Genomic DNA, 72,089 nt, shown 5'->3' on the forward strand with positions numbered 1-72,089 from the left:
CTAGTAAACCCAAGTAATAGTTAATAAAGGCATCTATAACTTCTTTGGGTTATTCTACTCTTTCCCCATCAGCATTGGTGATTGAAAGTACCTGGTTATGACGCCTTCTTTCTTGAATACTGGTATGGAATAAATCAGAATTCTCATCTCCATCTTTTTCCCAAGATAGCTTCGCCTTCTGTTGTAAAAAAGCTAGGAAACTTTTATGTTTTGAGACATAATTGTTTCTAGCTGCTTGTCTGAAGTTTGCAGGTCAGGATCGAAAGGTTGCTGGTGAAGTTTTGTCTGACAATCTTCAAGAGCAATCCTTGCTTGAACTTCTTGAGCTTGGATATCCGAAAAGTGTTGAGTATTCAAATCCTTAAAAACCATCTTCATAGCCTTCAATTTTGAAACAACACAGTACATCCGAGTCCCTTTGTAAACTCCCTGCCATGTTTGTTTAACCAGTTCAGTATAATTAGGATGGTTTTCCCACATCTTGAAATATTTTAACGGTTTTCGACCTGTCACCACCTTATGATGAAGAGTTAACACAGCAGGTGAATGGTCAAATATTACCTCATTCATGAAAACTGCCTCAGCAGTAGGAAAATTGACCAACCACTCTTGGTTAGCAAGTACACGGTCAATTTTGGAGAAGATTCTATCATCACCAAATTGCTTATTACTCCAGGTGTAGTAATTTCCACTAAACTTAACATCATCCAGCCGAAAATTAGCCACACAATCAATAAATTCAGTGGAAGATACATACCTAACTCGCTTCCCAATTCTTTCATCTTTTGCCAAGATGTCATTAAAGTCCCCCATAACAATCCAAGCTTCTCTCGCAGCCAAATTTTGAAGTTCATTCTATAGTTTCTTCCTTCCTTCTTCATCATTAAAAGCATAGATAAAAGTAACATAAAAGAAATCTTTGTTATCCACCGTTGAAACTTCAAGGTGAATAAGTTGGCTAGAGCACTTTAATATGTTAACTGTAAAACTTGTTGGTTTCCACCCTACAATTATTCGCCCCTCCTGAATGCCAAGCATTGTTTGAGGTAAAACACCACCCTTGAAAGACATTAGAGTATAAGGCACCAAGTTTGGAAACCTTAACGCTAGTTTCAAGAAGCCCAACCAAACCAACACTTTGAGCCGATAAAAATTGTTTCACCAATTGTTGTTTGTGCTGGTTGTTGACTCCTCGAACATTCCAACTAACTATTCTATCCATTGGGAAGAGGAGGTACGCCCTCTCCTCCTGTATCCCCAACGTTAATAGTGTCTTTTTTCCCACTTTCCCGCTGCTGTATTGAAGTATTGGCTGATTGCACCTGTTTCTTGTGCATTCAGATGTTCTGAAACAGCCTCAATAGACTCCTGCAAAGGCGAAAAAGAATTAATAACTGGAACATCAGTAGGTAGAGTCTTGTTCTTTTCTTTCCACACTTTCTTTGCTGGTATAAAACCATTTTCATCTTCCCCTTCCTCTGGCATTTGAACTCGGGCATTAGCAGTAGGCTTTTTGACTACCCATTCAGCCTTCTTCCCCTCCTTGTTCCTGCAGTCCTTGGTCTCATGACCTATTCCTTTGTAGTGTGCATAAGTCGTAGGTTTCCATTCATCAGAAACAAAAACTACAGTCTCCTCATCATTCTCGTCCTCAAACAAGATTTGCTCTGGAAATTCTTGCTACATTGAGACTTCTATGAGTATTCGAGGTTATGTCAACTTCTCCCTGGCCTTAGTGAAAGCATCCACCACAACTGGTTCTCCCACTTGACTGATAATCTTGAAGAGAACATGTTCTCCCCAATATTTCAGGTCTAAATTCTTCAATTGAACCCAAATTGGCACAGAGTGAATGTTCTCCTTTTTGAAGTTAACATTGGGATCCCAAGCTCGCATAATCACTGGACGTTTGTTGAAGAAAATATATCCTCCTGATAAGATCTGATCTCGGTCTGCAATACTTCTGAAACGCACCAGGAAAACACCATGAGAAATCATCCCCACTTTGTCTATTTTATCTTTCCATACCCGCCTCACAAAATCGTCCAGAATCGACATTGGGGGGTTAGCCCCAAGAACATAACAGACTATTGAAAAGGTCCAAAAGTCTACCTCTTCTTGGATATCCTCCTTTGTGATTTTAACATTTTATTTAGACGGGGAGCCAGCAAATTGAGAATCCAAATTTCGAACTATGTTTCCAGATCTAAGAATGGGAGGTATTACATCCTTACCTCGAGCGACTGCAATAGCAGAAAGGTTTTGAGCTTCTCTGTATTGCTTAGCTTCCACGAAGTGTGAGAAATTCAAACGTATCTCCTACCTCCTAATGCTGTTCGAATCCAAAGCAGGCGAAAATACAGCTTCCTCAGCATTCACCAGGACTTCCGTATCATCTTCCTCCTCGGAGAAGAGAATGGGTTCAATTCCGAGGACCTCATCCATAGACTTGGTCTATGCACATCAATAGTTGAATTAGGGCCACGTTTCTTCTTTTTCTTTGCCAGAGATTTGGGTTTTCTCTGTTTCGCCCTCGTCTTTATCATGGCACCAGCTCAAGGAGCTGAGAGAAAAGCTAGAGAGAGAAAACCCCATTTCTTGATTGATTTAATGTATAGATGATTTACATTGCATAGGAATTAATTTACCGTTACACCCTTCAATGTATTTTATCCTTAAAACACTTAGCCACCTATAAATGATATTTCAGTGAACTAACATAATCACTGAAATGAATACTCAACCTTTTATCTCTATTTAGCCAAGCTCGAAGGAAATCATCATTTCACTTCTATGTCCAGATAGAAGCTATAGATTCCATATCTATGACTAGCGCTCCCACTCAATTGCACTACCATGTTCCCAAAATATACGTATCACCCTGACCAAAAAGTAGGCTTAACTAACAAATCAAAGAACATGAATAATACTCTTGAGATTGAACCTAACCATATCAGGATTAAGATCATTTGATCTAGGATCAACTGGGTGATACTGAATTGAATAGATATTAAGGTAAATTTATCATTTCTAATCCAAGTTCAATTTTGGTCCCTTCCAATGCATACTCCATGCATCCAACCCAAGCTTTACTTTAACCAATGCCCTGGAAAGGACATAGCACTTATCCAAGGTGCAAGTAAACTATGTTGTAGATTATCATATCAGTTAAACCCTGTGTACTGATAAATCTAGGAATATATATTCAATCACACAATCTTGATTACTTTCCACTGTGCTGACGACACAATAAACAAGAATATCAATGTGATAAGGGTTTGGATGAATTTATAAATCAAATAAACATATAAATGATAACATGAACCAAATGACACACTAAATAAGTGATGAAAATACTTCTGTCTCTTTATTGATAATTAAGTGATAAAGATTACATTGAAATAGAGTTTTATTTAGGGCACAATGCCCAACACCTTGTGCCAAGCACAATTTGATGTAAAACACCACCCTAAGAACATTTGTACATATAAGGATCCTAGTTTTTCAGCCTTAACTCTTGTCTCGAGGAGACCAACCAACCCTATATTTTGTTGCTCAATCAATTGCTTGACTGACATTTGTTTTTGTTGGTTGTTTATTCCCCGGACATTCCATGCCATTATTTTATCCATTTCCAAGAAAGGGTGCTCCCCCTTCCAGTGTAAACTGCCTCATTCTCTTGTTCATGCATCTCATCCGTATGTGCATTGTCCATTTCTCTGTCTAGTTTCTGCAGTACTTGGAAAGGATTGCTGGCGCCTGCTGCTAATTCCCCTCCCTTTTCCTTAGGTTTCCAGCCTTTAACTACTGGCTGAAAACCTTCAGCATCTATCTTCACATCTTCTTTTCCTTGTTTCTGAGTATTCTTAGCAATCCATTCATGCTTTTGTTCTATTTTCTTTTGAAAATCCATAGCAAGGTGCCCCATTCCAAAGCAATGGCTGCACACTAACGACTTCCATTCATAGGTGACTGCCACAGAAGTTTTGCAACCTTTCTCATCTTCAAATTCAATAATCTTTGGATATTCTTGCTGCAATGAGACTTCTATAAGCACTCTAGGAAAACTCAGCTTATCTCTCCTTTTAGTAGCTTCATCCAACATAATAGGTTTCCCTATTTGTCCATTCTATTGAACAAGGATTTTCCCCCAGTACTCCAGTTCTAGATCATCCAAATATACCCAAATTGGCACCATTCGATAGTCTTCCCTCTCAAAATTCACCTCTGGATCGATCCCACGACTTCATGACAACTGGCCTCTTGTTAAAGAAATTGTATTCCCCCTTAAGAATCTCATCCCTATCTTCCATTGTGTTAAATCGGATCAAGAAAATCCCATACGAGACCATTCCTACTCTTTCCACTTTCTCCTTCCACATCCTCCTAACAAACCCTTCTAAGACTTGCAAAGGAAGATTAGCCCCAAGAACATAACAAACAATTGATGGCTTCCAAAATTCTACTTCCTCATGTATTTTTTAAACACTACCAGATCGCAAAGCAATAGGAGTAGCATTATTACTTTGCAATTGAACAGAGGCTCCTCGATTTGTTCCATGAGTAGTTTCCAGTAGAATGTCAAAATCTTTCTTGATTTCTTCTTGTTGCCTGATCGATCGAAGAGATGACCTAGGCGACAATGGCTCCTGGAAGAGATCCTGGCATTATGGAATTTGAATTCCGTGCTCTGCTTTGATTAGCCCTGATTCCCCATCTTCATCTTCATCCGAGATAATCACTGGTTCTATTCCAAGAATAGCATCCAGAGATTTGGTTTTCCTCACATCAGAACATGAATTCGGTCCCTTTTTCTTCTTGTTGATCGTTGTAACTGTTGGGTTTTATGCCCTAAATAAAACTCATTTCAATATAATCAGATTTACTTATTAATATAGATCAGAAATAACATTTAATGTTGCATGGTTCACATGATTTATTTCATGATTATATGTACATAATGTATGAATTCATCTGAAACCCTTTTCACATACTTGATCCTGTTTATTGTGCTGTCAACACATTGGAAAGTAAACATGACTATGTGAATAAAGTTTCCTAGATTTATCAGACATAGGGTTTTACTGATATGATAATCTACAACAGAGTTTACTTGCATTTGGAGAAATGCTATGTTCTTTCCAGAGCATTGGTTAAAGTAAAGCTCAGGTTGGATGCATGGAGTATGCATCGGAAGGGACCGATATTGAACTTTGACTTGGATTTATTAAACTTACCGTAATATCTATTCAAGTCAATATCGCCTAGTTGATCCTAGATCATATGATCTTAATCCTGTTATGATTAGGCTCAATCTCAAGAGGCTATTCGCGTTCTTTGATTTGTTAGTTAAGCCTACTTTTGGGTCAGGGTGATACGTACATTTTGGGAACACGGTAGTGCAATTGAGTGGGAGCGCTAACATAAACATGGAATAATAGCTTCTATCTGGCGAATAGTAAATAAAGGATGATCTCCTTCGAGCTTGACCAAACAAAAATAAATGGTGGAGATCTCATTTCACTTAGCTGAAATATCATTTATACGGGGTTAAGTGTTTTAAGGATAAAATACATTGTAGGGTGTAACGGTAATCTAATCCCTTTACAGTGTAGATCATTCATATAGAGGATCATTGATCAAATTAGGATTATAACAATGGATAACTAATGATGTGTCTATATGGTGGAACATATAGAGCATTCTATATACTGAGAGTGTAATTCTAAGTTCTATGCGTGGATTCAACGAAGAATTAATAAGTAAGTGAATTTAAGTTATAAATTCTTGTTCTGCTTATTGGAAGCTCAGTTATATAGACCCATGGTCCCCGCACTAGTTGAGATAATATTGCTTGTAAGACTCATATAATTAGTTTTGATTAATCAATTATAATTCTCAAATTAGACTATGTCTATTTGTGAATTTTTCACTAAGTAAGGGCGAAATTGTAAAGAAAGAGTTTTAGGGGCATAGTTGTTAATTATGATACTTTGTATGGTTCAATTAATAAATATGATAAATGACAATATTACTTAATAATTATTTATAGTTATTAAATAGTTAGAATTGGCATTTAAATGGTTGAATTTGAAAATTGGCGTTTTTGAGAAAATCAGATGCAGAAAAGATAAAACTGCAAAATTGCAAAAGTGAGGCCCAAATCCACTATGCATGGCCGGCCACTTTTGTAGGGTTTTCCCTCTGATATTTTCATTATTTTAAATGCCAAATAATTCAAACCTAACCCTAGTGGAATGCTATAAATAGATAGTGAAGGCTTCAGGAAATTTACACTTAAATTTTCTACTTTTTCATTCAGAATAAACTGAGCCTCTCTCTCTCCCTATCTTTGGCTGACCACTCTCTCTCTCTCTTCTTCCTAAAGATTTCAAAATTTCTTAGTGTTAGAGTAGTGCCCACACACAGCAAATGATACCTCAATCATAGTGAGGAAGATCGTGAAGAAAGACTTTCAGCAAGAAGGAGTTTCAGCACTAAAGAATCAGAGAAAGAGATCCAAGTTCAGATATTGATAATGCTTTGCTACAGAAAGGAATCAAGGGCTAGATATCTGAACGGAAGGAGTCATATTATTCCGTTGCACCCAATGTAAGGTCTACTAAACTTTATATGTGTTTATTTCATCGTTTTAGAAAGTTCATATTTAGGGTGTTAATCAACATACTTGTGAGTAGATCTAAGATCCTGGTAAAATAATTTCCAACAGTAACTTGCTTCCCCTGCCCTTTAGATCTCGTTTTGGCCATAGCCCCAGCTCGAGAGCTGAACGAAGAGATGTGTTGTTTGAGACATAAAATAATTATAATTTATTTTATTTTGTTGCTTACGTGAAAAAAAAAATATTTTTCATAAATATTAAATAATTTAATATTAAAAAGTAACCAATTTAAAATAACCGATCCAATCATACTTTTGCGAATTGGATTGGATTGGATTTGAGCTATTGTGCGGATTGGATTGGATCCAAAAAATAAAATCCGCAGTTAGTACAGATCGGATGCACTATGAGAAAAATAATGTGGATTGGATTGGATGAATATCCCTAGTTCCAGGTACTTGTTGCTGAAGAAGATGATCAGCATGAATTGACGAAGCCACCGGAGCTGGGGAAGACGATCGATGATGGTGAATTTTGTTAGAGGTTGTCGGCAATCAATTATGGAGAAATCACGAGAAAAGAAGATAATTTTTTTGGTTTTAAGATCGAATCGCAAAGGGAAATTGTTATTTAAAAAGTGATACTGGGAGAGAGATTCGGAGAGAGAACCCGAATTTGTTGGTTTGAGGAAATTATGGAATTTTTATAAGATAATTTCATTTATATATATTTTGTTTTTTCATATTTTAATCATTGATTTCTTTTGTTCTCATATTTTTTTCAATTATTAATTTGTGTCATAAGAAAATAAACTCCAATAATTTTTTCCGAAAATTCACCTAGCATAAACTACTAATTTTAGACCTTAATTTGGCATAAATCTCTATACCGTTCGATGATTATTGCACGTGGTTTGATAAGCAGAATCAATTAGCACATAGGCATCATTATTAAGTGTATGTGGCGACTAGTTTAAATGATTTGACCGAATAAATGAAAGCTTTTTCCATTTTTATAAAAATATTATGATAGTTGTTAAGCCATATCAGTGGTGCCAACACTTGATATGTTATTTATGTTACAATTTTTTTTAAAATGGATTTATGTTTCAATTTAATATTGTAACATATTTTAGTTTAATAATATCTTTTCTTGTTGTTGTTGATTAAGAGATCACTTTATAGTTGAGTGGCACTATTGATACTTAATATTGTTCATAATAAAGAAGTGCTACCAGGGTCGTTTTAGTCATTAACTTAGAAGTCATTGCCCTAATATTCCATTAAGCATAAGTTAGTGGTTAAAACTTGAAATAGTTTTGGTTTAATTATAATTGAAATGGACCAAATTGCCATTTAACACAAAAGGGCTAGCAAAGAGTGTGTGCAGTCCTGACCCAAGCACAAGCTATAAAGACCCAAAAGAGCTTAGATACTGAAACCACGTGACCTCGAACAGCTTTTGTCTTCAATCTATGAGAGAGAGAAGAGAACCATGCCAGAAGAAGACAAATTACGTTCGGGTCAGAACATGATGCTGGGTCGGTTGCCCGCAAAAGAAATAAACGAGGGTTATTTTCGTAATTGAGTGAAAACCCCCCATGTTGAGCTACATAGTAATAGTAGACTAGACTAGATAGATGAAATCCAAAATGGCAAAATTGAGGATTTTTTAAATCAAAGGGCTTTATTGTAAGTTGGTATGCATATAAGCCCATGCTCTTCTTCATTTTACTCTACGCATTCCATTTCCATCTCTCTCTCTCTCTCACACACACACACACACTCTCTTCCTTACTCACTTTCACTTTCATTCTCATTATCTCTCTCTAACAGTTGCAGCTGATCAGTGAGTTAATTTGTTTCCACAATGAGAGGGATTGCTTTACTGTCGGTGCTATTGTTTGCCACTTTCCAACTGACCTTGTCTATCACAGATGGTAAGCAACTTAGTTAGTTCACTTCAAAGGAATGTTTTCATTTTCTCATGCTCAAAATATGTGCTTTATGTATTATATGTATAGACACACACACACTTTGCTCAAAGGAAATTCTGATTAGGAAAATTAGAGGATGGCCAAAATATTCTCATAGTTATAAACTGAGGAGTTGGAGAGTTCAGGGTCAGCTTAATAAGAATAGCATCCGATGGTGACCGACCTTTCCCTTACATATTGTATGATTTGAATTTCACAACCGTAGATTTGTCATTTTTGAATATTGGTCTATCATTTATTGGCTTAACTTTGCTGCAAAGTAGTTAAATACACTTTGCTTTTTTGGCATAGCCAACTCTACAGGAGAAGGTTTTTTATGGTTTTCTATTCGGTATAGCCAACTAGTGTCTGTCTGTGTGTACTTGTACTTAATTTGTTGGCCTTTAATTGGCTCTTTGCTTTTTGCTCACTGCACATAAAAAGCTCACGTGGGTTGGTTTGTGAATTGTCACAAATGGTCCAGTCAGTCAATACTACAAAAGCTAGCTGACTAGGTCCTTTTCCACCCATCAACACCAAATATACATACAAGAAAATAGAAATAAAACCTTTGATACTTAACTTTTAAAAAAATCAACCGTCACAAAGAGAAAAAGAAAAGTTCAGCAAAATGTTACATAATTATGCTCAACCACATACATCATTAAATTAGTAAATAATTAAATCATGAAGTGTGACTCCTTATGGATATGTTATGAATGATTGTGTAATAATTAGTTGTAAGGTGTTGCTTTCTGAGCTATGTAATGTGTTACATTTTGTGTGCATTGTCAAAGGATCTGCAAACAAAATGGCTCATTCTTGCCAGAGCCTCTTGTTGTTTTGGTGTTGATCTTACTTTTACTGGAAGTTTTGTTCCTACTAATTTGTCTCTCTTTGATTTTGGATAACTTAAATGTTTGTGTTAACAGGATTATTGGATAATGGGAATTTCGAGCTGTCCCCAAAGGCAACAGAAATGAATGGGACAATTGTGAAGGGGCGTTACGCCATACCCAAATGGGAAATATCAGGGTTCGTGGAGTACATCAAGTCTGGCCAAAAGCAAGGCGACATGTTGCTGGTGGTGCCGGAGGGTGCGTGTGCAGTGAGGCTGGGCAACGAAGCCTCAATTAAGCAAAGAGTGAAGGTCAGCAAAGGCCAGTACTACTCCATCACCTTCTGTGCCGCGCGCACCTGTGCCCAGGAGGAGCGCCTCAACGTGTCTGTCCCTCCGGACTTTGGGATTCTCCCCATACAGACCTTGTATGGCAGCAATGGTTGGGATTGTTACTCTTGGGCTTTTCTTGCTCCTCTTAATGAGGTTGACATTATTGTCCATAACCCTGGTGTTGAGGAAGATCCAGCTTGTGGTCCACTTATTGACTCTATTGCTCTTAAGGCTCTTGTTTCTCCTAAACCCACTAGTGGTAAGTTTTTTACTTGGTGAAACAATTATTTTCTGTTCATATAACACATACTATTACTCACTTTGTCTTGATTAATTATTGTTTATTTTTTGTCCATCTAAACTTCTCTAGTGAGATGGGGATGGATGAATCTTCACTAAATACATGACTTTACTTTTGGTTTTTTGGTCTTTTACCACTTAACTAGATGTACTTTTGCTATCAACTGATTAGACAATTCTGTGTATTTTTCTTGAACCACAACTTTTTTTTGGTATGCTGTGAGTGTACCCATTCCCAATGAATATTTCAGTTCTTTCACCAATACATTAATACGATTGTCTCAAAAATGGTCCCAATAAGTTAATGTACCTATCCTTTTGTCCTAGCTCTACTCGGATAATTGAATCTCAAACTAAAAGTTCTTTTTTTTGGTGAAATTTCCCAACATGATTTCAAATTTCTGAAGGTTCAGCTCAATTCCATGGTTGTTGGCTCAAGAAATAAATCATTGAATTCATTCAAATCCGTAACCATTTAATTTTTAACATGTTGTGCATATGTAATGTACACATATTGCCAAAGTTTATGCCCCCATTGTCCCCAATCACATGCACAGGTTCTCTTTTCATCATTTTCAAAATTATAATAAAGTGGGCCACTTTTAGTGAGACATCAAACACTTCATATCATTTCTATATCTATATTTATTATAAAAAATCTTGAATTACACCATTTTTGTTTAATTTTGTTTTTCTTAATGCAGCAAACTTGATAAGGAATCCCAGCTTCGAAACAGGGCCATTCATGTTCAACACAACCACTGGTGTCCTAGTCCCACCAAACATAGAAGATGACCACTCCCCACTTCCATACTGGATGGTTGAGTCCCTCAAGGCCGTTAAGTACATAGACTCCGACCACTTCTCAGTCCCACACGGCAAGCGAGCCGTGGAGCTCGTGGCCGGGAAAGAAAGCGCCATCGCTCAAGTTGTGCGGACAATCCCCAAAAAGACTTACGTGCTGACCTTCTTAGTGGGAGATGCAAACAACGCTTGTGAAGGGTCAATGGTGATTGAGGCCTTTGCTGGGAGAGACACTGTGAAAGTGCCTTATCAGTCCAAAGGGAAAGGAGGTTCCAAGCCTGGCTTGCTCAAATTCGTGGCCACTCAGAGTAGGACTCGAATTATGTTCCTTAGCACTTATTACTCCATGAGAACTGATGACTTTTCTTCACTTTGTGGCCCTGTTCTTGACAATGTCAGATTGGTTAGCCTACGTAAACCTACTTAAACATGATCATCATGAGTGAGTTTAATGGCTTTGGGGAGTTATATATAAATTTAAATATATCAATATGTATGGTGAATCTTGATTTTGGGTTATGATTGAGTGGATACTTTTCTCTTGTGTTTCGCAAGAGAAATCTGCAGAGGGAAATTAGTGTGAGTTTTAGCATAATCTGAAAAATAAAAATAAGGGGTAATGTGTTACGTATTTATATATATTTTATATTGTGCATCATGTATACTAAAGGCGAAGGATATCAGAATAGTGTTATGATAGTTTCATTTTGTTGAGTGTTTTTTATGTAATCCTGCAAAATTTAAGTCATAAACTCGATATTTATTAATGATTTCCTTCACAAAAAATCAGCTTCTTAAAGGCCCTACTTTTCTTTCTTTTCGATATGTCTACAGAATATATAGCCGAAGTGAAAAATGAGGAGTTCAATGTATTGATTTTAGAGAAGAAATACTATTTTGGCCTTCATTTTTAGTTTAATACCATTTTGATGTTCTGAATGTATGATAATGATCCTCTATTTTGAAAAAAGACGGCCTTTTGGACCAAAAATATTTAGTTAAAATATCCTTTAATATAACCAAAATAATAAATAACTTTCTTCAAAAAAAAAAAAATATATAAATAACTGTTTGTAATAATACTGCTAATAATATTTGAAGTCATGTCTCTTGACATGTTTGTTGTCTCTCTACATTAGAGTGATTCTCAATTTTTGTGTGTAATTGTTTATTGGTGATTGTTTGATTGATCTTCTCTGTAATGGCTTCATCTAGTGGAGTGAACAAGGATATGGAACAAAAATGGAAAAATATATGTCTTGATGATGAGGAAGATAACGAGGTGGTTTATGAAGAGGAGGATGTGGAAGAACTCGAGTTTGACGATCGGTGGTGCCTTGTCGGTCGATTGTTAACGGGGAAAGTGTCGGACTTCATGATATTTCAAAATATTATGGCGGATTTATGGAAACTGGGGAAAGGAATGTATGTCAAGATCATTGAACAGAATCGATTCCTCTTCCAATTTTTTCATGAAATCGATATTCAAAGAGTGTTAACGGGAAGCCCATGGACGTATGATCGAAAGCAGTTAATTATTGAGCGGCTGAAACAGGGTGATAATCCGAGAACAATTGCACTAAATAAGCTGGATATTTGGGTGCAAATCCATGACCTTCAATCTGGATTCAAAACTGCAAGGGCGGTACAACAAGCAGGGAATTATATGGGCGTTTATCTGGAATCGGATCCGAAAAATTTTCAAGGTGTATGGCGTGAATATTTGCGGGTTCGAGTTCGTTTGACTGTTGACGTTCCACTCAAGAGGCGCATGAAATTCAGGAAAAAAGGTGTTGAGTCATTTTATGCTAACTTCAAGTATGAATATCTACCAACCTTTTGTTTTATTTGTGGTATAATGGGCCATTCCGAGCGTTTGTGTCATAAGTTATATGATACTCCATTGGAAGACATTGAAAAACCTTATGGTATAGCCATGCGAGCCCCATCAAGAAAGCAAAGCTTCCTCACAGCTTCTCCATGGTTGCGTACCAACTTTGCCGATCAACCACCAAGAGCCGACGATAACAATGGTGGTCCGAGCACCATTACTCCAAAGCCATCAACACAAGCTGATTTTGTGGGATCTCACCAGCTGCATCATAACACCCACGGCAATCAAGGCATTCCCATATCTCAATCCCATGATTCTAGGGAGGTTGGTCAAAGACTTGATAAGGTTATTTTTGATCCTATCGTTAATGTGATAGAGAATGATGCTATGTACATTTCTGATGTGGACATGGATTTGGTGGAATTAAAAAGGAAAAGAATGGAAAGTGCTATATATAAAGCTGCTGATGTGGCAAAGTCTAAGGAAGTGGACCATGATGATGAGCCCAATAATGTTCTTGTTCAAGATAATATTGGTTTTTCAAAAAATGGGAGTTCGGTGGGCCCTGGTTTCCAGGCCCACCAATCATTATGAATATCATAAGTTGGAATTGCCGTGGGCTTGGGAACCCCCGGGCCTTACAATTCCTAGTTGACATTTGTGTCAGTAAGAAACCCAAGTTCTTGTTCCTTTGTGAGACTTTGTGTAAAAAAGATATTGTGGAAAGGGTAAAAATCAAATTGGGCTTTGAAAGTTGTTTCTCTGTTGAAGCCCAAGGAAGAAAAGGAGGCCTTGCACTATTTTGGAAGATATCAAGTGAAGCCCATCTTTTAGGATACTCCAACAATCACATTGATATGGAGATTTCTATCACTGGGTATGCTAAATGGAGGCTGACCGGCTTTTATGGTGAACCCCAACGTTCACTCCGCGCAACAACTTGGAATTTGCTCCGTGACATTGCCGCTGAGTCGACTCTCCCATGGTGCGTAATCGGAGATTTCAACAACATTACTTCCAACGGTGATGTTAAAGGAGGCCGCCCCTACCCCGACACCCTCATCAACGGCTTCAATCTTGCTCTTTGTGACTGCCGCCTTGATGAATTGGCTCTTGGTGGTTACCAGTACACTTGGGAGCGTGGAAGAGGAGGTCCTGCACATGTTGAAATCAGGTTAGATAGAGCCTTTGCTACTCATGAATGGTTCTCTATTTTTCTTGAAGCTAAGCTGTCCAATTTTGATTATACTTCCTCTGATCATACACCCCTGCTGCTTGAACCCGACCCCACTATAAATTTCAGACCAGTCCGTTTGTTTCGTTATGAGAACGCATGGGGCCGTGAGGCTTTGTGTGGGCAGTTGGTTAAAAACTGCTGGGATGAAAATATACATGTTTCTCTTGCTGAAAAAATTCATATGTGTAGTTTAATTTTAACTGAATGGGGATATGAAATTACTGGAAGCTTTAAACAGAGATTAAATAAAAGCAAGAAAAAAATGAGCCATCTCAAGTCGGCTACTGGCCCTTTTTCTACTGATGATTTTTCTGCAGAACAATGTAATTACTTTGAGATTTTAGCTCAACAAGAGATTTATTGGAAGCAGCGATCAAAACAATTTTGGCTACATGCGGGTGACAAAAATAGTAAATACTTTCATGCTACTGCAAGTGCTCGTAAACGTAGTAATGAAATTGTTCAATTGCAAGACAGTGCTGGTAATTGGAAGAACTGGTCTTCGGGGCTTGATCATGTTATTGTTGACTATTTTTCCTCTCTGTATAATGCCGAAGGCATCACTTGTGATACTGTTGTGAGGGGCATCAATTGCTCTGTGTCTAATGTTCATAATGAGGCTCTTTTGCAACCGGTTACTCCTGAGGAAATCAAGCAAGCTCTATTTCAAATGCATCCTGACAAAGCACCAGGCCTCGTTGGTATGGGTCCTGGCTTCTTTCAGCAGCATTGGGAAACTGTTGGTCCTGATATTGTGCATCTTGTTACGAATTTCTTTGTTACTGAGGAACTTCCACCAAGTATAAATGACACTCACCTCGTGCTGATTCCTAAAAAGAAGAACTTTACTACTATGGGTGATCTGCGTCCTATTGCCTTGTGTAATGTCTCTTATAAAATTGTGGCCAAAGTTCTTGCAAACAGGATGAGAGGCATGATTGATCTTATTATCTCTCCCACACAGAGTGCCTTTATACCTGGTAGACTTATCTCTGACAACATTATGGTTGCTTTTGAAGTCATGCATTACCTTAAGCGGAAAAGAAGAGGTAAAAAAGGCTTCATGGCCTTGAAACTTGACATGAGTAAGGCATATGATCGTGTCGAGTGGGACTATCTGAAAGCTGTTATGGTCAAGATGGGATTTGCTAGTAAATGGATTAATCTTATTATGAAGTGTGTTACCTCTGTCAGATATTCTGTGGTTCATAATGGTCATATCTTGGGGCCAATTATTCCTTCTCGTGGGATTCGTCAAGGTGATCCATTGTCTACTTATCTGTTTATCATTTGTGCTGAAGGTTTTTCAGCTTTAATCAAGAGTTATGAGGCTAACAGAATCATACAAGGCTGTCGCGTGGCTAATGGGGCACCTTCTATTACGCATATGCTCTTCGCTGATGACAGTTATCTTTTCTGCCAAGCCACATCTGATGCCGCTGGTAGTATGAACAGACTTCTTCACACTTTTGAGCTTGCTTCGGGACAGCGTGTTAATGTCACCAAGTCTTCCATCTTTTTTAGTCCTAACACAGTAACTTCGGTTAAGGAGCAAATCACTTCTATTCTTGGAATGGCCGAAGCAACTGCTGGTTCCTTCTATCTGGGGCTTCCAAATATCATTGGGAGGAAAAAAACGGTGATCCTTGGCTTTCTCAAGAACAAAATTGTTAACCGAATCAACAGTTGGGATGGTAAATTTCTTTCTCGTGCTGGGAAAGAAATTTTGCTTAAGACTGTCATCCAATCTCTCCCAACGTATGCCATGAGTGTTTTCCTTATTCCTTTGGGTATTTGCCAAGACATTGAGAAAATTATGGCAAGCTTTTGGTGGAAAACAAAGAGTTCAAATGGACAAGGTATCATCTGGATGTCTTGGGATCGTATGGCCGCACCTAAAGACTCTGGGGGTATGGGTTTTCGACATCTCCATGACTTTAATCTTGCTATGTTAGCCAAGCAAGGCTGGAGACTTCTCTACTCTCCTTCTTCTCTTGCTAGTCAGGTGTACAAAGCTAAATATTACCCTCGTACTGATTTTCTACATGCTGAATTGGGTAATAATCCTAGTTTTGTCTGGCGTAGCATTTGGAGTGCACAGCATCTGGTTCGGCTAGGAGCTAGAATCAATATTGGTACTGGTCTTTCAACACATATCCTCAAGCAACCTTGGCTTCCTGACTCTGTCAACCCCTATGTCTCTACTACAGGACCGGGTCTCGATGGGTATATGGTAAGCTCTCTCTTTGATGTCTCAACTCGAAGCTGGGATGTCTCTCTTGTCCAGGATATGTTTAACACACGGGATGCGGCTCTCATCCTTGGAATTCCTCTTAGCTCTACAGCTACTGAAGATTGTTGGTCTTGGACTGGGGATAGAACAGGCAGCTACACTGTCAAGTCTGCCTATGCTATGTTGCAACTTCAGAAGACTTCTCGGTCTGGGGAAAACAATTCGGGATTCTGGCACAAACTTTGGCACCTTAAAATACCGCCAAAAGTGACAAATTTCATGTGGAGAGTAGTTTCTGATGCTCTTCCTACATGCCTCCAACTGGTTACTAAGTGTGTAAGTATCTCTCCCACTTGCCCTGTTTGTCAACTACATGCCGAAACTCCTTCTCATGTTCTTCTCAACTGCCCGCTTGCTCTAAGCTGCTGGCACAAGGTTGATTTGATTCCTTTAGCTGATTCGCAAGGCACTATTGGTCATTGGCTTTATAGTGTGTTTGCTAATTATGATGATGATGTTATTTGTCGTGTGGTTATGATCTGCTGGGCTCTTTGGAAAGCAAGAAACACCTTAGTTTGGGACAAAAAAGCTTCTTCTGCTACTCAAATTCTCACTTCGGCTTGGGTTACTCTTGATCATTGGCGTAAAGCTCAAGACAAAACATGTTTATTATCATCCTCTCTTTTGCATGATGGTAGTAACATTGAGCAATGGATACCACCTGCTTCTAATACGATCAAGATCAATGTTGATGGCGCTATATTTGAGAAGGAAAATGCCTATGGGTTTGGAGTGGTTGCACGTGATTCAACCGGCCAAATAATTGATTTTATTGCTAAATATTACCATGGGGATTACAAGGCGGAGGTAGTTGAGGCTTTAGGGGTTAAGGAGGCCCTTAGTTGGATCAAGAATAAAGGGTGGAATACAATTGAGGTAGAAACTGACAGCTTACTCACTGTTCAAGCAATTTTTAGTACACAACAAATGTCTTCGGTATTTGGTTTGGTTACTAATGATTGTAAAACTTTACTGTCTTCTTCACCAAATACTAGTTTACGTTTTGTTAAACGATCAGCAAATCGAGTGGTACATTTTGTGGCTAGACGCTCTCGATTTTACTCTGATCGTAGCATTCTTGAGAATAATGTTCTAGCTGATCTTCAAGCTATTTTGTAATTAGAATGCTCATTTCAATGAAGTTGATATTTCATTTTCAAAAAAAATAATACTGCTAATATTTAAATTAATTATAAACATAAAAATAGTATTTTTTATTAAAATAAAACAAAATTAAATATCACAAAAAAATCTTGTATAAATTTAAAAAATAAAAAATAAATCATGAAACTCTCCACCTCTTTCCATGTCGAGCTAAGTTAAACAAATTTATTAAACCGATCAAACTCAGAAATGAATAAACAAATTTATCAAACATCATTTATCCTCTCCTCCACAACAAGCTCTTCCCTTCCATACCCGGCCAGTTAACCAACAACAAACAAACAACAAATGCTAATCCATGACTTTTCACTTTGAAATATCAATCTAACAAAACGAGTTAAAAGATCAAACTCTATTGGTAAACTTCCCTGTTGAAGCATTAATTGACTGACAATCACACTGCTAGGATAGAACCAATCATCGGTATTAACGGAGGAGGCAACGTTCCTGAGATGTTGTTAGAAGCCTAGTCCAACAGAGGAGAGAACCTGAAATCAAATGCAAGCTTTTCCATGAGATCACTTTTGCTAATAAAGATGCCATGACACAGTCAAAACAGCTAAGTTTATCTTTAGAAAGCATCGATGCGACATCAATACAGGTAAGATTACTCCTATCAGTTTCTCTATACACTATCTTTTAAAATACAACAAATTATATATATAATTTCCACCGGCGGTAAGTGTTTATTTTTTATAATCGCTCAGACCGCACCGTTATTTTGTGGTGCGGTTTTGAGGTCTTGTTTGGAAATATGCTAAATTAGCAAAAACCGCACCACCACCTCTACCCAAAACCTTATAATCATGGAGGGAAAAAAAATATATGTGAAGAAGTGGAAGAGTGAGATAAATAAGTGGGGAAAATAAGGAAAAGAGAAATGTGGAGAGAGAAAAAAAATGATGAAAACGTGAATATAGTAAGTACTACTAGTGATCCAAATTTGAACATTATCTTGTGAAACCTTCTTCTAGCATGGTGACTACAAAACCTGACTATATAATATAACAATCGAACTTGCACTGAAAAACATGACCATAGGATACCGAACTAATATTAGAATTTCCACCAATAAGGGGATAAGGAGCTTTATTTTAGTGTAGCTCACAGTCACACTTACTGTAAAAAGAAAGGTTTTAAATATTGTTGTATAAAAGATGTCCTATTTGTACATTTTTTTTAACCTCGTTCATTTTTTTTTCTTTAATGATTCAAGATTTCCGTCTATTTTACAAGTTCCACTTATCATCAATCATTGAATCTAGGTACTCAAAATTTTAACATTTTTCCTGTTTATTGCACAGCTCCATCTGTATAGAATTGCACAGCTAAATTTTAACTTTCAGCATCGCCCACAAGAGAAGTTGAAAAACAAGTAAAATTTTGACAAGTAATGGTTAAAACAAAAACAAATAGACACGTTGGAGAATGTTCCAGTTCAAATATAATAACAGTTTAGTTAACTCATAGGATTTTGTACATGTGAAACATGAAAGTACTAGCTAAAAGAGAGAAAATAATATCACCTCAACCTTGTACGAAAAACAATATAATTATAAATATAAATGAATGTTTGGTAAACATTTAAAATATAAACATTACATATGCAAAAGATACCTAATTAAGAAAATAGAGCTTTATTAGGAAATCAAAGTTCATGGGTAGTGTAGTAGTCACCAATATACAACGGCGAGCCATTGGTGCATTGTGCATATTTTGAGATGTCTAGCATGAGAGTTGAAAGAATAAAGGGGGATTTTACAAGTGTAGCACGGCCATGGACTTGGTCATGCACGATGAAGCATCAAATTCATGAGTTACATGATTTCTTGATATGTGATTCCACTGCATCTCCTTATCTGACACATCACATACAGTAAAAAAATCCAAGACTTGACCAAATATTTTGAACATTTCAATGCCAAATATTAGATTTCTATCAGCCATAAAAACAGCATTCCAATCCATTGGAGCATCAGGATGTACTGAAACCTCCGTCCAGGTAAGATACAAGAGATCCAGCTCCCACAGTTTTCTAACAGCCTTGTTTCTCCTTCCTATTTGACCATCCCCTTCACACCAAGAAACTGAGAGCATGAATAGCCGACCATTGCTAGATACAAGTTTTGGGTAGTACTCGTGAACTCGAGGTGGGAATGTTGTTTGGATACCGATCCAAAAACCCCTTTCTATATCATACCCTGCAAGTTTGTCAGTCTCAGAGTAAACGTAAAAGATCCCCTTGCAGACAACCCCAGAACAAACAACTCCAATATCTACAGGCAATCTTTGAATTTCTGTCCATTTATTTGACATTGAATCATATATTTCTCCAGAATCTAGGGGTTCATCCCAAGATCCATGACCACCAACAGCAATGAGAACAAACCTTTTGGAACTTCTCATCCCTGTTTGATCACTTCTTGGTCTGGCAAACTTGTATGACTTTCTACTGGGCAATGAAGTCTCATTTTCTTCAATTGAATTTCTGCTATGACGCCTCAAAGAGAGCCTATGAGGGTCTTCATAAACATCCGAGACCCCACCAATCCGTGTTCTGGGACGCCTATCTTGCCGACATATATGCATTTGGCCAACAGAAAAATCTGTACTCACCTCATGAATTCCCAAAATAGGTGAAGATCTTGCATGCTTCATAGGTGCAACTTTACGCCATGATTTAGTCAATGGGCTAAATAATATTACCCCTTTATGTATCTTGAATGAACTCCTATCTACCTTGCCAAAGTTTGTCAAGCTAGAACACCCGCCAACGATATAAATATCATCCTGGAAACTGGCAACAGAGAACAGGAACCTCCCTTTGAGAATGTTGGCATCTATCCTGTACCACTGCTCAAGGGACACATCCAATGCGTGAATTTCCCCAGAGCAATAACCATCTTTTACAGCACCAAACATAAACAACCATGGATTTTGATGTAAACCTTCACGTCTCATTTGCAGAAATCGACGAGTCGTAGTTAAGTGTCTCCATTTCTTGCAGACAAGCCGTGCAGTCATGAGACTGACCAGTGGGAGCCTCACTAAACACATTTCCAGTATGTCATCAGGAAGAAATATGTGCATTCTGCTGTTTCCTACTGACTCTTCAAGTTCAAAATCCTTTCTGTTATGTTTCTTCCAAAATCTCTCTTTCACCCCGTACGAGAAGCAATCAACACCAGTTTCCTCAGCACCGCATATCAGTTTATACCCCTTACCTTCATCACTAGCACTTGACCTCCTCCTGCTACTCGGATCTCCAAATTCATCACTTGTGTCAGCCCCTACTTTGCAGCCACCACCTATACCATATAAAGTTAAACATCTAATAGATATTCCCTTAACAGCATCGTCTTCCTCTGATGCACTTCTATGGTTCTTCTTCCTCAACTTCTGGCTGACACTTCTTACCAGCCGTTTTGACACACTCAGTGCTTCAAAATCTTGACTAAGTGATTGTTCTCCAGTCAGTCTCTCAGAAAACATTCTTTAGAAGTGTCCTTTGCAGTTATCAACACTTACCCCATCACAGACTTCAAAGCTTCTTTCTTCACCAGTGATGACAAAACCTGGTACATGTAAAACCATACAATAGTCATTTATCAAGATTGATAACTAAAACAATCTCACGCAAGCTTATGGCTTTATGTTTGGAAGTTGGATTTTGGCGAGGAAAGAAAAAGGTAGGGAAAATGTAGGACATAAAAAAGGGAAAAAAAATTATCATATTTGGTATGGAAAGAAAAATTGTATAGAAAAACACTCAAATCAAAAAAATTTTCCATTTCAAACTTGAAATTTTGATTTATTTTTTTGTTCTCCACACTTTTTTTTCCTACATTTTCCCTACCCTTCTCTTTTCTCACCAAAATCCAACTTCCAAACATAGCCTAAAAAGAATTTTACAACTATTTAACAAAACAAAGAGTATCCCATCACTATTTCTCAGTTCATTTAATAAAACATCAGTAGAGCCAACATAACAATACCAAAACAATAGACCAAAAACACAACACAAAATCAGAAGAATGCAAATCTCAAACCAACAAAAAAGAGGTATCCGCAACATAAAATCAAAAGAAGCAGAGTACAAACCTACAAAACTTTACTGTTATTGGATCCCAAGCATTTGTAGCTTTATCAATATCTAATAACATATCTATAGCTTTGTACCAATGCCACTGCACCCATTCTAAAGTATGTACAGTAAAATTAAATATCAAGCAAAAGTAAATTGATGCAGTTATACTTGTAAATTGGGAGTTAAAGTGTATAATTGGTTGGATATAAATGTTTACTTGTCTATACCAAAACTAAAATCAGCGTCTCGAATAAGCAATCAAAACTAAAGGAAAATCAAAAGGTGGGCACTGGGAAGAATGAGGAAACTCAGCTCCATTTGGATGCTTACCCAACTACTCAATACGATTTTCCAAAATTTCATTAAATTTCCATCAATTCCTCCCTCCACTGCAATCTGGCCAAAAATAACATATTTTAATAATTTTAATTATAAAAAATATCCTAACCCAATCCTCTCTAAAATTAAATCTGTTGGCAAATCAAAAAAATGAACATGGACCCATAAAAATCCAATCTTCACAGGTTGTTATACATAAGGCAAACAATCTCAGAATCGACAACAGCCATCTGTGTAGTATTACAAAATCATAGAAAGTTGCAAGTTCAACTTGACCAAAATTAACGATAGAAAATAAAGAAGAAACAAAAACTGACACAATCATAGCTGAAATAAAAAATCAAACTAATCAAGTTAATTAAAGGCATTTGAGTAACCTTTTTCCTATTTGGGTCAAATCGTTTTTTTTCTTTTGAAACTGGACTCCCAGCTTATTAACCCAAGAGGGACTCATACCTCAGGCCTTGTGCGAGCAAACCATGGTCATCAAAATATTAAAGCGAAATTATCAAAGTCATGGCATGTTATAATCGCATATATATATACAAGAATCAGAATGATTGAATTATTAATATAGCCACCATCAATTCATTGAGACAAATGTCTCTTTACTCACTCTTTATATTTTTTCTTCTTTTTTATTAGGGTTCTCTTTCAACACTTATGGTACTAACCCGAAACTTTATATGGCATTTGATACTACTAATTCCATTTGGGAACTGAATCCAAACATACAACTTATAATACACTCAGCAGTCAGCACAATATACTCCACAACCAGCATAAATGAACCCAGAAGTTGAAATATTATGGAGAAATTATGGAAAAGAAGATTATTATTAGCTTTCTATAAAGAAAAAATAATATATCATGAAGCCTTTTTATCTCTTGAGAAATTTGGATTCCACAGTCAAAAAAAGTCAATGGTCCAGATTGTTCTTAGTGATTATTGTTGTGGAAAGGAAATTTGAGCATACATACTTGAAAATACTCTATTAAGAAAAAATATCCTAAAGTTAAACATCAATAGAAACTATACTCTTATTTTGTACGGACAATATTGGAAACTATACTCTTTTTTTGTACAGACTACGTACAATGGAAACTATACTTATGAATGTAACCTGGACCAAATACACATCAGACAATTTTCTCTCTTTGGTTCTTCTCTTTCTCTCTCACAATACTACATCCAAATATTCTCACTACCACTTCATCAATCTTTTTATATTTTCCTTCAAAAGCAACACAAAGATTCAAGCTGTCCAATTAAAACACCATATTTATTGAAGGTGATGTGTATTAAAACATAAATATGTTTTTTATAGAACCGTACTGTTTAATTATTTGGACAATTGTTTTTTCTTTTTTTTTTTCAAATTTGAAATTTGTTTACATTTAGAGTTTCTTTTGATAATTTTTTATGGAATTTGATGCAAATTTAATCAAAAATTCCTTTAAACAATGGAAAGTTCTTTTAATACAATTTGGATAAAAATTCGATGAAACCTTTTTCTTCATATGCAAATTAGATTTAGCTTAAGATTTCCTTCTAATGGAATTTCAATGGAAATTAGGTGTAAATTGTTAGATTTGAATTACCAAAGTAACCACAAAACCATAAAAATATTTATGCTTTAAACATAAACGCACCATTGAAGAAATAAATAATTTCATACAAGCTAGAACAAACACTCCTCAAATCTAGATAACAAACTTTTGTGGATTTACAAGCATCGCTTTTCAATATATTTATGAATTATGCATATTTTATAAAATATTTTTAAGCATTTATGCTCAAATTTCCCTTTATAAATACTAACATTTTACTTTAAACAAAAAAAAAGAAAAAAGAAAAAAACTGCATCAATGCTCAAGTTCTCCAAACTCAGCTCCAAGTCTCATCTAGACGTTAGCTCAAATTATCAAATCATAATCAAATCAATGATCAAATGGGTTTTTTTTTTTATAAGAATTCAAACATTAAGTGATGATTAAATGACAGATAAGCCACGCAAATTATCATCTCTTGATATCATGCTTATTTTCCCCAAATTAGCATAAAAAAGCAGAAACAAACATGAGTTCAACGCTTTTATTCATAATTTCATATTAGCCTCCCTAAATGATACAAACATATAAGTATATTTCAATGTTACATTAGCAAAGAGGACAAAATAAGAAAAAGAAGATAATTTACTTGGTGTTAGCGATGACCATCATAATCAAAAGCATCTGAATGTTGGTGCAAGCAAATGCTCCTTCTGGAAATGAAGAGTTCAAACCCCAATTAGGGTAACTCTTAGTAGTTCATCTTCTTCTTGGTATCGTTGGTAGAAAAAGACAACTAAAGGTCGTATGTTCTGTCTGATTTCAACTTTCTAAGCATCAATTAATCTGTATTCAAAATACCAGATCACTGCAGCTACAAGCCACAATGACCCAATTAAATTAGTTCCACGTTTTTAAATGTGTGTATAAATTTATGTTGGCATCCAAAAGAAGCATTTGATTGATAGGCTGAAACCATACTTCTGAACTTTGGAGCTATTAAGAGCAGACTGTAAGCTTAAAAAAGCATTTGCTTCTAATTAATTCATTTAGAAAATAACCATAGCATTCTACTTTACTGCGCAAAAGAAGTAGAAAAATTATTTAAAAAGAAAAACCAAACATCAAGGTGTACATTTTTCAAGAGACATAACATTCAAAATTATATAGCAACGGAATAATATTACCAGAAGAACCATCATTGGTATGCTTAATCAAAAACCCAGATTCATCTTTGCAAACTAGATAATAATCATTGACTTCAAAACTTCATATTCCAACATTTAACAAAATGAAAATCTTGGCGAAACTGAAAACCATCTAAGAACAATTCCATTTTCGGAGTAAAATGTTACACGCATCAAGCATTCAAACCATTAACCTAAATCTCACATCAAAATACAGCGATAGTAAAATCCAAAAAATACAAGAAATCTGAGAGTAAAGTTATTTCAAAATTGAAATGTGAAATAATAATCACCTGGTCCTTGTGTGATCGTGATCAAGGAGTTGCCGCAATTGCTTGCCTCGGACCAGGAAGGAAAACTCGCCGTCGAGTTAAAAAGAGAAGGATCGAGGTGAGAGTGCCAGCCACTGGCTCAGTCTGGCGAGAGAGGTGGTGGAGGGCTTTAAGGCTTTTTCTTTTTCTTTTTCTGCTCATAAAATTTAGGAAAAAAAAAAGTTGATGGTGGAAAATCAGTAAGAAATCAAATTCAGGCGACTGATAGTGGCCATTTTCATTTCGAATTAAAATGTTGGCTGGATCGTCGTCAAGCGAAGATCCAGTGAAGCTGTTCTTGCTTTTCGATTCAACTTTAGTTTCTTTAGCTTCAACTATGAAAAAAAAAAACTGAAGATAAATTGTAGCAAAGAATTGAAAGAAAGAAAAGATAATAATAATAAGCAGACAGTCACAGATGATCAAAACCACCGGACTTCTAGGGTTTGTTTCACATAGTTTTAAGAGAATTCTAATTCTTCTTTATTAGTTATAACCCTTCAAAAAGGGATTATCAATATTCCCCTTTTTTTAAGCCGTTGATTAAGAGTTTGAGGAGGAGCGCAGGATAAGAATACTACTCTGTTTCACATTGAATTAAACATCTCCATTTGGTTGATTTCGAGTGGAAATCTTTAATATTTGATATGAAACTTGGTTGTGCTTTATGTTTCCTACGAAAGGAGGGTAAGTATTTGTTCTGATCTTTAAATTAGTATTTAAAAAAAAAAAATAATGACCAATATCATTAATAATTGACCTCCCAAAAATAAAATAATGAATAGTCATCTAGCAAAATAAAATAAGTTGTTAATCCATTCATTAACCATGTGCTTTCTTGTTATAGTACTCTTCAAAAGTTCTGCAATTGGGTCTCTCAATGTATCTCTACCTCATCCCTCAATATCTGTCTTAATGGGGGACAGATTAAGTCGATTAAACCCTCTTACGGTCTTCGACAGGAGATCCTTTGTCTCCTTACCTATTTATTTAGGCTGCTGAAGTTTTATCTAGGTTGTTAGAGGATGCTCTGAGTAAAGGCGATATTAAGGGTATAAGGCTCAGTAGGGGAGGTCCAGTTATCTCTCATATCTTTTTTGCGGATGACTTAATTCTTGTTGGCAAAGCTAACTTGATGGAAGCTAGAAACTACTGGCATTGTCTTGAGAGATTCTGCTCTTGGTCGGGGCAACGAGTTAGCAAATTAAGAACCTCGATTTTCTTTAGCAAAAATACTTTCAATGGATTGAAAAGAGGGATCAAGGAAGCTTTGGGGATTGGATTTCCTGAGGGTAACATTAAGTACATGGGTCTTCCCTTTTTCCACTCTAGACAAAAGGATGCGGATTTCAACTTCATACTGGATAATCTCACTTCTAAGTTGCAAGGTTGGAAAGCAAAGACCTTATCTAAGGCGGGGCAAGCTACCCTTATCAAGTCTGTGGGCCTGTCCTTGCCTTTGTATGCTATGCAAACTACCAAACTCTCTAATCGAATTGTCACAAGAATTGACGCTTTGGTGCGTGATTTCTGGTGGGGTTTTGAAAAAGGCAACAATGGTCTTCACCTAAAAGCATGGGATAAGCTTTGCCTCCCCAAGTCTCTTGGGGGCCTTGGTTTCCGAAAAACTAGGGAGATGAACCAGGCTTTTCTGGCGAAGTGGGGGTGGAACATTCTTAATGGTTCTCAGTCTCTATGTTGCCGAATTTTGGCAGCTAAATACCTTAGAGGGAAGGATTTCATTAACTGTAGCTATAAAATTCAGATACTTGGTTCTGGAAAAATGTTGTTAAAGCCAAGTCAATTTTAAGGAATGGTGCCTGTAAATTGGTGGTTGATGGTACGAATACTAATATGTGGCGGGATCCCTGGTTTCCGCATATCAAAATTTATGTCCAAAACCAAGTGGTACCTCTAATTCTAAGTTCAACAGAGTGGTCGATCTTATTACCATCAGTGGTGAATGGGATATCCATAAATTGAATGGCCTTCTCGATCTAGAAACGGTTTTTGCAATCTTAAAAGGGGGTAACCCCTCTGGCCAGGGTAATGATAAATGGATTTGGACTCTTGAAAGTAATGGTCGTTTTTCGTGCAAATCTGCCTACCTGGCTCAGGCTTTGGAAAGGGCTCCCCATTATGAGGTTGCCCCTTCGCTCTGGAACAAGCTATGGAATAGTAAAATTTTGGAGCGTCATAAAATTCTTTGGTGGTGCATCTTGTCTAGCGCTCTCCCAACCCGAGCGGTGATCAGGAAAAGGTTTCATATTGAGGATGTCAAATGCCCTTTATGTGGTTTGGTGGAGGAGTTTATGGAACATCTTTTCTTGTCCTACGATGTGGCTTTCCATCTTTGGTGGTCTTCTCCTTAGGGTATTTATTCTGTGTGTGACTCTGATATTCGCATGTGGGGCTGGGTAAAATTTATCTGGGATCTTAAATAGAGAGGAATTCCTGCTGATGAGGTTTTCCTTTATGCTTCGATTGTTGTTGACACCATTTGGCGAATACGAAATGACAAGGTACATAATGAATCTTCTATTGATGTGAAGAAGTGTATTGACTCTATTTGTACTTCATTTGCAGATTTACATGCTTCTATTTTCCCTTCCCCTACTTCGAGCCTGAAGGAGGAGTGGCATCCCCCCCTCTCAGGATTGGATTAAGCTGAATTGTGATGTTAAAGTAGGGTTAGAAAGTAAGTGTATTGCAGTTGTGACCAGGAACCATCTGGGTAAGGTGATTTGGGTTCAAACATCTCGGTTGGAGTTTTCTAATGCGTTATGCGAAGAAGCGACGACTTGCTATCTGGCTTTATCGGTTGCTAGGGATATTGGGTCGTCTAATTTTGTCATTGTGGAGAGCGACTCGAGGGTGGTCATCAATGCTCTTAATGGGAAGGAGTCCCACTGGGCAATTCATAACTACGTCTTTGTAATAGTTACTCTCCCTTATTTAACAGTTATATTTATTCTAATATTAGTAGAACTTATAACTTTATTTCCCATAACGTGGCTAAGTGGGCATTTTCCCACCAGAGGTTTGGTGTTATTCCGATATATACCATTCCTATTAACATTTTATGTAATGACCGCGAGGTCTAACTATTTCATTTATCAATAATACGCTTTTATTCAAAAAAAAAAAAAAAGAGGAGGAGGGATTTCCTCCAACTAAGTACAATCAGTGTCCACCGTAAGAGCGTGCTTAGCTAACAAATGAGCATCATTATTAGTAGACATGTAGGCATGAGAGATCTGAACTCCAGAGAAATTGGACACTAAAAGAGATATCCGCTAACAGACTATGAAAAATCAAAAATATTAACTTGATTAGACTGCAATCCTTTCATCACCATAAGAGAATCCGTCTCAATATAGTGAATAGGTAACTAGAGATCTTTAATCCATTGCAAACTATACATCAAAGTCATTGCCTCCATGACCTTTAACCGAAAAGAACTAGGAAAAGGCTTCGCCTTAGCAGCAATGATCTTACCGCTATAGTTTCGTAATACTGCACCAAAGCCAGAGGTGTGTGTCATTGAGTTAATGACAACATCAGTATTGAGTTTCAGCCTACCCAATGGTGGATTCATCCAATGAGGAGTTGATTGTGTTGCTCTTGATGAGGAAGAGGCAGTAGTGCATTCTTTTTTAGATGAAAATTTTGCGGCATAGAATTCATCTAAGGAGGACATAGCAAAGAAAAGCAACACATCAAAAGGTATTGGCATAGATCCATGTCTTTCTTTATTACGTTCAGTCCAAATTCCCCAAAGAATACAAGCAAATTGCTCAAGTTGGAGAGAAGTCCATTCCTCAAACACCTACAATAAAAGTGTCTTGAGACCCATTTGTTTGTATAAGATATCATCAAGAGAAAAGGTGGATGCTTCCCAAACTCATTTGACTCGTCTGCAGTAAAGTAAGGCATGTACAGTGGTCTCCCTTTCACAACCGCATAGTGTACGCAGAGTCACTAATGTGCCTGGTGTGAAGGACGTCGGCTACTGGTAGACAGTCGTGGATAGCTCGCCAAAGAAAAATTCAAACCATTTGAAGGAATAGAAAGGCCCCAAAATTTTTTCCACCACTGTGTAGTAGATAATGTACTAACTGAAGGCTGATGCTCTTCAAGGATAGAAGCCAGTTTATAGCTTGATTTGACTGAGTAATTTCCAGTAGATTCCTGATGCCAAATAAGTTAATCTTGTTGTTCAAAGATGGTTAATGGTATACATAGAATTTTCTCCACGTCAAAATCTAAAAACAGAGATTTTAGAAGAGGAAGATCTCATTTCCAATTTTCATTAATTAATTCAGAAACTTTCATATTAACATTAGTATTTCTGAATACAAGTGGTTGCAAATAAGTAATACCAGGTAATCACGGGTCTGAAGCACAACAAATAGAATCACCATTGCTAACCTTTTGACGCAAACCGTTTGATAGAAGTTCCTTATCCCAAACAATACCTCTCCATGCTAAAGATGGATAGCAACCAAGATCAGGTTCTAGGAAGGAGTTATGTTTGAAGTATCTCTATTTAAGAATTTGACTGAGAGGAGAGGAAGGATTGGAGAAGATACTGTTGGAATTTATTTTACCAGGATCTTAGATCTACTCACAAGTATGTTTATTAACATCCTAAATATGAACTTTCTAAAACGATGAAATAAACACATATAAAGTTTATGAAACCTTACATTGGTTGCAGCGGAATATAATGACTCCTTCCGTTCAGATATCTAGCCCTTGATTCCTTTCTGTAGCAGAGCATTATCAATATCTGAACCTGGATCTCTTTCTCTGAATCTTTGATGCTGAAACTCCTTCTTGCTGAAGTCTTTCTTCACGATCTTCCTCACTATGATTTGAGGTATCACTTGCTGCGTGTGGGCACTACTCTCACACTAAGATTTTCGAAATTGAAGAGGGAAGGAGAAAGAGAAGGGTCAGCCAAAGATAGGGAGAGAGAAGGCTCAGTTTTTTTTTTTCTGAATCAGAAGTGTAGAAATTTAAGTGTAAATTTCCTGAAGCCTTCACTATCTATTTATAGCATTCCACTAGGGTTAGGTTTGAATTATTTGGCATTAAAATAATGAAAAAATCAGTTTAAATTTCCTACAAAAGTGGCTGGCCCTATACAAGTGGATTTGGGCCTCACTTTTTGTAATTTTACACTTTTATCTTTTCTGCATCTGATTTTCTCAAAAACGCCAATTTTCTAATTCAACCATTTAAATGCCAATTCTAACTATTTAATAACTATAAATAATTATTAAATGATATTGTCATTTATCATATTTATTAATTGAACCATACAAAGTATCATAATTAACAAATATGCCCCTAAAACTCTTTCTTTACAATTTCACCCTTACTTAGTGAAAAAAATTCACAAATAGACATAGTCTAATTTGAGAATTATAATTGATTAATCAAAACCAATTATATGAGTCTTACAAGCAATATTATCTCAACTAGTGCGGGGACCATGGGTCTATATAACCGAGCTTCCAATAAGTAGATCAAGAATTTATTACTAAAATTCACTAACTTATTAATTCTTCGTTGAATCCACGCATAGAACTTAGAATTGCACTCTCAGTTATATAGAATGATCTATATGTTCCACCATATAGACACATCATTAGTTATCCATTGTTATAATCCTAATGTGATCACTGATCCTCTATATGAATGATCTACACTGTAAAGGGATTAAATTACCGTTACACCCTATAATGTATTTATTCCTTAAAACACTTGACCCCGTATAAATGATATTTCAGCTTATGTGAAATGAGTACTCCACCATTTATGTTCGTTTGGTCAAGCTCGAAGGAGATCATCCTTTGCTTACTATTCGCCAGATAAAAGCTATAGACTCCATGTTTATGCTAGCGCTCCCACTCAATTGCACTACCGTGTTCCCAAAATGTACGTATCACCCTGACCTAAAAGTAGGCTTAACTAACAAGTCAAAGAACACGAATAGCCTCTCGAGATTGAGCCTAATCATATCAGGATTAAGATCATTTGATCTAGGATCAACTAGGCGATATTGACTTGAATAGATATTACGGTAAGTTTAATAAATCTAAGTCAAAGTTCAATATCGGTCCCTTTCGATGCATACTCCATGCATCCAACCTGAGCTTTACTTTAACCAATGCTCTGGAAAGAACATAGCATTTCTCCAAATGCAAGTAAACTCTGTTGTAGATTATCATATCAGTAAAACCCTATGTCTGATAAATCTAGGAAACTTTATTCACATAGTCATGTTTACTTTCCAATGTGTTGACAGCACAATAAACAGGATTAAGTATGTGAAATGGGTTTCAGATGAATTTATACATTATGTACATATAATCATGAAATAAATCATGTGAACCATGCAACATTAAATGTTATTTCTGATCTATATTAATAAGTAAATCTGATTATATTGAAATGAGTTTTATTTAGGTCATAAAACCCAACAAACTCCCACTTGCACTAATATAAAACAAAAAGTGTGTTTCAAATAATCTCAACACCTTGATATACAAATCAAGTGTAGTAGTAGTAAACTCCTCGTAATAGGATCTGAAAGGTTGAATTAACCACAACCTTTTCTCCACCATTACTCTTCCTTTAATCACAAAATCATTGATAATGTGAAATTCCTCTCTATATGTCTACTCTCTTGGGATAATGGATTCTATATCTTTGGCAACTACTTTTGGGTTAATCAGGAAATTAACACTAGTAGTTAAGGTAATTTGGAATGATGCCAAAAATGTATAGAACTTTCCTTAGACTGAATAAGTACCTTTCCTGCAACTTTAACATTCAGTCCCTCTCTAGTAGACCTAGAGACTTCAGATAGGTTTTTACACTTCTCCAAAATCACTATTCCACCCCCAGAGTAACCACCATTTTATCAGAAAGATTTACTAGCACAAAGGCAAATTTTGAAATCTGATATGGTGTTGTCTAAGAGTTTTAAACACACCCTTATAGACTAACATATAGTTCCTCTTCTTAATCTTAAGATTTACTTGATTGTCTTCCAATGTTCTTCTCTTGGATTAATCTGATACCTACTCATTACTCCCACTCAACAGCAGGTGTCTGGTCTAAGGCATACTAAAGCATGTCTAAGACCTCTCACTGTTGATTTAAGAATGGCTTTATCTTTTCTGGAATAGTTGAGACTTTTCCTTAGATAAATAAAATCTATACCTAAGAAGTTGTGAAGCTTCTATAGATTGCCATTAGAAAGAAAATGCTTCTGTTAGGCTAAAATTAGTCTAAGATTCGGGTCATATTTCGGTTAGTTTTCACTCTTTGTTTCTAGTTTTAGGGCTATATTACGCTTGATTCTTTTGTTTCAGGTCCTCGGGCATTTAAAGAAAGTATGTACAAGAATTGAGGAAAAATGGTGAAAGAATCGAGAAGAAAAACCAAAATTGGTGTCGCTGCATGTTCCCGTCGCGACGGGGAATTTGCCAGTCGCGACGGGAACTGGCAGAAAGTTTCAAAAAATTCGAAGTTGAACTCCCGTCGCGACGGGGGCTTTGCCAGTCGCGACGGGGACCCTTATGACGGGATTTTTGGGCAGTTTCATAATTTCACGAATTTTAAAGATGAGAATTGGTTTAAATAGTAAGGGTTCGTGAAAATTAGAGAGTATTCAGAATTGGAACCCTAGAAACAAAGGAGGAGGCTAGAAGAGCGGCTTGTGGCGACCCGGATCAATTGCTTCAACTAGTTCTTTCTCTTCTCTTTAATTTTTCTATGTTCTTTTCTATTTCAATGTTAATTATGGATTTGATTATGGATGTTTTGAACTAAACTCCTATTTAGGGAGAATGATGAATGTTGTTTAAGTTTTTCATAGTTAATGATTAATTGCCATTCCTCCACCTTGATTGTGAATACTATTCATATTTGTGTTTAATTTCCATGTGCAAGATTGATCACATTTTACATGTTTTATGATCTCAATTCGAAATCTGAAAAGTGAGAATTGAGAATGCTAAAATTGGATAGTCTAGGTTTTGATGTGAAACGAAAGTATTTACATAGCCTTTGTGACATTTAGATTATTGCTTAATGCTGATTTCATGTTAGTTTAATTAAGAGATTAATTAGAGAGCATGAGATTTAGAACCTAGAAGATCTGAAAAGAGCTAGGTTAATTCATAATCTGTCATTCACTTCAAGAGAAGGATAGCAATTAGACATTAAATTGGTAACTTAACAACAGGATTCGTCTCCCTATTTTCTTATCTTGATTAATCTTCCTTTGTTGTTTTTAATTTTCTGAATTGTCTTATTGAATTCATAAAAAGTATTCTTTTACCAGATAGAATCAATAGTATAATTTAGTAGTAATTAGTCCAATTCCCTGTGGTTCGACCTCACCTGTGTGAGTTTACTACTTGATTGCGTATACTTGCATAGTGATTATAAAATTAGCAACAAGTTTTTGGCGCCGTTGAAAAGTGTTGGCCAAAAGAATCCGCTCTGCAACACCTTGGCAGCTGTTCTAGTTCCACTGAAGTGTCCCCCACATGGTAGAGCATGACAGTGATTAAGAATAGAGTACATCTCCTCTTCAGGCACACACCTTCTTATTATCTGATCTGCACAGTGCTTGTAGAGGATTGGCTCTTCCCAGTAGTAGTGTTTCACCTCAGAAAAGAATTTCTTTAGTTGTTGTCGAGATAGCTCAGGAGGAGTGATATTGGCAGCCAAGAAGTTAACATAATCAGCATACCATGGTACCATCAGACTTTCCCTCACACTAAAGAGTTGTTCATCGGGAAATTGTTCATTTATTTGTACCTCTTTCGTATTCTGACTTTCTTCCAGCTCTAGTCTTAACAAGTGATCTGCTACCAGGTTCTCTGTACCCTTCTTATCTTTTATGTCTAGATCAAATTCTTGCAAAAGAAGAACCCATCGAATTAGTCTTGGTTTGGCATCCTTCTTAGTCATCAAGTATTTGATTGCTGAATGATCTGTATACACTATCACTTTATTGCCAATCAAGTAGGGTCGAAATTTGTCACATGCAAACACTATAGCCAGCATCTCTTTTTCTGTAGTAGCGTAATTCAGTTGGGCATCATTCAAGGTTTTGCTTGCATAGTAAATGGTTCTGAATACCTTGTCAACCTGTTGCCCCAACACTGCTCCAATCGCATAATCACTTGCATCGCACATGATTTCAAAAGGTAATTCCCAGTTTGGTGTAGTCACGATCGGTGCTGAGATTAACTTATCCTTGAGAATCTGGAATGCTTCAAGACAATCTTTCGCAAATTCAAAAGGTACTCCACTAGCGAGAAGATTAGATAGCGGTTTGGCAACTTTGGAGAAGTCTTTGATAAATCTTCTATAGAACCCGGCATGACCCAAAAAACTTCGAACTCCCTTAACTGAAACTGGAGGAGGCAAGTTCTCAATTGTAGATACTTTGGCTCTGTCAACCTCAATACCTTCTTTCGAGATTTGGTGTTCGTCATAGAACTGCTCTACCTTATCATCCGCAAAGTAATGGCCAAGCTGAGATTTCTAACCGGGAAATAAAGACGATTCTGGAGAAAACGGTGCAGAGATCAAGGAAAGATTGGTCAAGAAAGTTGAATGACGCATTGTGGGCTTATAGAACAGCGTTCAAGACGCCAATCGGGATGTCGCCATATCGGTTGGTGTTTGGAAAGGCTTGTCATCTACCGGTGGAGCTAGAACACAAGGCGTATTGGGCAATGAAAACTTTGAACATGGATTTAAAGGCTGCTGGTCAGAAAAGATTACTACAGTTGGATGAGTTGGAAGAATTCCGGAATGAGGCTTATGAGAACGCTAAGATCTATAAAGAGAGAACTAAAAGGTGGCATGACCGAAATTTAGTTAGGAAGGAGTTTCAACCTGGGCAACAAGTTCTACTTTTTAATTCAAGGCTGAAGTTGTTTCCTGGTAAATTGAAGTCAAGGTGGTCAGGGCCATTTACAGTGGTCAAAATGTTTCCTTATGGGGCGGTGGAACTAAAAGGTGAAAGCCCTAATACTTTCAAAGTTAACGGGCAGCGGTTAAAGCTCTACTTGGGAGGTCAATTTGACCAAGCCAAGTCCGCCATGATTCTGGTGCCACTATGAAGATCTCGGTCAACGTCTAGCTGAGCGACGATAAAGCAGCGCTATTGGGAGGCAACCCAATCTTTTATTTAATTTTACGTTATTTTTCTTTTAATTTTTTTTTTAAAAAAAATAAGAAAAAAAAATGTCAGAAGTCGCGACTGGGGCATAGCCCGTCGCGACTTAGAAGCCCACGAAAAAACGAAAAAGTTTCTGCCCACTCCCGTCGCGACGGGGCATATAGCCCGTCGCGACGGGACACGATTTTCAGCCTTTTAAAACCCCAAATCGCACATAACCCTAAAAATCAATCAAAAACCATACAACCCGATTTCTTCCCCTTTTCTCAGCCTTCCCAACCTCATTCCACCATTAACCCTCAAATTTCTTCTCATTCTCTTCAAATCTTCCATCCAAATCACCAAAAACACAAATTTCTCTCATAAATCTTCTCTTTTCTTCAAAAATCACACCACAAATCACCCTTTTTCACCCAAATCCGAATTTTCTACTATTCATCATCTTCAACCTTGAATTCTCCATGGATGTGCAACAATGGTGGTGGATGGACGAAATTCTTGCTTAGTAAGTCTCTTTCTTGTCAATATTTTGAGTAGTTAAGCGAGTTTTTCGACAATTTGAATAATTATCTAGAGTATTTGGGAATTTGTGGATTTATTTTGGAGAAATTGTTGAATATTTGTGAAATATTGTTGTTGTGGGATTATTGTGGTATTATTGTGATTTTTGGGAAGTGAAGAAATTAAGGGGAAGTGCTGCCGAATTTTCCCCAAAAATTTTTGTGTGGTAATTTTGAAGTGTGTAATGGGTTCCAAGCGTACTAGAACGGGACAATCGGGTGCGTCATCGTCAAAACCGCCAACACCGGCGTCAAAGTCTAATTATGAAAAAGACAGATTTTGTGAGTTTGAAAGCGCAAGAAAGATACTTTGAACTGCAAAAGAGAGCCTTCATTATGGATCGTGGTATTGAATATGATGATAATCTCATCCCGAATAACCCATTATTCGAGACCATGAGGCAACAAATTCAGACCCGCCAATGGGAGCAGTTAGTGCGAATTCCAGAAAGAATCAATCAGACTCTGGCTCTTGAATTTTTAGCCAATTGGCCGGAAGCAGAGAACGATCGGGTACGGGTCCGCAAAACAAATGTGCCTACAACTTATACTTCTATCCATAAACTGTTTAACATGGAAATGGTGAATAGACACTACTACAAAACGTTTATGGAGAAAACGTTCGATCCTGTGGACTTGGCAGAAACAGTTGGTTTTCCGGGGTTAAGATTGCATGAGGTGGATGATGAGAACCAAATGCTTTATCGCTGTGAATTGAATCAAGTTGCTCGCGCTTGGATATTTTTTGTGAGTGCTAGGCTTATGCCTAGTAAGCATTTATCAGATTTTCCATTGGAAAGACTCAAAGTTGTTTATGCAATAATGAAAGGGATTACGGTGCCGGCTGGGGGTATCATTCTGAATAGTTTAGATAACATGGTTGCAGGATCAACACATGCAGGGATTGGCCTAGCGGGAATTATAACTGAATTGTGTGAAGCTCATAATGTGCCACAATATCCTTATGATAATCTAGTGCAGCCACAACGGAATATTGATTGGACAATGGTGCGAAACCTTAAACCCCCACATCCCTATGGCCAACCGCCTCCTCCACGTCGTACTCAGCAGCAAGAAATTCATGTCCCCGAGGAAGAGAACATTCCAAATGAAGAAATGCCTCAAGCGGTTCCCACTTCCACTCCCCTTGATGCGGGGATGCAACATATCCATGCTCAACTCAACTACATTATTCAGCAAAACAATCATATCCAGAGTTACATGGTGCGAAGAAGTGAATTTGATGAAAATCAAGTGAGGCAGTTCAATCATTTGATTGATTCGTGGAGTCTTGGGGTCGAGGACCCGAATTACTTGGCATATCCTCCGCGTTTTCAGCCTTATGACCAACCACCACCACCCAACCCCTTCTGATGGGAGTTCAGGTAAGTCCTTCTCACCTTGAGTATAATAGTACATTGGGGACAATGTCACATTTAGTTTGGGGGGAGAGACTTAAAATTTTTAAATTCTGTATTTTAATTTTCTGTCTTAGTTTTTCTGTTTTAGTTTTTTCTGTTTTAGTTAAGGAATGGCAATAAGCTTGACGATAGTTGTATACTGCTGATTAGTGTGATGTGTTCTGAAATTGTAAAATAACTGTGTGCTTGATTCTGTTAACTCTTTGGATTAGTTTGGATGCTTAGAAACCTGCGTTTATCTGCAAAAATATTCAATCTGTGAAAATTGTTATAATTGTTTTACTATGGTTTGTGGTAAGATTGACAGGATAGTTTAGAACTTGCATGCTTATTCTCTTGAGACGAAATCCTTGATAGTGTTCAATTGGAATATGATTTAGGCATTTGTTGGAAAGTTTGAGCCTTTCAAGCCTACCGTAATAAGCTGTATCCCTAGTTAACCTTTTGAGCCTGAACCTGTTATGTTTTTCACCCATCGATTTGAAAAAAATTGCAACCACACTATTAATTTTTCTTCACCCTGTTATCCATGATATCATAAGCTACATAATTAGTTTGGGGGAGGAGAAACATTTACTGTGAGGAAATAGTGAGAGGGAGAAAAAAAAAACTTGTAAGATTGAGAAGAGGAAAATTGTGTAATTCAATGTCACTGAAAAAAAAATGAAATATGATGAAAAAAAAAACACAATAAAAAGTAAAAATATGTGTGAAAAAAAAAAGAAGAAAAAAATTTCAGTGATGTTGAAAAATAATAGAGACGTCTTCTATCAATCTTGGTAAATCTGGGAATATTATGGGATCTTAGAAAAAGAAAAGTAAGAAGCTTGTGGGTTCTGTTTGTGTGCTTATGATATCTTGAGCCAAAATTGACTTTTGCCTATCCCTGAATATCTGAGCCATATTACCTAAAGCCTTGAAAAGACCTAATGATTCCAAAGAATACTGTCAACATTAGTGGAGAAAGGTAAGCATGCAAGCTTATGAGTTATCAGGCTGTGGAACTGTTGGAAAGAGTAAAAATTTTATAACAATGTTTCACATTTGAATAAATTTTTGCAGTTGTACATAGTGTTATAAACTGAGCATCTAAATTAATTGTTAGAGTTGGTAGAATTGAAATTCTAGTTTGCGCAATAGAAGAGAACAACACATGAGGCAGTAGTATTATGATTATCTGATAGCGTAGTTAGTAGATTAGTAGTTAGTAGTATTTATCTTACTCGAGGGCGAGTAAGAATCTAGTTTGGGGGAATTTGTTAGGCTAAAATTAGTCTAAGATTCGGGTCATATTTCGGTTAGTTTTCACTCTTTGTTTCTAGTTTTAGGGCTATATTACGCTTGATTCTTTTGTTTCAGGTCCTCGGGCATTTAAAGAAAGTATGTACAAGAATTGAGAAAAAATGGTGAAAGAATCGAGAAGAAAAACCAAAATTGGTGTCGCTGCCTGTTCCCGTCGCGACGGGGAATTTGCCAGCCGCGACGGGAACTGGCAGAAAGTTTCAAAAAATTCGAAGTTGAACTCCCGTCGCGACGGGGGCTTTGCCAGTCACGACGGGGACCCTTATGACGGGATTTTTGGGCAGTTTCGTAATTTCACGAATTTTAAAGATGAGAATTGGTTTAAATAGTAAGGGTTCGTGAAAATTAGAGAGTATTCAGAATTGGAACCCTAGAAATAAAGGAGGAGGCTAGAAGAGCGGCTTGTGGCGACCCGGATCAATTGCTTCAACTAGTTCTTTCTCTTCTCTTTAATTTTTCTATGTTCTTTTCTATTTCAATGTTAATTATGGATTTGATTATGGATGTTTTGAACTAAACTCTTATTTAGGGAGAATGATGAATGTTGTTTAAGTTTTTCATAGTTAATGATTAATTGCCATTCCTCCACCTTGATTGTGAATACTATTCATATTTGTGTTTAATTTCCATGTGCAAGATTGATCACCTTTTACATGTTTTATGATCTCAATTCGAAATCTGAAAAGTGAGAATTGAGAATGCTAAAATTGGATAGTCTAGGTTTTGATGTGAAACGAAAGTATTTACATAGCCTTTGTGACATTTAGATTATTGCTTAATGCTGATTTCATGTTAGTTTAATTAAGAGATTAATTAGAGAGCATGAGATTTAGAACCTAGAAGATCTGAAAAGAGCTAGGTTAATTCATAATCTGTCATTCACTTCAAGAGAAGGATAGCAATTAGACATTAACATTGGTAACTTAACAACAGGATTCGTCTCCCTATTTTCTTATCTTGATTAATCTTCCTTTGTTATTTTTAATTTTCTGAATTGTCTTATTTAATTCATAAAAAGTATACTTTTACCAGATAGAATCAATAGTATAATTTAGTAGTAATTAGTCCAATTCCCTGTGGTTCGACCTCACCTGTGTGAGTTTACTACTTGATTGCGTATACTTGCGTAGTGATTATAAAATTAGCAACAGCTTCAGCATCTTACTAAAATAAGTTGCTTGCAATAGAGTAAGTAATTCCCAGGTATACCACAAGCCATAAATTTAGATAAACTCAAACCTATAATACTAGGAATAGGAAGTTTTGTTAAGTTCAGTGAATAGACTTATAAACGAAAATTTCGTTTTATGTCCTTGTAATAGAAAACTTTAGGTTATTCCATGTGACTGGATTAAACCATAGTTCTTTTGGCTTTCTTCTTAGTTTCTTATCTTGACAATCCATTACTTGTTTAAACTCACAATGGATTTTAATCACTAGTGTCTCCCAAGTCATGAGAAGGTGAGTTCCTAGAAACTCTCCCACTACGACAAGGTACCGTGAATTATGTCGAAGAAAACTAAATGGTATTGATCTCTTCGGTTGTGACAAGACAACAGAGTATAAAAGTTGGGATCATCATATGTTATATAAGATGATAGAACACTTTCGGAATCAAGAAATAAATATCTCCTTTATTTGCTACTTGTTTTCAGACTTAGTCATTATCTTAGAAAAGTAGTATTTGTTTGAACAAACACTTTCTTATCTATTGACAATGGGATGGTCCACCCCTAATCACTTAGAACAACTAACAAACCATGGTTAACAGTTCTAGCTTTTCTTAAGATTTTGATTAGGTCATCCATGAATCTAGTAATGATTTACATTAAGTATACAACCATTACATCATTCTGAAATTGTATTACCATAGAAGGAATTAGGCAACGACTAGTAACTAATCATCAACATGCAACTCGAAATTTCTGGGGAGGTAAGTTTGGATATAATTCAAAAATCAAATTAATGATCTTTGAACTGCATATCTACTAACTATTTCTCCACCCCTATCAGTTCGCAAGATCTTTAACCACTTACTTTAATGGTTTTAACCATTGCTAGAAATTAATGAAATTTTTCAAACATTTCAAATTTCTTTGCATAAGGTATAATCTAGAGTGATCGTTTTAAGAATACAACGAAAAACTCATATCCACCCTTGAATGTACATCCATCTGTGAATGAGATGAACTACTTTCAGTGGATATAGGCATATTAACTCTTTGGAGAGATTGATCTTGTCAAATCCACTATGAACAAGATACAAATGCCATAGATTAAAAAAAATGTGGTAGTGTCTATTGATGACATAGGTTTAGTTACATCAAAGAGTTCTTAGAATACTGCAAGTGGATCCTGGTCACAGAATACCTAACTCATATTCCATACAGTTTTAATCCATTAATAATAGATGGATATTAAACACTTGAGAAAGTGTAACTGTATTGTATTCTGGAATTAGAAATATAAGAAAATTTCTATTTGGAATCTAAAATTAAAGTCAGACTTAAATTTATACCAAATATAATGAGTAATTCTATTTTGGACCAGCACTACTAATACAAACTCTAAGTCAGATTTGCCCATAAAGTAGGAGATTTCTAAGATTGAGGATTTATATCAATTGGGAATAGAATTTCGGGATTATAATCATATGCGTCATTTAATATAGAATGACATGAAATGATTTATAGACCATTCATCCAATGATATGTTATTGAGCTAATTCGAAATGAATAAGCTAAGAGGAATTAGGATAATTTCGTTTATTAAATAAGAATCCAACGATGCTTCGATTAGTGAAAGACAAAGTAATCTTATTTATGTAATCTTCTTGTTTCATATTGTAAAAATACTAGTCTAAGGTGTCATCAATTGATGAACAGCTAGATGTTGCATATACAATATTTATCTTTCAAGATCTTACACTACTATGTATGTCTAATGGTGAAAATCCATTAGGGATTTATCTCATTAGAAAAACAAACATGTTAGACCAACAATGAAGATTCGAAATTAAACTACAACTTAATAACAGAAAATAACATGGTTCAATATAAATTCATACACAATTCAGAAATTATAAACATATAGCAAGTAGGAATGACTAGTGAAAATACTAAAACATACAATCCTAAATAATTTCCAAGGTTTTCAACAAACTGATACAGTGTCCCGGTAGGCGAGAGTCAAAGTATCATTTATTGAATAGAGTTGTCACCTCATCTAAAATAGAAACCATTCTAGCAACCTTTTATTCGATCAAAATAAGAATCCAACGTTGTCCCGGTAGGCGAGAGTCAAGGTTATTCTTATTTTATGAGCTTCCACCATTGTTTCATGTTTTATGAGTTTATCTCTAAGTAGTCACCGTAGGGGAGAGTCTAAATAGAGACGAAAACTCACAAAACTCTTATCAAATGAAATCTTACGGTGTTAAATGCGTTCAACGAATAACCATCCATAGGGGGACGAAGTCTAGCGTCTCGAGGTTATATTGAAAACATTTAACTTTTGTAAGACCAACAATGGAGATCGAATATCTTAATAATAATCAAGCTCATTATTTAAAGTGAGTTGTATTTTCTTTGATTCTCTTTATTTAATTTATTTATTTTAAATATATATTTATTTAAAATTTCCAATTTAGAATGAAAAATTCTAAATATAAATTTTAATTTAATATTTATAAATTTTACTTAGATGGATATGAAAATAACATGAATTATTTCCATCTTAGTAATAATTTCCAATAAATATTTAGAAAAATATTCAATTTAAGTTGTTACAAAATTAATTTAAATTAATTTACAACTCAAATTTAATTTTCTATAAATATATATTGCATTTCGAAAAATTAAAGTATTCTAGGACACAATTTTCGAAAATGCATGTTAAAATAAAAAATTAAATCCTGGAAAAAATTATTCTAATTTAATGTTGGCCCAAAATTAATTAATAAAATTAATTTACAACAAAAAATATAATTTTCCTATTTAATTAAATATATAAGAAAAATTTCAAACATTTAAGTATGATGATGAAAATCAACTTAAATATTAATTTTCTATTTAATTAAATACACTAGAAAAATACTTCAAGCAAAAATATCATCTATCTAGATTTTCCTTTGACTAATTAATTCAATTTCTAATAATATACTTTAATTCAATTTATTTTAATTAATCATTAAATGAAAAAATTATTGATTTAAGTTGGTCCAAAATTAAAATAAATAATTTACAACTTTAATCTATTTTTCAAATAAAATTCGAAATTCCAGCATTTAAGAAATGCAATTTCGAAATTTGATTAATAAAATAAAGAAAAAATATATTTTGAAAATTATTTAAATTTAGTTGAAAAAATAAATTTCAACTAAAAATAATTTTCTATTTAATTAAGTGTCATGAAAAAGAAATATTTAAGTATGATGATGAGAATCAACTTAGATATTTAATTTTCAAGTTAATTAAATTCAAGAAATAAATAATTAAGTGTAGAGAAGGCTTAATTATTAATCTCTAGTTTAATACTAGGAAAAATATACTTAAAATAAATTGTACCAAAATTAATTATATAAATAATTAATTTCACAATGTATAAAATTTTCCTATTTAATATTAGAAATAATAAGTAGTCTAGAAATAACTATCTAGAAAATATCTTATTTGACTAAGTATCTTTTCTACAAAATTTGAAAAATATCTAATTTAAGTTGTATTAGAAAAAAATCTAGAACTTAAATATTTTCAAATTTAAATTTAATTAAATATCAAAAATTAAGTTGTAACCACTTAATTTAAAAAAATATTCTATTTTAAGTTAATATTCGAAAAGATATTAACTTAAAAAATATCTAAAATATTCCATTTTAAGTTAATATTCGAAAAGATATTAACTTAAAAAATATCTAAAGAATCTTAATAACCAATGCCTAAAATTCCTCAACTTAATTTTGAAATTTTAAATCCAAAAGATATTCAGATTTAAGTTGGTTAGTTGTAGATAACTAAATATCAACTTAAATAGGAATATTTAATGAAAAATTTAAATTAAGCTCCAGAAAGAATCTAGATGGTTATAATTCTATATTTAATTAAATACAAGAAAATACTTATAGTTTAGCTTAGAATAAAAAATTCTTTAAACTATAATTTTCTTAAATTAATTTCAAAATAAATGAAATTAATTATGTTGCTAATCAATTTTATTAGGTTAAACTAGTTTAATTAACCTAGTACAGTTATTCAAATCAGGCAAATGGGCCTTCACAATTGGGGTGGTTCATGTGAGGGGGTGCTGGGTTCAGTATGTCGTACCCACTACTATGGCTCCCAACTCTCACACAAGGCCCAAAAGAGAGGAATTTAACCTTAATAAGAACAACTGTTATTAATTGAATAGGCCCAAAAACTAAATGGGCCTAAATAAATTCTATCAAGAACTATGATAATTTATTTTAGCAACAACAACCTATATGCATCTATAATCAAATTAAACACATAGGCTCACACAGGCACACTTTGGATGGGTCCTATCATGTTGCTAGGTCATACACGGATGAAAGAAGTTTGTAAATATACCTGTTACAAATTATTAACTTGACCAAGGGAGCCATCAGATCATTAGATCTGGCAAAAAGTAACCATGGCTATTTGCAATCAAGTAATAATAGGTTTTGAAAACTTACAAACAAACTAAAACACATACTCCTGCAACAAGGTTAGCTGGATAGTTGGATGTAGGATTTATTTAATTTTAAATTAAATAATTAATTTCGAAATTAAATAATTAATTTAAAAAAAATTCGAAAAATTTAAAAAAAAATTGAAATAAAAAAAAAATCCGAAATTAAATTAAAATTAAAATTTAAAATTAAACCTACAATTTTGAAAAATTAGGTTTCAACCAACCTAAATATCATTTCAAAATTTGCTAACTACTTTTAAAAATTAAATGTTATTATATAAATAAAAATTAAATAAAAAATTAAAAAAGATAAATGAATATCTTTTTCAGATTTTAAATGTAATTTAAATAAATAAAATAACAAAATTTAAAAGTTAGCAAAATATCTTACATCTATTTAAAATTACATGATTATAGTTATCTTATTTTAAATTTAAATAAGGTCAATTTATTAAAAAAAAATTAATTTAAAATATTTTAAATCTGACCTTAAATTTAAAGATAAGATAAGATATAATCAAATTTTAAAATAAGATAGATTATTAAGCAAAAAGATAGATACTAACTATTTTCAAATTCAAATTACACTAATATCTTGAATTAAATTTAAAAAATATTAAATTAATTCAAAATGATAATTAGAATTGAATTAGGAATAGTAATAGTAATAGTATAAATACAGAACTACACAAAAAATCGGAAGTTAATTCCATGAAAAAGCATGAAAAAACGAAGAAAAACGAAAAAATTGTGAGCTGTACGGACAGTTTTCGCGATCGCAGGAAAATTTCAGCACAATTCCGATTTTTTCGAATCTTCAAAAAATCATAACTAAAATTAAATCGAAATTGAGTTCTGTAAAAAAGTAACTTGCTTAATTTTTTCCATACTATCCAATAAAAATAATTACAGAAACATAATCGCAATTATTTTTCACGAAAATTCACAAACATCAATCAATCATCAAATAACACTCAAGGATCTCTTTAATTACCATGGCTCTGATACCAGTTGTTGGAATTTATTTTACCAGGATCTTAGATCTACTCACAAGTATGTTTATTAATATCCTAAATATGAACTTTCTAAAACAATGAAATAAACACATATAAAGTTTAGGAAATCTTACATTGGTTGCAGCGGAATATAATGACTCCTTCCGTTCAGATATCTAGCCCTTGATTCCTTTCTGTAGCAGAGCATTATCAATATCTGAACCTGGATCTCTTTCTCTGAATCTTTGATGCTGAAACTCCTTCTTGCTAAAGTCTTTCTTCACGATCTTCCTCACTATGATTGAGGTATCACTTGCTGTGTGTGGGCACTACTCTCACACTAAGATTTTCGAAATTGAAGAGGGAAGGAGAAAGAGAAGGGTCAGCCAAAGATAGGGAGAGAGAAGGCTTAGTTTTTTTTTTTCTGAATCAGAAGTGTAGAAATTTAAGTGTAAATTTCCTGAAGCCTTCACTATCTATTTATAGCATTCCACTAGGGTTAGGTTTGAATTATTTGGCATTAAAATAATGAAAAAATCAGTTTAAATTTCCTATAAAAGTGGCTGGCCCTATACAAGTGGATTTGGGCCTCACTTTTTGCAATTTTGCAGTTTTATCTTTTCTGCATCTGATTTTCTCAAAAACGCCAATTTTCTAATTCAACCATTTAAATGCCAATTCTAACTATTTAATAACTATAAATAATTATTAAATGATATTGTCATTTATCATATTTATTAATTGAACCATACAAAGTATCATAATTAACAAATATGCCCCTAAAACTCTTTCTTTACAATTTCGCCCTTACTTAGTGAAAAAAATTCACAAATAGACATAGTCTAATTTGAGAATTATAATTGATTAATCAAAACCAATTATATGAGTCTTACAAGCAATATTATCTCAACTAGTGCGGGGACCATGGGTCTATATAACCGAGCTTCCAATAAGTAGATCAAGAATTTATTACTAAAATTCACTAACTTATTAATTCTTCGTTGAATCCACGCATAGAACTTAGAATTGCACTCTCAGTTATATATATGTTCCACCATATAGACACATCATTAGTTATCCATTGTTATAATCCTAATGTGATCACTGATCCTCTATATGAATGATCTACACTGTAAAGGGATTAAATTACCGTTACACCCTACAATGTATTTATTCCTTAAAACACTTGACCCCGTATAAATGATATTTCAGCTTATGTGAAATGAGTACTCCACCATTTATGTTCGTTTGGTCAAGCTCGAAGGAGATCATCCTTTGCTTACTATTCGCCAGATAAAAGCTATAGACTCCATGTTTATGCTAGCGCTCCCACTCAATTGCACTACCGTGTTCCCAAAATGTACGTATCACCCTGACCTAAAAGTAGGCTTAACTAACAAGTCAAAGAACACGAATAGCCTCTCGAGATTGAGCCTAATCATATCAGGATTAAGATCATTTGATCTAGGATCAACTAGGCGATATTGACTTGAATAGATATTACGGTAAGTTTAATAAATCTAAGTCAAAGTTCAATATCGGTCCCTTTCGATGCATACTCCATGCATCCAACCTGAGCTTTACTTTAACCAATGCTCTGGAAAGAACATAGCATTTCTCCAAATGCAAGTAAACTCTGTTGTAGATTATCATATCAGTAAAACCCTATGTCTGATAAATCTAGGAAACTTTATTCACATAGTCATGTTTACTTTCCAATGTGTTGACAGCACAATAAACAGGATTAAGTATGTGAAATGGGTTTCAGATGAATTTATACATTATGTACATATAATCATGAAATAAATCATGTGAACCATGCAACATTAAATGTTATTTCTGATCTATATTAATAAGTAAATCTGATTATATTGAAATGAGTTTTATTTAGGTCATAAAACCCAACAGATACGCCATGCTTGCTTATTGAGCATTGCCTGGATAAAATGGACGATACTTCTAAAACCCATGCCTCCTTCCACCTTTGATTGACAAAGTGCCTTCCAAGTTGTCAAATTAATTCCAAATACTCTTGAGTTTGAGCCCCACCAGAATTTGTTCATCATCTTTTCAATTTGATTTATAAGAGACTTTAATAGGCGAAAGCAACTCATAGCATAAGTGGGAATCGATTGGGCAACTGCTTTAAGCAGAACTTCCTTTCCCCTATTGAAAACATTTGTTCATGCCAAGAGGACATAAGATTTCATAATTTATCTTTGATTTCCCCAAATAAAACCTTTTTGTCTCTTCCAGAATAAGAAGGCGGTCCTAAAAATCTCTCGTGACAAGGTTGACTAGGCATTTGTAAGATTTGTTGTAGATTAGCTTGAGTTGAGGGCAGGGTGTTCGGAGAAAAAGAAAGAACTTACTTTTCGGCATTCACTTTTTGGCCAGATGCCCAACAGTAAATGTCAATCGAATGCTTGATAGCAGTACCTGAATGCTGTTGGGTTATATTTTAACAGGACCTAGATTTACTAACAAGTATGTTTTTAACATCCTAAATATGAATTTCTAAAACAATGAAACTTAAACACATATAAAGTATGAGAAATCTTACATTGGTTGCAGCAGAATGTAATGTCTCCTTCCACTCAGATCTCTAACCCTTGTTCCTTTCTGTCACAGAGTATTATCAAGATTTGAGCCTGATACTTAGTTGTTTGGATTCTTCACAGTCTTACACACTATGATTGAGTACTAACTTGCTATGGGTGGGCATGCACTCAATCACAAAGGCTCAAAATTTTATGTGAAGAACCTCTAGAATTTTGAAATTAGAAGGAAGAAAAGAAGAAAAAATCTCAAAACTCTCTAGTTGTTTGACAAGTTGTAAACTAGGTTTAGAGTCATTAGTTGGATTATGAGACTATTCTTTTATTTTTATACTAATTCACTTAGGGTTAGAATTGAATTATATGGAATAAAAAATAATAAAATAATAGCTAAAATAAGGGATAAGTGGCCGACCATGATAGTGGGCCCCACTAATTATATTTTTGCCATTTTTCAAACTATTTATCTATTATTTTACAAATGCCATATTTTCCAATTTTAATCTTATAAATACCGAAACTATTTAATAATTATAATTAATTATCAAATAAAATTGTCATTTATATTATTTATTAATTAGACTTCACAAAGTCTCTTAATTAACAAATAAACCCTAAAATCCTTTTTCTTCACAATCAAACCAAAACTTAGTGAAAATTCATAAATAAGATATAGTCTAATTTAGAATTATAATTGATTAATTAAAATCAATTAACTGAGTCTTACAAGCAGTATTGTCTCAACTAGTATGGGGACCAAGTGCCTATATAACTGATCTTCTAATAAGTAAACCCTGTAAATTCTCTAACTTATTAATTCCTCCTTGCACCACTATAGATTTGAAATTACACTCTCAATTATATAGAGCGTTCTATATGTTCTACGATATAGATAAGCTATGAATTATCCATTTGTTATAATCCTAATAATCAATAATCCTCTATAGATAATCTTTATTGAGCAGGGACAAATTAATTGTTACACCCTTCAATGTATTTTATTCTTAAAACACTTAGCTACCTATAAATGATATTTCAGTGAACTAATATAATCACTAAAATGAGTACTCAACCATTTATCTCTATTAAGCCAAGCTTGAAGGAAATCATCGTTTCACTTCTATGTCCGTATAGAAGCTATAGATTCTGTATCTATGATTAGCGCTCCCACTCAATTGAACTACCATGTCCTTAATCTATACGTCACGAGAAGATCCATTGGTTGACTTTAACGAATAAATTGAAGAACACAAATAATACAACTGAACTAAAACCTAACCATCTCAGGATTGAGATCATTTGATCTAAGATCAACTAGGTGATATTGAATTGAATAGATATTAAGGTAAGTTTATTATATCTTATCCAAGTTCAATATCAGTCCATTTTGATGCATACTCCATACATCCAACCCAAGCTTATTTTAACTAATGCTTTGGAAATAACATAGCACTTATCCAAAGTGCAAGTAAATTACATTGTAGATTGTCCTATCAGTTAAACCTTGTTTACTAATAAATCATAGGAATACATTTAATCACACAATCTTGATTACTTTCCACTGTGTTGACAACACAATAAATAAGAATATCAATGTGATTAGAATTTGGATGAATTTATAAATCAAATAAATAAATAAATGATCACATGAAGCAAATAACACATTAAATAAGTAATGAAAATAAATATGTTTCTTTATTGATAAATAAATATAAAAGATTACATTGAAATAAAGTTTTATTTTGGGCACAAAGCCCAACAAATGCTTATTTGCACGACAAAGAACCAGACTATCATCGACAAAAAATAGGTGAGAAACTAAAGGAGCACCTCGAGAAACACATAAATTATGAAGATTTCCACTGTGTTCTTCAAATTGAAAGAGTTTTAAAAGACCTTCAGCACAAATTGTGAATAGATAAGGAGACAAAGGGTCTCCTTGTCTTATTCCACTAGTAGGCGTGACATGGCCTTGAACTGTACCATTAACTGAAAAGGTGAACGACACACTAGTTAAGCATCTCATAATAAGCCCCACAATAACATGATCAAAGCCCATAGCACTTATCATGCTCTGAATAAAATGCCATTCTACTCTGTCAAAAGCTTTACTCATATCAAGCTTGATTGCTACATACCCCTCTTTGCCTCTTTTTAAATGTTTAAGGGAATGTAATAACTCAAAAGCCACCAGCACATTATCCATTATGAGTCTAGACTGAAGAAAAGTACTTTGGGATTCTGATATAACTTGTGAGAGATATGGTTTCAAACGAAGCACAATAGTTTTAGACACCAGTTTATACAAGACGTTGCAAAGGCTGATCGGAAGCAGTTATGACATTGAAGTGGGCTTCTTAACTTTAGGGATTAAAATAATCAATGTCTTGTTAAAGATTGAAAAATTACCACCATCATTAAGAATTTTCAAGATAGCACTTGTAACTAATTTACCTAAATGTGCTAGTAACTGGTATAAAATATTACTGAGTACCATCAACAGTATATGCACGTGTAAGATCTCTGTTCATATCCTCAATGATTGTATAAGAGACCTTTGAAGTAACATACTGGAGAGTATCATTATCCAATCCATCTGTAGTATAAATATTACCAAAATACTGTTGTATTATATTGCCAATGCCATTATGAGAAGAGTGTTCAATTCCATTGTCATCCACCAGTTTGTTAATGGTATTGTAATTGCGCCTGTTATTAGCCTTCTAATGGAAAAAAAAAGAGTATTAGAGTCACCAGATTCCAACCATTTGATGTGAGAGCATTGTTATCAGTAGTCCTCTTCTTTTGCTAAGAGATCATCCAATACAGCTTCACTAAACCAAAGTTCCTTGAAATGGGCAACACTAGTGTCAAGAGAGTTTTGCAAAGCAGCCACCTTATCATGAGACATCTTGATTTTCCTAGGAAGCTCACCAAATTAAGAATTGTGCCATGAATGGAGCTGAGATGAACAAGTGGAGAGATTAGTCATTACTTAAGCAATAGAGTCAGCCGCACCAGATTTCCAATAATTGGAGATAATGTTAAGAAAACCATCTTCCTTAAGCCATAATTTCTCAAACCCAAACCTTGATTTTTATTTTTGAGGAGGAGCTTGAAGTTAAGAAACAATGGAACGAAAAAATTCCAAGAGTGATAAAATGGGTTTTAGGAAACTCTTAAGCCAAGCATTATTGACAAATCTATAGTCCAATGTTTCCTCAACGTTAACCCCATTAACACTGTTATTATGCCATGTGAATCTCTCACTAGAGAAGTTAAGTTTCAGTAAACCACAGTAGTCAACCATGTCACGAAATTCATCAATTTATACTTCAAAACTCAAAGGACCCCTAAGTTTATCAGAGTGAGAAATAATTTTATTGAAATCGCCCATAATCAGCCAAGGAGACAAAGGAGAAGTGTCTCTAAGTTTACGTAAAAGACCTAGGTGAAATGCCTATTTGAAATAGAAGGAGCACCATATAAACTTGAGAAATGGCATGAAGGACCATCAGCAAAAGCCATATGCCAATCAATAAAGTTCATTCCATATTTAAGGATAGTTACATTTACATGAGACTTCTAAAGGAAAAGTAAACTACCATTAAGACCTACTCTAGAGACCTCAATTCCATTAGGAAAATTAAAAGCATTGCAAAATTTAGTAATAGAACCAATACTAAGTTTAGACTCCATAATAAATAAAACATCAAGACAGTTTTCTAAAATGAGCAAATGATGTTATCGGAATGCTCTTGGATCGCTCAAGCCCCGAGCATTCTAGGATATGATATTCACGATGATTGGCGAGGCTGAGTAGCAGCCTGCGCCAAAGAAGCATCAATATTGTTTGCCACTAGAGAAATATTAGACAGTTCAGGGATGGTTTCAGGTTGTTGATGCTGGAATGTATTTGTAGAGTCAATGAGTGGAGTGTTTCTAGTGCGACAACGCTTCAGAACTTGTCTAACATTACCACCCGAGGAAACTAATTGCCTTTTCAAAAACAAGGATGGCATTTGATTCTCAGCAAAACTTGGAATAAAAGTTGATGCAGTAGGATTAATCCCAACTTCAGCTCTGGGCAGAAGAACTGTTGAAGAAGAGATGATGGAATCAATGGGAGTGGTTATAACCCTTAGAAAGACACTAATTGGAGAGGGAAAGACATGAGCATATGCTGGCGGGTTGCCACCAAAATAGCCACTGAAGAAGTTGAATTAGTTACACCAGATGTGTTATTTGCAAGAATAATGGAAGTCGCAGAGGGCACTAAATCAGAGGAAGAAGCCATATTGTTGAGCGGAGAGAAAGACAACTTTGGAGACAAAATAACATTTTGGTAGTTTGGACTAATTGGTTTATCAGAGGTAACTTCCAAGTTAGTTTCTGAGATTATCAAATATGCACCAGTAGGAAGAAGTTCTGCAATGGCTTTCCCATTTTCACGATATGTTACGGAAGTAGGCTTGCAGTGGTAGTTGTCTAGAAGAGGGAATGATTGGTGCAATGGTATAACAGGGCAAACGAGTGATGAAAGGCCAAAATCTTGCCCTAGAGAAATCTTATCGATACCTATCGTAACCTGATTTTGGAAGAGCAACAACTTCTAACCAAGAACAGAGGATATTTATCAAAGACATGGCCTATGATACCACACTCAAAACATAAATCAGACAACCTTTCATAGCGATATTCAAGCCAAAGTTCGTCCGCCAGCCATGGGAGAGTAACCATTTGTCCCCTGAGAAGTGGCTTAAAGACATCAATACCAACCCAAATTCGTAAAAAAGAACCCCAACCTTCGTTTAAAGAGTCTTCGTGCACATCAATAAAAGAACCAACTAAGCCTCCCATAACACGAGCAAGTGCTTTTGATTTACTAAGAAATGGTAGTCGGTAGACTTGGACCCAAAATGGCGTAGTAGTCATTTTTTCCATAGAAGAATTTTGCAAAACACTTGGTAGACACAAAATCATGTGTTGATTATGAAAGTGTCATGGTTCCTTAGATAGCACTCTCCTCATGTCACCTTCACAACTAAAAGTAATCATCAAGGAGTCGAATTCATAATCTGATATGTCGATAGCAAATCTTCCTTGCCAGTGTTGATGGATGAAATTCTTCAACTGTTTGGGTTATAACCTCTTTTTGAGTAGATTTTGCGTAGCAGCCTATGTGAGATGGTACGTGGAGGAGGCAAAGCTATGTTAGACATAGTGATAACTTCCTTCTCTCTATTAGTTAGAGCAGTAGAGATATCTAGAAGGAAAGAATCCATGATATGCATAAGAGAATTGCTTAAAAAGACAACGAAAGAAATGAAAAACCAGAAGAAAAAAGAAGGAAGAAGGTGATGGTAGGAACAGTTAAGAAAAGAGAAATGAAGAAAAAACTAACTAAAACCATAAAGTTGAAAGAAAAAGACTAACTGTCACAGAGCAAACATAAATGGTAGACAATGCTCAAAAATATAAAATTATAATCAATCAATAAATGTATGTATTATTCATTGTTACATTTTTAGAAATAACGATGTATATGAAACAATAAAATTATAACAATAATTTAATGATGATATAAAAAATAAGAAAATAAATAAAATAACCGAATGATGATTAAAAAATTTGAATGAGAAATAAATACAATAATTTAATTTGTAATAATTTTAAAATTAAAATGTATATTCAAAACTGTCTAATTAATAGTAGGCTAATTAGTATTTTTTCCCCAAACTTTGACATGTACCAAATCATGCCCCCTGAACTTTTTTGGCCGTTAAAAATTCCCACTGAACTATTCAGATTGTTAGATTTAAGGACTTTTGCCTAATTTTAGTAAAAAAAATTCTAACATGGATGAAAGTTCACGGGGCATGATTTAGTACATATCAAATTTTGAGGGGCATGATTTGGTAGATATCAAAGTCTGGGGAGCATGGTTTAGTACATAAACAATCACTGAAACAGTAAAATTGAATGAAATTAGACAAAAGTCCTTAAATCTAACAATCTCAATAGTTCAGGGGGAATTTTTAACGGCCAAAAAAGTTCAGGGGGCATGATTTGGTACATGTCAAAGTTCGGGGAAAAAAAATTACTAATTAGCCTTAATAGTATGAGTGGAAGAATCTAATCAAAAATAAAATAAATTTTGTATAATCAAAGGATAAACCTTATTTGGCGCCTCCCTAGACATGCACGCGAATTACAAAAGTTGGCATTTAAAGTTTCGTCAGTAAATAAAAGAAATAATACCTTCTATCGGTGACACTTTGACTGGCGGTTACTTGCATGACGTAATGAGAAACTCGGATTTATCCCACTCGTAAGAGTCAATCATGAGGAGGCACTATAAGTTCTCAGGTCGCATTACATCCAGAAAGCTTGGGAGAAAATGTTGTCTAGATTTTTGTAAGATTGACACGTGGACCCTAATCTGTTGGGTTTTATGCCCTAAATAAAACTCATTTCAATATAATCAGATTTACTTATTAATATAGATCAGAAATAACATTTAATGTTGCATGGTTCACATGATTTATTTCATGATTATGTGTACATAATGTATGAATTCATCTGAAACCCTTTTCACATATTTGATCCTGTTTATTGTGTCGTCAACACTTTGGAAAGTAAACATGACTATGTGAATAAAGTTTCCTAGATTTATCAGACATAGGGTTTTACTGATATGATAATCCACAACAGAGTTTACTTGCATTTGGAGAAATGCTATGTTCTTTCCAGAGCATTGGTTAAAGTAAAGCTCAGGTTGGATGCATGGAGTATGCATCGGAAGGGACCGATATTGAACTTTGACTTAGATTTATTAAACTTACCGTAATATCTATTCAAGTCAATATCGCCTAGTTGATCCTAGATCAAATGATCTTAATCCTGTTATGATTAGGCTCAATCTCAAGAGGCTATTTGTGTTCTTTGATTTGTTAGTTAAGCCTACTTTTGGGTCAGGGTGATACGTACATTTTGGGAACACGGTAGTGCAATTGAGTGGGAGCGCTAACATAAACATGGAATCTATAGCTTCTATCTGGCGAATAGTAAGTAAAGGATGATCTCCTTCGAGCTTGACCAAATGAAAATAAATGGTGGAGTTTTCATTTCACATAAGCTGAAATATCATTTATACAGGGTTAAGTGTTTTAAGGATAAAATACATTGTAGAGTGTAACGGTAATCTAATCCCTTTACAGTGTAGATCATTCATATAGAGGATCATTGATCAAATTAGGATTATAACAATTGATAACTAATGATGTGTCTATATGGTGGAACATATAGAGCATTCTATATACTGAGAGTGCAATTCTAAGTTATATGCGTGGATTCAACGAAGAATTAATAAGTCAGTGAATTTAGGTTATAAATTCTTGATCTGCTTATTGGAAGCTCGGTTATATAGACCCATGGTCCCCCCACTAGTTGAGATAATATTGCTTGTAAGACTCATATAATTTGTTTTGATTAATCAATTATAATTCTCAAATTAGACTATGTCTATTTGTGAATTTTTTCACTAAGTAAGGGCGAAATTGTAAAGAAAGAGTTTTAGGGGCATATTTGTTAATTATGATACTTTGTATGGTTCAATTAATAAATATGATAAATGACAATATTATTTAATAATTATTCATAGTTATTAAATAATTAGAATTGGCATTTAAATGGTTGAATTTGAAAATTGGCGTTTTTGAGAAAGTGAGATGCAGAAATGATAAAACTACAAAATTGCAAAAAGTGAGGCCCAAATCCATATTGTATAGGGCCGGCCACTTTTAAAGGGTTTTTCATCTGATATTTTCATTATTTTAATGCCAAATAATTCAAACCTAACCCTAGTGGAATGCTATAAATAGATAGTGAAGGCTTCAGGAAATTTACACTTAAATTTTTGACTTTTTCCTTCAGAGAAAAACCTGAGCCTTCTCTCTCTATACCTAGCCGCCACCTTCTTCTCTCTCTTCTTCATTGAAATTTCGAAATTACTTAGTGTTAGAGTAGTGCCCACACACAGCAAGTAATACCTCAATCATAGTGAGGAAGATCGTGAAGAAAGACATTCAACAAGAAGGAGTTTCAGCACTAAAGAAGGAGAGAAAGAGATCCAGGTTCAGATATTGATAATGCTCTGCTACAGAAAGGAATCAAGGGCTAGATATCTGAACGGAAGGAGTCATTATATTCTGCTGCACCCAATGTAAGGTTTCTAATATTTTATATGTGTTTATCTCGTAATCGTTTTAGAAGTTCATATTTAATGTGTTAATCAACATACTTGTGAGTAGATCTAAGATCCTGGTAAAATAATTTCCAACATAATCTAGAAAGGCTCAGTATTAGTTAGTCGGTTCGTGCCTTTGACCTCGGCTCCAGGGAGATGGGAGCCCTAGCTCGCGGAAAGAACCTCCATAGAAGGAACTCCCCTGAGTGGCGATGATGTAGGGGACTACTGCAATCGAAAGTCTTTCACAACCCCGAGAACTGAAGCCACCTACTCTCGTAGGACCAAAGTCGAGTGCTCCCGCAAAGGGTATGTATTTCTCACAAAATGCCTAAAGGTGTCTTGGAATGTGTTTAGGTAAGTTATAACCCCGTTTTGTGGAGGATTTGTTCGTACATGTCAGACTACGGGCTTAGTGGCCAAGCCTTTTCAGTTACGGCATCAAGGTTTGTCCCCCACGATATCCCATACTACGAAGCATGCGCGCCCAGTCGTACCTGCCTGAATGATCCGACAACCATTAATAAGAGAAATTCAAAAAGGAAGACCCTGGGACGGCACGTGTAGGATGCCCAATCTGTACAATCTGACACCCTTAAATGCCATATGGTAAAATGGCCACCTACCAAACCAACAGTTGGATCTCATCTAAAGGTGATCAATTCAAGCCAGCGCGTGGAGGGAAGCTGGTCTATAAATACCCCTGCATTCCATAAAAAAAGGGACTCTTGGAAGAAAAGAAATAATACGATACTACTTCCATAAAAAACTCTACAAAAATTCCTAAGAAACTTCTTCTTCTTCAAGAGGAACAAAAGGAATAAGGAGTTCTAGTCCATTGTATACATATTTGTACTCATCCTCACCGGTCGAAGAGTCTAATAAAATAGACTTGTGGAGTAGGAATAGTTAACGCCTGAAGCACGTAAAAATCTCGTATTTGTTATTTAATCTGTTATTTCCTTTCTAAGCTCTAAATATTAAGTTTTTAAAAATCTCTATAAACAAGAAAAGTGTGAAAATAAGAGATTTTTCTTATTCTATGAGTTTCATTTAAAGACAATCGTATTGCATTATTATTTCTTGATTAATTAATAGTGACTAGAGATGTCTTGTTAGTTAATTGAGTTAATTCTATCATTGCTCGAGAGTAGATTAATTAGTTACATTAGGATTGTTGAAACTACAAAGGGTATAATAAATTGAGATAATTGATAAACTGAGATTCATAGTTTAGAATAGGAAATCAGTGCTCTAGATTTTTATTATTATATTGACATTGTTGTTTGTCTATTTACTTTTCAATTAATGTATTATTTCATTCTTATCATCATTTCCTCTAAATTGTCTAATTAAAATATAAAACCTAAAAAATATAGTAATTAGTAAAATTTAATAATCAATCCATGTGGGTTCAATAGTATTTTTATAATTAAAACTTTACTATAACAACATTGTACGCTTGCAATGGAAATCATGTATCAAGTTTTTGTCACTGTTGACGGGAATTGAAAGTCTTAAATTAATTGCTTATATTATTACTAAAAGTTTTTACTTTAAATTAGAATTTTTTTTCCTAATATTGTGTGTTGCTTGTGATTCAGTTTATGTGAAGAAATCGAAGTGCGACACCTTTCACACCGCTAAATTTTGAAATTGAAAAAACTTTGAAGTATTTGAAAGCAAAGAAAATGATAAATTTTACCATTACAACCAATAATAACAATAACAATAATGTGAACAATGGTCTAAATAACAACCGACTAGTAGTTGATACAACCACGGGTTGTTCGTGACTATTGCCTACCTGTGGTAAATGAAAATCTGACTGGTATTGCTAATCCAGTCATCACTGTCAATAATTTTGAGTTGAAGTCTGCTTTAATCAATATAGTGCAACAAAATCAGTTTGGTGGGTTGGCTACTGAAGATTCCAATATTCATCTAGCCATATTTTTGGAGGTATATGCTATTGTGAATATGAATTGTGTTACTAATGATGCAATATGTGACAGTCAGTAGTCTTGTGATCCGTAAGGGAAAATACCGGGTAAGCTGTGCAATCCCACACCGCCTGGGGAAGGTCAAGTGGGATGATTTTGATATTGTGTAGGTATGGGACTACACAGTTGAAGAAGGCTTAACTGGATTGATTGGTACTACCTATATCAACAACGTGCATCTTGTTTTTCGGTAGCCCATCTTGAAAGAACTCCACAGTTAAGCGTGCTTGACCTGGGGTAATTTAAGGATGGGTGACCTCGTGTTGGTCTGTAGGGCCAGTCCTCAGTCCATGAAGCAGCCAGAGTGGCGTACTCGTGTATAAGAGCCATTCATTCCGTGGGTGTAAGGACCCAATGGAGGCTTGAAGCAGGGACGTTACAAATGGTATCAGAGCCTTGACCCAGCCGGAAGTGTGGTCGACGAGGACGTCGGACCCCGTAAGGGGGGGTGATTGTGACAGTCAGTAGTCACGTGATCCGCAAGGGGAAATACCGGGTAAGCTGTGCAATCCCACACCGCCTGGGGAAGGTCAAGTGGGATGATTCTGAGACTGTGTAGGTATGTGACTACACAGTTTAAGAGGGCTTAAATGGATTGATTGATACTACCTATATCAACAAGGTGCATCTTGTTTTTCAGTAGCCCATCTCGAAAGAACTCCACTAATAAGCGTGCTTGACCTGGGGTAATTTAAGGATGGGTGACCTCCTGGGAAGTTTTCCCAGGAAGCGTGCGAGTGAGGACAAAGCACGCTGGAAACACCCGTGTTGGTCTATAGGGCCAGTCCTTAGTCCATGAAGCAGCCAGAGTGGCGTACTCGTGTATAAGAGCCATTCATTCCGTGGGTGTAAGGGCACAATGGAGGCTTGAAGCGAGGAGGTTACACCATAAGACTACGTCTCTTTCATTTCTCTGTAAGGGATAGAGTAAGAAGTTGGTTACAGTCTCTCTAGCCCGATTCTATTACAACGTGAGATGATATGGCTAGAAAGTTCATGGTAATGTTCTTAATTCTCGAGTCAGTGGGAAGCTTGGAATTGAGAGATAAAGTGAGATAGAGGGATGGAGAGAAATTTTTTTCATCCAATTCTAAGTTAATTTTGTTGTTAAGTTTCCTTCTAAGTATAGAAACTCAAATTTCTACATGCATAGGAATGGAAAATGGGACAGGTCAGCCCCAACCCGGTCCGTTAACAATTTGGCCCGAACTAGCCTGACCCGATAGCTGTCTTGAATCGAGGCAAGTCAGGCCCGACCTGGGTTAAGCAGGTCAAATTTAACTCGATTTTTTTTGTAAGACAAAAAAAGATTAGTTTGTGATTGGCCAGTCCCACCAATCTCTGATTCGAATCCCAATCGGAATAATAAACTGCGTCCCAAATCGGTGATGACTAAAGTTTTAGAGGTTGAGGTCCATCTATACAGGACGAGAAAAAGTCTGATTGATGTCTTCAAGTTGAGCTGGTGGTTGGGTACAGGATAAATTAGAGGTTAGGAATATTCTCAATAAATATGGGTTCAAATCTCTCTTCGCTTTTAGTACCCAAACTAGTCGTGGGGTTCCGATTAGGTTTCATGCTAGGAACGGAACATCTTTGCTCCCTTATAAAGATGGATCTGTAATTTACGTTGATGACGATCTCAATGTATCTTCTTCATATATAGATACATATATATATAGATAGATAACAATTTAGGTTGGGAGAAATTGCTATGTGTGTTAGATATCAGAGCAATTTTGGAAATTAGATTTTGATAGTTAATTTGTTCTGGACTGACCTAACCATCGTTTAACCCTAGTTGACTTATTTTTGTTTTAAAAAAAAATTTGAAATCGGGTCAGGCTAGGCCTAATCCAAAATAAAATGTGTTAGGCCGGGCCGAGCCAAACTGGGGTAGGAGCCCGATAAAAACCCAAATCATGCGAGTCGGGGCCCCGTTCCAACCTGCGAAAATAACCCAAATTGCCATCCCTATACATGTAAATATGAATTTGGTACAAATTTACCAATAAAAATTTGGATAAGTTGAGGAATATCTCTTTTTTGTATCCATTAATCAGTCAACCCTGTAATTAACTGTCTACTATGTGATTATAAATAAAGACAAGTTAGATCAAAAAAGGGGACGAAAAAACATAAGAAAAAAGGGCCCTAAAAAACCATCAGAAATCTAATAAGATTGACTCGTGGACTATGCAGAATTTTAACTGCAAAACCAAGTAAAAAATCCTTTGTGTAAGTTGCCAAATATACCCTTACCCTGCTCTTATAAGTAGTACATGATTTAACATTAACTTAAGAAATATATTGAGAACATGTAAAAGTAAGTTAATATTAAAGAATATAAAAATAAAAATAAAAATTAAAACAATATAATAAAATATGGATACAATACAATTTCCTAAAAATTTCCTATCAATGATTGAAAATATATGGGAGAAAGCGCATACCAACAGGTTCTTAAATTTTTTTATTTCTTTCAAAAATCCCTCTTTCTTTTTCCCTTAAAAAAATCCTTTACACAACAAACAGAAAAAGAAATTACAACTCATAGGTTCCCCTCTTAGAAAAGAAAAGAAAAGAAAATAATAAAAAAATTACAACTCATAAGCTGCAATTGTTTATCGATAAACATCCACTATTGTTTTGTTTATTCATGTTTTAAATGTTGAAAGTGGAAATGGGTGACGGGTCCTGTTTTGTTTACTCAAATCAAATGTTGGGAGAAACAAATATTCAATACGAGGCAGAGTATTATTCTTATGATGGGCACACCCGTTTTCAGGGGTTATACGGAAGAACATCTCTCTAAGACAGACCCTTTTCAGTCTATGCGGCTTTTGCTCATCCCTTCCTACTGTAAGCTTATTTTATCTTCAATTTCTCTGGTTCAAAGTAGAATTCATTTTCAGTTTTCTCGTATTTCTAATCATACAAAATATTTCTGAATTGAAAAGCCAAGAACTCTTCTTGACTGGATCTTGACTTGACGACGATCCAGTCAACAATTGCGTTCTACGTCTTGGCGAATGAAAATCTCTGCTATCAATCACCTGAATTGGATTTCTTACTGATTTGCTACTGTCAATTTTATCTATTTTGTGGAACAGTGAAAGTCTGAAAGTCCACCACCACACCGGCCGTCTTCCTAACTCTCTCACCAGGTTTCTCTCCTTGCCTGAGGCTGCAAACAAGTGCGGCGAGTCCTCGGCCACGACCATACACGGACCAGGTAAATCTTACTTCACATTTCAATTTAACTTCTTTCATATGGCTATGGTTTTGCGTCTGTTAGTTGTTCGTGGATTGCTAGAATTTTTTTCATCTGCTATTGAATTGTACTTACAATTTTTAGGTGGGTTTCTTAGCTTCTTGTTCGTGATTGTTATTCATGCTTGTTTTGTTTAGTTTGGATATAAGCTGTGTTTTCCATTGTTTTCAATCCATTGAATTTATTCATATCGCTAGTGTTACTTATGTGTACATTACATAACTACATTTCTATGTAATATGCAGTGCATATTCAATTGGCAATGAGGTTTCCGAGCCTACCCCATTTTCACTTGCTCAATTTTTCTTTTTATAAATATGAATGTTCAATATCTCTTGATTTTTTTTACACTTTGATGTTTTGGTGCTTTTTTATGTTCCTTTCTTCTTTTAAGCAGTAAATTAGAATGCTATGGTTATTCTCAATATGAATAGCTCCAAGGTTCAGAAGTCTGGTCTCAAGCTACTGATTAAATGCTTCTTTTGGATGCCAACATAAATTTATGAACAAATTTTAATAAATTTTCAGTAACTTGATTGCTCATTCTGGCTCGTAGCTGCAGTGTGATCTGGTATTGTTCAATTCAGACTAATTAAAGCAAGAGTGGTTAAGAAAAGCGAAACAGAGAGAACATACTGCCTTTCCTTCTCTCTCTCTAGGAAAACTACTGAGACAAAGATGAACAACTAAAATCAAACCCTGTTTGGGATTTGGATTTTTCATGGCTGGGAAGGAGCTCGCGCTTGCACCTACTTTCTGGTGCTTTTGATTACGAGGGTCATTGCTTACACCAAGTAATGTCTTCTTCTTTTGCTATTTTTCCTCTTTGCTAATGTAACATTGAAATAAAAAGCTTGAGCTTTTTTAATCAGAATTTTGATGCTCGGTACCAATTTGGCCATTTGTGTTGCTGTTGTGGTTTATACTTTGTTATGATAATATGATCTAATTTGACAAATCTCGAAAAGCAGGAAATCAAGAGATGACAATGGCGGTGGTTTTCATTTGTTGTCTTCTTTTGAATAGGATGTTGTAATTTTCTTGCTAAGAAACATCTTTGCTTATGACTTGGGATTTAAATGGGGTGTTATTGTGGTTTCAAATTTTCTTTTCTGATGCTCAATTAAACTTGCATCTTTCTGCTTCGTTCCTATTTCATTCAACTAACCCATGATATTGAATAGATTTATTTCACTTTTGTTCAGTTTGTAACTTATATAAGATGGCTGAAAGTTGGGATGGAAGCTATGATCCTGGCAGCCCCTCAGATGACAGCCGGCAATTTGAGAACGTAGAGCCAATATATGATGCATTTGTCTGTCCTTTAACAAAGCAAGTAATGCGCGATCCTGTTACGTTAGAAAATGGGCAAACATTTGAGCGTGAAGCAATTGAAAAGTGGTTCAAGGAATGCCTCGACAGTGGAAGGAAGTTGCAGTGTCCATTGACGCTGAAAGAATTACGAAACAGAGATTTGAAACCAAGCATAGCTTTACGGAACACCATTGAAGAGTGGAATGCCAGGAATGAAGCTGCTCAGCTTGATAAGGCTCGCAGGTCATTGAATTTGAACGCTCCAGAAAATGAAGTTCTTATGTCCTTGAAGTTTGTTCAGCACATCTGCCAAAAAAGTAGGTCGAGCAAGCATATTGCACGAAGTGCAGGGTTGATACCTATGATTATTGACATGTTAAAGAGTAGCATCCGTAAAGTTAGATGTAGAGCTTTGGAAACCCTTAGAATTGTGGTGGAAGACAATGATGAAAATAAGGTTTTTATATGAGTTTCTCTTGTTGTTTTCTTTATATTACTAAGATAGACTCTATGGTCTCTTGCTAACTGATTCTCTTTGTTTTGTAGGAAATGGTTGCTGAGGGGGACACTGTCCGCACTATTGTAAAGTTCTTATCTCATGAGCAATCTAAAGAGAGGGAGGAAGCTGTCTTTTTGCTGTACGAACTTTCACAATCTGAATCACTGTGTGAAAAGATTGGTGCAGTCAATGGAGCTATTCTTATATTGTTAGGAATGACAAGCAGCAAATCAGAGAATCTTTTAACTGTAGAGAAAGCAGACAAAACACTAGAGAATCTGGAGAAGTGTGAGAACAATGTGCGTCAGATGGCTGAAAATGGTAGACTGCAGCCTCTTCTGACACAAATTCTTGAAGGTACTTTTTGTTGCTCGGATAAACGGGGAACCGTATTCTTTTTTAATTTGAAATAATTGAAATAAATGGATTTTTTGATGTTAAACTTTTTGCAATATTGGTATGATTACAGGCCCTCCAGAAACCAAACTGTCCATGGCCAATTTCCTCGGTGAACTGGTTTTGAACAATGATGTGAAGGTCCTTGTAGCTAGAACTGTGGGTTCCTCTTTGATCAATCTCATGAAAAGCGGTAATATGCAGTCAAGAGAAGCTTCTCTAAAAGCTTTAAATCAGATTTCTTGTGAGGCAAGTGCTAGGGTGTTGATAGATGCAGGGATACTTCCTCCTCTTGTGAGGGACCTTTTTGCTGTTGGTGCTAATCATCTATCTATGAAACTAAAAGAGATTTCTGCAACAATTCTTGCTAATGTTGTGAACTCAGGTTATGACTGTGAGTCGGTTCCTCTTGGACCTGATAACCAGACTTTGGTCTCAGAAAACATAGTACATAGCCTTCTACATCTCATTAGCAACACTGGCCCAGCAATTGAATGTAAGCTTCTTCAGGTTCTTGTTGGGCTCACTCACACTCCCTCTACTGTGATGAATGTTGTTGCTGCTATTAAAAGCTCTGGTGCCACTATCAGTTTGGTTCAGTTCATCGAGGCTCCACAAAAGGAATTGCGTGTGGCTTCAATAAAACTTCTTCAGAACCTTTCCCCGTATATGGGTCAGGAACTAGCTGATGCTTTACGTGGCACAGTTGGCCAGCTAGGAAGCCTGATTAGAGTTATATCAGAAAATGTTGGCATCACTGAAGAGCAAGCTGCAGCGGTTGGCCTCTTAGCTGAGCTGCCAGAGAGAGATTTAGGCCTCACTCGACAGATGCTAGATGAAGGGGCCTTTGAACTTGTCTACACAAAGGTAGTTAAAATTCGACAGGGAGAGACCAAGGGGGCTCGCTTTGTGACACCGTTTTTGGAAGGGCTTGTTCGAGTTCTTTCAAGAGTTACATTTGTACTTGCTGATGAGCAGGCTGCAATCGATCTCTGCCGAGAGTATAATCTTGCTGCATTGTTTGTCGACCTTCTTCAAGCTAATGGACTTGACAACGTGCAGATGAGTTCTGCAACAGCCTTGGACAACCTCTCACAAGAATCCAAAAATTTGACAAGACTTCCAGACATGCCAGCACCTAGTTTTTGTGCCTCAGTCTTTCCATGTTTTAGTAAACAACCTGTGATAAGCGGATTGTGTGGAGTCCACAGGGGTACATGCAGTCTCAGAGAGAGTTTTTGTCTTTTGGAAGGACAGGTTGTGGACAAATTGGTAGCACTTTTAGACCACACAAATGAGAAGGTGGTCGAGGCAGCACTGGCTGCTATATCGACTTTGTTGGATGATGAAGTTGATATTGAACAAGGAGTGAAGGTGTTGTGTGAGGTTGAGGGAGTCAGACCTATACTAGATGTGCTGTTGGAGAAACGAACGGAAACATTGAGGAGAAGATCAGTGTGGGCAGTTGAGAGACTTTTGCGGATTGAGGAGATAGCCTATGAAGTTTCTGGTGATCCAAATTTAAGTACTGCTCTTGTTGATGCCTTTCAGCATGGTGACTACAGAACTCGACAAATAGCCGAACGTGCCTTGAAACATGTCGATAGGTTACCAAACTTCTCTGGGATTTTTCCCAACATGGGGTAAGAACTTTTTTTTTTTGGTGTGGTTTATGCTTACTTCCAAATCCAGTGGAAGGTATATATTGTTGTATACAAGATTTCCCACTTGTAGATGATTTTTGAACCATGTTCATTTGTTTTTTTTTCTCTTCCTCTTCTTCATGATGCAAGATTTTCATCTATTTATGCATTTTTCATATCATACATTGAGGCTCGGGCTGAAAACTGTCATTCCTTTTCTCATTGTTTATTCATTATTACTTTGTCCACTATAATTTTTTCAGTCTGCAACTCTATATGTATAAAGTTGCGCCATTTCAAATTTTAATCTTTCAACATGCTCACCATTTATCTTTTAACTTCTTTTGTGGACGTAAGGACAAGCAGAATGAATGGCCAGGGAAAGTAGAAACAAGTAAAATTTGTATGTGATAATGCTTACCACAAATAGACATGATAGTTCTCTTTCAAAATAATAATAAGAAAAAAGAAAAAATGGACATATCTGTTGGTGAAATGACTATTAAATCAAAAAATGCAAAATAAAAATAAAATCCTACATTCAACAAAGCAAATTCTCATGTAGGGCTGAGCATCGGTCGGTTTGGTCGGTCTTTTTTTTTTTATTTAAAATCCAGAATTCAGTTTCTGGTCTAGATTGGTGCAATCCGAAAACCGACCGACCAATTCATCGGTCGGTTTGGTCGATTTTTTTTTTTTATTTAAAATTCAGAATTCGGTTTTTGGTCTAGATTGGTGCAAATATAAAACCGACCAACCAATTTAGAACTTATTTTAAAACCGACCGTTTTGAATCTCAATTTGGTCGGTTTAAACCGCCCAAACCGAACTTTTTTTTTTTTTAAAAAAAAATATGATCAAATTTATTCTATAAACACATTATTCTACATTTTACAACTACTAACATACAATTAATTATTCAAAAACTAATTATTTTATTCTTTTAACTTTAATATTAATAAAATAATAATAATATATTATTATTATTATATATTATTAGTAACTACAATACATAAAGGAAAAAAAAATTTAATAAATTAATATATATGTATAACGGTAGGTTTCGGTTTTTCGGTCGGTTTATTACCAAAAAAAATCGACTGTTCAAGTTTTAACCATTATCGGTTCTTTCAATTTTTGATTTCGTCAGTTTCGGTTCCAACAATGTTCGGTAGGTCGATTTGAACGGTTTTTTCAGTTTTTGGGATTTTATGCTCAGCCCTATTCTCATGGTCTTGCTCTTTTCTGGAAAACCCTTAGGAAAATGCGTGTTCCTCAAAAAGTTATATTTGGAAGGCTTCTTTGGTTCCCTAACTCTATTAAATGTGAAGAAGCATGACTTGGAGCCTGATACTACTTGTTGGATGTGTAACGATGGGGAGGAAACTTTGTTTCATGCAGTATGGGGGTTGGAATGCGCTTGATTATGTTCGCAAGGAGATTGTCGACGTTTTCAGGTGCCTTTGGACTGCCATGGTAACCTTTATGATTTTTTGCTTCATCTAGTTTTGTGTCTCTTGGGAGGAGATGGAACAATTCATGATCCTCTTATGGTATAGGAGAAACAAGTTCCTTCATAAAAGAAATCCTTCTAAGCTTGGATGCAGCAACTTCGTTCTAACAGTAGGGGTTTTAGCGTTGGTGTCCACCGTCGAATCTTTTACTAATTTGAATATGAACGAGAACCATAAGGACTATATTGCCTTTAATTTTAAGTATTTAGTTTTTTTACTCTAAACTTGTTAAATTTTTTCCCATTATGTGTCATAACTAGGGGAAGACCAAATCCTATTGAAAGGCAGGATATGAAACTAGAGGGAGACCTCCTTCCCACAACATTGTAGCCTTACATCTAAGGCCCATTTTGCTAAATAATGAGCTAACCTATTACAATTTCTAGAAATATAGGACATTCCCAAACAATTACTAGAGGTCAGTCCCTTTTTAATATCCAAAATTAGAAATTTATGGTCACCTCTACTTGTAGTAGAAGAATTCACTAGATTAATTACATTGGGAGTCAGAATGAATATGAAACTCACAAATATTCAAATTCTCAGTAATAGTAGCGATTTCTTTAACGACATGTAGCTTAGCCACTAGCAGAGTTATGGGAATTGGCCAAAACTTGTGGAAAGATTCCACACTCCTACTTGTATGGTCGCAGATGATTCCTCCAATACTGTTGCTCTCCTGGTTGACGTCTATAGCCACATTGACATTGATCACCATCGTGTCTATCTCAGGAGGGGACCAGCGCTGGTTGCTTGGGGGATTGCTTCCTAGTCTCTAGATCAGCCTTCTCGTTCTAGCTTTGATACTCCCGTAGAATTTTCGTACCTACCTCGAAAATATCCTTACTTTTGGTAGAAAAATTATTGTGTAGCGACAAATTTCTATTGTACCAAAGCTACAAGGACACCATCACAAAGAGATCAAAATTGGATCCAGAGATGTTTTCTTTTAAATTCCATAAGAAACCAGACAGGTTTGGGTTTTCTTAGGTTCTAATCTCCTTGTAAAGGCCACAATTTTTTCCAAATTTATTTGACCAATTCCTAAAGTGCATGAATAATTGGTTCTTCTCTCTTCGCTCTCTTGCATCTCCAACAGTTTCTTATTGACATTCATTCTCTTGTAAAAAAGAAAACTATTAGTTGGGAGCCACAAATAGCTCAATTTCCATAAAAATTATTTAACTTTTGGGGGTATTCTCCTGTTCCACTTGTTCCACAAATCATTCCACCATCTCTCAGTGTTTTTCATGTTAGAACTCTCATCGTAGACTTTCTTATTAAGAGCAGTAGCATATCCACTACGGACACTGTATTCACCATCATTAGAATAGTGCCAAATTAGTTTATCTTTCATGTCAAGAGAGCCACTCAGGATCCCCAAAATGAGCTCATCATCATCCTCATCAAAGACAACCCTTAATAAATCAACATCTCAATCCCCATTTGTTAATATAAGATTAACCACTTTAATATCAATGGGAATCTCAAGTTTAATGAAAGGCTTAAAACTCAACGGTCTAGGTAGCCAACGGTCCTTCATCACATTGATGTTCTCACCTGAACTCACCCTCCACCGAGAACCTAATACCACTATCTCCTTGCCCCCTCCAGATAGATTGCAAAGAAGAACCTTTTTTGGCTTTCCATGATGGTAGAGTTAGTATTCCTTAACACCTTCCCAACCAAAGAGTTGGGATTTCTCATTAATAACACTTGAATAAAGAGTTATTTGTCATGGTTTTTAGCTTAATCTATATTTGTATTTTACTTATATTTAGTTCTTTTCCTTCTATTTTGTGATAATATGTGTTTGTGTGTCCACTTGATAATTTGGAGTTGTTAGTGGAGTTTATTGAGTTTTATTCGGGTTTTGGTGGAAAAAAGGGCCTAATAGAGAAAATGCAAGTTTTGGTGAAGTTTTGTAGGGATTTTATTGTAGAAAAAGTAGGAGGGACTTAATGTTGAAATTAATGTAGAAAAAAATGACGTGGCAATTCATTAATTGATGTGGCAAAAAATGGCTGAGGTGGCATGAATACATGTATATTGTGGTTGATTTGTGAGGAAGTCTCTAGAAAATTCCTAGGGTACATGCGAAATTAATTTTTATGAAAGATGTTTTTGTGGAAAAGGGGGAGAATATAACCTAGCCTCCATTACACCATTTAAGGTGGAAGACAATTCTTGGCAGCCATTATTCAAAGAAACTCAAGAGGATGAAGAATAAGAAAAGGAAGAAATGGAGGAGAAGTACAAAAAATGAAAGAGATTGAGATTAGACTAATAGAACAAGACACCATGGATTTATAGTAGTTCACCCCATGTCGTGATGGTAATGGGACTACGTTTACTTATTTTTATTAATTGATTTTAACAAAGAGTTATGTTCTTTAGACAGTACAAAAAGAGATTTTTAGGCAAAATCTATACCAAAGATTATAAATAAAAGGCTCATGGGAGAACCAATATGTTAGCCCAAGATATGTTTCTAAGAGGGGGGGGGGGGGGTGAATTGGAAATTTAAACTAATTCTAGAAATTTAAAAATCTCAAAGACAATTCATGTAAATATTCAAGTTTAATGCAATAACAAAGATAATCACAAGTATGAACAAATAATAAACTTGAAATGTAAAGACTTTAGGTGTAGAAATTGCAAACTCTTGATTTTTACAAGGTTTGGTATGGACCTAGCTTTGAGTTCCACTATCGAGCTAAGTTAAAGGGCTTCACTAACCCTTACAACCGGGGAATTTTTCACCAAGATTTTTCCCAAACCTCTCACAATACTTTTCTTCCAAGGACTATCAACCTCACCAGATTGTTGAAGTGCCAATCTCACTATCGGATTGTTGTAGTGACAATCTCACTCTTCTCGAGTTGTTTACAAAACCGGTGTCAACCTCATCTACAACCAAGTTATTTTTACACCGGTGCCAACCTCACCTCTCAATACAATGGATATTTGATTTTGAAATACAAAGCAAACTCTCTCTAACAAGATGAAATACAATGTGAAATCCTAGAGAGAATTGCAAGTACACTAGAGAAGATAAGAACAAGTTTGGCTCAAGTGTGTGTGGTTGGTGTGTTTTTGAAAAGATAATAATTCTTTAGCTTAGAACACTTAGAATGATGTTATATGATGAATAGAAGCTCAACCAACCTTAATTTTTAAGTGAAAAACAAGTTTATATAGTGTAGGAACAAAAACTAGCCATTTATAGCCGTTAGCACATTTTTCAAAAAGAATCCTGGAAAAAATGGACTACCTATCCGCGAAAAACGGACTACCTATTTTCAATAGGTAGGCCGAACATTAGGCAGGTTCAAAACTTGCATTTTTCGGCACTAAAACGCGCATAACTCTTTACTCGATTATCCAATTTCAAAAATTTAAATTTTGTTTTCTTAGTTAAACAAAATGTGATTTAGAAATTCAATCAAAAAAATTTTTGGACTATCGTGTGAGAAAACTTGTTGCACAAGTTAGTGAGTGGGCCAAAATTTGTACTTATAAACCCTAGTATACTATGCAAATCACTTTAACAAGACTAAAATAAATTTATACCATTTGATTGTTTTTAGTCTTGATGTAGATGAGCTTCCTAACTTGATTTGTATGTTTTGATCCAAAGTTGATTTTTCCCGAGAGTTGACTTTGACTTTCGGGTTGACTTTTGACTTTTAGCTTTTGAAGTCCTCTTTTGGATAGGGTCTTGAATTCTTGATCTCTTGATAAAACTTTTTATCTTATGAAGTATGAAGTAGTTGATATACTTGTTGAATCCACTTCTTTGATTATGTTTGACTTTACCGAACAAATATTGATACTTTGTGAATTTACTTGCAAAATGGTCAAAAAAAGATTAGTAACAAATAATAATCAAATATTTATTTATCATCAAAATAAGTGAGTGATTGACTTTTGGCCAACACAATACCCATAAACTTGATAACATTGGTGGTTGTAATGTTCTTTGGAACAATAAACTGATGAAGACAAGAACAGAGAATGGTCTCTTCTTCTTGGTAAATGAGTGTGTCAAGGGTGATAGGATAATGGAGGCTTGATGTCGTACTAGTATGAAGAACATCAAGAAAAAGATGAAGAGAGAAAAAGGTTTCAAGGGATGAAGTGATAATGTGGCCAAGTAAATTAGAGGTCTAGGAAGCAATGTGGAAATCTAGAAAGTGCTTCAAGGTCTAGAATGTGATCCCCAAATCCTAGCCAATCATTATCTATATATTGGCCTAGGATTTATTATTGATCCCCCATAATCTCACTTAAAATTCTACATCTTTTTTACAAAATAATGAATAAATAAAAATCTAGGAAAATATGTCATAGGCAAATATCCCACAATTATTGGGATAGTTATTGAAGTTGGTTATTTCCTTTGTCTCTTGAACTTGCTTATGTGGCATTGTATTTTGGAATAAAAAATTGGAGATAAGTGACCATGGAATGGCACACCTCGGATAAGGAAAGTGGAGAGTTACAAGTGTTGTAACATAGCTCTCCTAACAACCCTTGTGGTCTACACTTAGCAAAACTAATTAATTTTCGAGTAAAGTATACCAGCCTGTCTTGTAGCCCAATTTTGAGCTCGATAACTTTAGAATTGTTCTATTACCAGACACACTTAGATCTTTCTTGAAAATATCTTTCAAATAAAAGTTGAACCAAGTCATTTGGATAAAGATTGAGAGAGTTATACTTATTTAAGTAAAAGGTTGTAAGTACATTTCAGCTCCAAAACCACATGTGCCATGTCAGTACGAGGTGTGCCACCTCATTATGGTGCAGGTCTTCCATGCATGTTCTCAGACACCTCAGGGCATGTTTTGACTTGTTTTTTTTTTTTATTATTTTTTATTTTTTTTTTATGGTGAATCATATTTCAGAGATTTTAGGATTCTAAAACCTCATCTCGACGTTTGAAACCCTAACGGGAGACCTGCACCATCTTTTGGTAGGCCAGGGCTTATGAGAATCCTTTGATGCTGTTTCTGTTGGAATTTATTTTACCAGGATCTTAGATCTACTCACAAGTATGTTGTTTAACACCCTAAATATGAACTTTCTAAAACGATAAATTAAACACATATAAAGTTAAGAAAACCTTACATTGATGCAGCGGAATTAATGTCTCCTTCCACTCAGATCTCTGACCCTTGTATCCTTTCTGTCGCAGAGTATAATCAAGATCTGAGCCCGAATGTCCTTCTTCTTTGAGTTTGATCCTTCACAGTCTTCCAATCTATGATTGAGTTACTGCTTGCTGTGTGTGGGCACTCACTCTTTCACTAGGGTCGAAATTTTATGAAGAGGAAAAGAGAAGAGGGTTTCGCCCAAGGTATAGAAAATAGGGAAGGTTCAGTTTTTCTGAAGAGAGAAATTTCTATCAGATAACTAATGAATGTTCAAAGTTGTGATTTTGACTGAGCCATCACTTTCTATTTATAGGCAACTACTAGGTTTACGTTAGGAATTATTTGGCATTAAAATAATGAAAATATCAATTTGAATTTCCACAAATAGTGGCCGGCCATGGTGTGATAATGGGCCCCA

General features: G+C 35.4%; 5 protein-coding genes across 11 annotated transcripts; 4 read left to right on the forward strand and 1 right to left on the reverse strand.

Moving 5' to 3' along the window:
- The first annotated feature begins 8,324 nt into the window (after positions 1-8,324).
- On the forward strand, positions 8,325-11,586 carry LOC115722837 (protein DUF642 L-GALACTONO-1,4-LACTONE-RESPONSIVE GENE 2). The gene is made up of 3 exons (XM_030652178.2): positions 8,325-8,561; positions 9,530-10,027; positions 10,773-11,586. Exons 1-3 carry the CDS (start codon positions 8,492-8,494, stop codon positions 11,297-11,299), a joined length of 1,095 nt encoding a protein of 364 aa, XP_030508038.2. The 5' UTR covers positions 8,325-8,491; the 3' UTR covers positions 11,300-11,586.
- A 1,710-nt stretch (positions 11,587-13,296) lies between these two features.
- On the forward strand, positions 13,297-17,355 carry LOC133031275 (uncharacterized). Its single transcript, XM_061104745.1, has one exon. It carries the CDS (start codon positions 13,297-13,299, stop codon positions 17,353-17,355), a length of 4,059 nt encoding a protein of 1,352 aa, XP_060960728.1.
- Positions 17,356-18,933: 1,578 nt separating this feature from the next.
- Positions 18,934-25,483, reverse strand: LOC115722835 (F-box/kelch-repeat protein At5g42350). 4 transcript variants are annotated; one of them, XM_061103682.1, is made up of 4 exons: positions 24,858-25,396; positions 24,027-24,223; positions 21,818-21,883; positions 18,934-20,975 (listed from the first exon to the last, which is right to left on the reverse strand). In XM_061103682.1, exon 4 carries the CDS (start codon positions 20,890-20,892, stop codon positions 19,159-19,161), a length of 1,734 nt encoding a protein of 577 aa, XP_060959665.1. In that variant the 5' UTR covers positions 20,893-20,975; positions 21,818-21,883; positions 24,027-24,223; positions 24,858-25,396; the 3' UTR covers positions 18,934-19,158. The 4 variants fall into 4 exon arrangements, with proteins under 4 accessions (XP_060959665.1, XP_030508033.1, XP_030508034.1 ...); XM_030652173.2 differs by having other exon boundaries at positions 24,027-24,251; positions 24,858-25,369; XM_030652174.2 differs by lacking the exon at positions 21,818-21,883 and having other exon boundaries at positions 24,858-25,483.
- Positions 25,484-25,703: 220 nt separating this feature from the next.
- On the forward strand, positions 25,704-27,541 carry LOC133031276 (uncharacterized). The gene is made up of 4 exons (XM_061104746.1): positions 25,704-25,757; positions 25,870-26,660; positions 26,833-27,019; positions 27,320-27,541. Exons 1-4 carry the CDS (start codon positions 25,704-25,706, stop codon positions 27,539-27,541), a joined length of 1,254 nt encoding a protein of 417 aa, XP_060960729.1.
- A 32,748-nt stretch (positions 27,542-60,289) lies between these two features.
- Positions 60,290-65,299, forward strand: LOC115722834 (U-box domain-containing protein 44). Of its 4 annotated transcripts, none has more exons than XM_030652168.2 (6): positions 60,290-60,734; positions 60,986-61,107; positions 61,703-61,940; positions 62,352-62,917; positions 63,007-63,316; positions 63,429-65,299. In XM_030652168.2, the coding sequence occupies exons 4-6, from the start codon at positions 62,369-62,371 to the stop codon at positions 65,000-65,002; spliced, it is 2,433 nt and encodes an 810-aa protein (XP_030508028.1). In that variant the 5' UTR covers positions 60,290-60,734; positions 60,986-61,107; positions 61,703-61,940; positions 62,352-62,368; the 3' UTR covers positions 65,003-65,299. The 4 variants fall into 4 exon arrangements, with proteins under 4 accessions (XP_030508028.1, XP_030508030.1, XP_030508029.1 ...); XM_030652170.2 differs by having other exon boundaries at positions 60,370-60,734; positions 61,709-61,940; XM_030652169.2 differs by having other exon boundaries at positions 60,416-60,734; positions 60,833-61,107.
- Positions 65,300-72,089: the final 6,790 nt, after the last annotated feature.

The sequence above is a fragment of the Cannabis sativa genome, chromosome 9 (genome assembly GCF_029168945.1).
Source record: "Cannabis sativa cultivar Pink pepper isolate KNU-18-1 chromosome 9, ASM2916894v1, whole genome shotgun sequence".
Classification (NCBI taxonomy): Eukaryota; Viridiplantae; Streptophyta; class Magnoliopsida; order Rosales; family Cannabaceae; genus Cannabis; species Cannabis sativa.

What these genes read in the sequence shown, in the direction of transcription:
- LOC115722837 (XM_030652178.2), top strand. Translation starts at nt 8,492, where the DNA reads ATGAGAGGGATTGCTTTACTGTCGGTGCTATTGTTTGCCACTTTCCAA. An exon ending in GACCTTGTCTATCACAGATG is followed by an intron (nt 8,562 to 9,529) that starts GTAAGCAACTTA and finishes TTGTGTTAACAG; the next exon opens with GATTATTGGATAATGGGAAT. An exon ending in TTCTCCTAAACCCACTAGTG is followed by an intron (nt 10,028 to 10,772) that starts GTAAGTTTTTTA and finishes TTCTTAATGCAG; the next exon opens with CAAACTTGATAAGGAATCCC.
- LOC115722834 (XM_030652168.2), top strand. Translation starts at nt 62,369, where the DNA reads ATGGCTGAAAGTTGGGATGGAAGCTATGATCCTGGCAGCCCCTCAGAT. An exon ending in AAGACAATGATGAAAATAAG is followed by an intron (nt 62,918 to 63,006) that starts GTTTTTATATGA and finishes TTTGTTTTGTAG; the next exon opens with GAAATGGTTGCTGAGGGGGA. An exon ending in TCTGACACAAATTCTTGAAG is followed by an intron (nt 63,317 to 63,428) that starts GTACTTTTTGTT and finishes GTATGATTACAG; the next exon opens with GCCCTCCAGAAACCAAACTG.
- LOC133031275 (XM_061104745.1), top strand. Translation starts at nt 13,297, where the DNA reads ATGAATATCATAAGTTGGAATTGCCGTGGGCTTGGGAACCCCCGGGCC.
- LOC133031276 (XM_061104746.1), top strand. Translation starts at nt 25,704, where the DNA reads ATGTGCTTTCTTGTTATAGTACTCTTCAAAAGTTCTGCAATTGGGTCT. An exon ending in CTGCAATTGGGTCTCTCAAT is followed by an intron (nt 25,758 to 25,869) that starts GTATCTCTACCT and finishes CTATTTATTTAG; the next exon opens with GCTGCTGAAGTTTTATCTAG. An exon ending in ATACTTGGTTCTGGAAAAAT is followed by an intron (nt 26,661 to 26,832) that starts GTTGTTAAAGCC and finishes TATTACCATCAG; the next exon opens with TGGTGAATGGGATATCCATA.
- LOC115722835 (XM_030652174.2), bottom strand. Translation starts at nt 20,892, where the DNA reads ATGTTTTCTGAGAGACTGACTGGAGAACAATCACTTAGTCAAGATTTT.